The sequence below is a fragment of the Macaca mulatta genome, chromosome 3 (assembly GCF_049350105.2).
Source record: "Macaca mulatta isolate MMU2019108-1 chromosome 3, T2T-MMU8v2.0, whole genome shotgun sequence".
Lineage (NCBI taxonomy): Eukaryota > Metazoa > Chordata > Mammalia > Primates > Cercopithecidae > Macaca > Macaca mulatta.
In genome coordinates this window covers 190,230,843-190,299,982 of record NC_133408.1, presented here as the reverse complement: position 1 = coordinate 190,299,982, position 69,140 = coordinate 190,230,843, and the positions used below count along the sequence as shown (strand labels likewise).

The following is a 69,140-nucleotide window of genomic DNA, read 5'->3' as shown; positions in this document are numbered from 1 at the left end:
GGGTAATACATTCTCACGATTCAAAAATAAAAATAACATAGCACTGGGGCAAGAGGCTGTGTCACCCGCGTTTCTGCAGTCAGTGCTTTCCTGGGCCATGTGCCATGGCCAGGACACCTGGGGCTCCCTCAGCTCCACAGGGAGGGAGGAGACGCTCCTTGCCTCATCCCCATAGCATCTGGCCAGGCCACTCTGCTTTCTCCCCAGCCTCTGTCTCCCTACCTGGCCAGCCTGTGGCCCGGCGCTCTCCATCATTCCCCTTCTGTCCCCAAAAGCAAGCAAACAAAGCAACAACAAAACCCCTAACAACTCAATAGAAAGGTTTCCATGGAGAAAGCCTGCCCCATCCCTGTTCTCATCTACCACGCTTCCCTGTAGTCTACACGGAGACCAGTCTAGGGAAACTCCTGTCCTTTCTCACACAAAGTTAGCATGCTGTCTGTATTATTCTATGCCTCTTCTCTTTGGCTATGGCCTAAAGTTTTGCTCTATCAGCACACAGAATATCCTCATTTGTGTGTTTCTTTTATAATCACCTAGAATTGCACTGTGTGATTGTGCCACAGTTTATTCAACTGGGGTTTTCTACAGATGAGCAGTTGGTTGTTTCCAGACTTTTGCTGTTACAAACAATGCTGCAATGAATCACTTTGTACATATGTCTTTCCTGTATTTATAGATGGATCTTGGGGATAAACCCCCCGAAGTTGGGCCAGTGTGCCAATGGATAAAGGCATGGTGATTTGCTAGATCTCCCTGTAGTATCTTCTCTATGGTTGTGCCATTTTGCAAGCCTGTCACTGACACTGGAAAATTCCCTTGCAGCCTCCCCAAGAGAAAGTTGTCAGTCTCAGATTTTTTTTTTTTTTTTTTTTTTGAGACAAGGTCTCACTGTGTCTGTATTGCCCAGGCTGGAGTGCAGTGGTATGATCTCGGCTCCTCGGCTCAAGAGATCTTCCCACCCAACCCCCTCTGTCCCGGGACTACAGGCGTATGCCACCCTGCCTGGCTAATTTTTTGTATTTTTTAGGAGAGATGGGGTTTAGCCACGTTGCTCAGACTAGTCTTGAACTCCTGGGCTCAAGTGATCCTCCCATCCTTCCGCCTCAGGCTCCCAAAGTGCTGGGATTACAAGCGTGAGCCACCATGCCTGGCCAGTCTCAGATTTTAGAAAAACCAAACTGACGGGTACAGGATTTCAGCGAGCTTCCTTTTTATTAGTAACGCTGGCTTTTCTGGGCTGCAGTAGACCAGTGTGAATAAAGTGCATGCTATGTGTGCACGTCTATGTGAGTGTGTGCATGTCTGTGTGTGTGCACATCTGTGCGAGTGTGTGCATGTCTGTGCGAGTGTGCACGTGTGTGTGCACATCTGTGCGAGTGTGTGCACGTCTGTGCGAGTGTGCACGTGTGTGTGTGCACATCTATGCGAGTGTGTGCACGTCTGTGTGAGTGCGTGCACGTCTGTGTGTGTGTGTCCTACACACATGGCCCTGTGCCTCCCCACAAGAAGCAGCACACAGAGTGAAGCTCTGAGGGTTTATTGTCTGCCCCAGTGAGGCTCCTGGGCTTCTTGGGAGGAACTGGGGGCAGGGGCTGGTCACACGGGTCTGTAGGTCCCATTGTAGCTAAAAGGGGGAGGCATCGAGCAGTCCCTGTCCTCAGGGATCCAGCGCTGGACGTGGTTGGGGCCGTTGTCCCGAGGCCACACGATCACAGTGTCTCTGGATGCCAGGGAGGGGTCCTCTGGGAAGAAGTTGAATGGCCGGAGCAGGAAGCCCACGGAGTTCCCAGGTGTGGCTGTGTTGGGAATGTCCTCTGAGTGGGGGATGTGCAGGAAGCCCACCGTCACCCAGGCCACCAGGTCCTGCAGAAGACAGGGTGGGCTTCAGTGGGCAGGGCTGAGTACTGACCACTGGAGGCCACTCTAGCCTTTGATCATTTGCAGTTCTGCCTGCAAACTTGCTGAATTCCTCTCCAGCCCCTTTTTAAAGAGATGGACAGCTCGGTTGTGACCTCTGAACTTGCCGTCCACACAGCAAGGCACAGCTCCTGCAACTGGGGACAGATCTGGGCAGAGGGTGGTTGGGACTCCCTGATGGTGATGAAGATGGTCCTGAGCTGAGCTGGAAGGAGGCACGGCCAGCACTGGGCAGGGCTGGGGACAGGGCAGTACCTCATTTTCAATGTTCTCATTGTTGTGAAGAAACTTCTCAAAGACCACGGGCGGGTCCCAGGGGTCGTTCTGGTGGTAGATGCTGCTGCTGCACAGCTCTGACTCCCGGTACTTGGTCACTGCCAGGGGGTACCTGCCAGGCAGAGGCGAAGCAGCTTGGCTCAGGGGCCTGGGCTGGCCCCCCTTAGCCCCACCCAGGGAACAGCTTCAGGGTCAAAATAGAGGAAGATGATTGCCTTCCCCAAGATGAGAGATCATCTCTCCTGGGAGTCGGCAGGACGGGCTGCTGTTAACCGAGGTTCAGGTGATTGTCAGGAGTTCTCCCTGCCCTCCTCCCCAAATCCACAAACACAGGCCCAGAAGAGCCGGCAACCCTTGCACAACACAGGTGTGAGCTGCACGGGTCCACCTTCTTTCTTTCTTCCATTTTTTTTTTTTTTTTTTTTGAGATGGAGTTTTGCTCTGTCACCCAGGCTGGAGTGCAGTAACGCGATCTTGGCTCACTGCAACCTCCACCTCCCGGGTTCAAGTGATTCTCCTGCCTCAGCCTCCCGACTAGCTGAGAATACAGGTGCCCGCCACCACATCCAGCTAATTTTTGTATCTTTAGTAGAGACAGTGTTTCGCCGTGTTGGCCAGGCTGGTCTGGAACTCCTGACTTCAGGTGATATGCCCGCCTCCGCCTCCCAAAGTGCTGGGATTACAGGCGTGAGCCACCACGCCCAGCCACAGGTCCACTTTCACTTGGAGTTTCTTCCACCTCTGCCACTGTGAGACAGCAAATCCAGCCCCTCCTCCTCCTTCTCAGCCCACTCAAAGTGAAGGTGACGAGGATAAAGACCTTTGGGATGAGCCACTCCCACTTAATGGATCGTAGATATATTTTCTTTTCCTTAGGATTTTTTTTTTTTTTTGAGATGGAGTCTCCCTTTGTCACCCAGGCTGGAGTGCAGTGGCGCGATCTCGGCTCACTGCAAGCTCCGCCTCCTGGGTTCCCACCATTCTCCTGCCTTAGCCTCCCGAGTAGCTGGGACCACAGGCGCCCGCCACCATGCCCAGCTAATTTTTTGTATTTTTAGTAGAGACGAGGATTCACCGTGTTAGCCAGGATGGTCTTGATCTCCTGATCTTGTGATCCGCCCGTCTCGGCCTCCCAAAGTGCTGGGATTACAGGCGTGAGCCACTACGCCTGGCCAGGATTTTATTAATAACATTTTCTTTTCTCTAGCTTACTTTATTGTAAGAACACAGTATCTAACACATAGAACATATAAAATATGTGTTCATGGAATGTTTATGTAAGTGGTAAGGCTTCTGGTCAACAGTAGGCTATTCGTAGTTATGTTGTGGTGAAGTCATAGTTATGCTTGGCTTTTTTACTGCATTTGGGGGTTGGCACCCCTAACCCCCACATTGTTCAGGGTCAGTTGCACACACAGATATACACATACATACACAACACGCATGTGTGCCCAGATACAAAACCACATAGACTCAGAACCCCATAGACACAAACACAGACAGACACAGACACACACACACTGAGGGGAGCCCCTGACCCTCCCCCAGGCCCCCTGGGTCTTCCTCACCTTGCCCAGGTGATGGCCTGCTCCTCCTGCCAGCCTGGGGGCAGCACCTGGTCAGCCATGGAGTGGATCTGCAGGCGGTAGCTGCGCTTGTGGCCCCAGGGGTTCTCCTGGGGGCTGGTGAAGAGCAGGTACTGGGGCAGCTTCCTTTTGAAGCGGAAGGCCGCCTGGCGCTCCCGGGAGTACCGCGTCTGCTCCAGGGTCGGCTGGACAACGCGGTGTCTCGGGCTCCAGGGGTTGGTGATATTTTCTAGCTTCATCTGCAGTGTCTGGAAGCTGTTCTTGGTGCCTGGAGGTATGCAGGGAGAAGGAGAATGAGAATCAAGCTGCCAGAACTAAAACCTCCTCATTCTGCCCCAGGATCTTCATCCTCCACCACATCCAACAGCCAACTGTCTAGAATAACCCGGATGTTGGGGGATGCCCTGGGCAGCTGTGGTGATTCCATTACCACTCTGGGAAGTTCCTCTCAAGAGCTGTGCTCACGCCCATCTGCTGTGGCTGCAATCCCAGAGAAGGGGCACTCATTTTTCTCCAGGCATGTGAGGCTCTGTCCAGAGAGGTGGCTGGGGCTGAGGGTAGGAGCTGCCGGTCTGGTCCTGGTGGCCTTGTTGGGTCTGGTGGCATCAGTCATTCTACCCATGCCATTCTTTTATGGTGACATCATCCGGGAGACACCCTGAGTATTCCCAGACGACACTACATTCCATCTCAGAGCACTAGACAGTGACATTTCTTACCCTCCTAGGCACTGTCCCCTCCCTTGCCCCACTCACAGTCCCCAGGGTCAGAACAGGGTCCACACTGTTGCATCTAGGGCAACCCTCGGCAGTGTTTGCTTTCACCATTTTTCAGGGACACACAAATTTCTAGCTTTAGGTTTTACAGAAGCAGGCTTGGCAAATGCTCCTAACTTTCCACCACCAGGGAGTTATAGTGTCATCTCCTGGGAGTTTAAGTTATTGGTTGGATGCAGACGCTTGAACGGGAGAGTCTTGCTTTGAGTCCTACCTGCTACATCCAGGTCAACGCGGTAGTGCACCAAGTGAGTGTGTATATTGCCAATCAGGTGGGTGTGCAGGCGAGTGCCGTGGCGCAGCCCCTCAGGAGTGTAGAAGGTGGCGTGGACGTAGCCAGTGGCATGCATCTTGGCCTCCATCACCCCGTTGGGGTAGAAGATGAAGTCCCAAATGTAATCATAATTGTAGACAGTTGAAGTTGTCCGCAGCACCAGCACCTGGCCCTTCAGCCCGGCATAGAAGTTGAAGCCACCTTTAAAGTTGGAATTAAAGTGCCGCCGAAGGGGCACCCCTGTGGGCATTTCAAAGAGGCAGAGGGCTCGGGGATAATGGACCGGGTCATCGGTGTCGTAGTAATGGAAGGTGTCCAGGTAGGTGGCAGTCTCCGGGCAGTCGATGCCGGGGGCTAACTCATGAGTGACGCTGCCCAGGCCATAGCCCACATCAAGGTACTTGGTCTGCATGCCTGCAGGTGTGTGTCCTCCATACAGGGCCACTGCCTCTTGCACGCTGACCTCATAGGCAATGCGCTCTCCACCAAAGTGCACGTTCAGGACCTGTAGCCCGGAGGAGGAGCGCAGCCGGAAGGCAAAGCTCCAACCCCCATAGAGCACAGCATTGCCCTCCAGCCTGAAGCGAGGGCCGTGGGGCTGGACAAAGCGGGGGCCGCTCACATGGATGGGGCTGGGGAAGTCCCCGCGGGGCTTGTAGGAGGAGAAGAGGTGCGGCTCCTCTGTGCTCTCATGCCCCTTGCCCCTAGGCAGTGGGTCCTCCAGGACCACCACGTCCACCTCTCCATCTGCATACTTCCGAGCCAGTTCCTCTGGGCTCCCATAGAACTTCCCGTTGTACCACACCTGCTCCACGGCCCAGTGCCGGGCATCTGTGCTCCCATGATCCACGAGGAGCTCCAGCCCAGTGGGGTGCAGAAAGTAGCCTTCTACATAGCGCTGTATGATGAGCCAACTGCGGCGCTGGCCAGAAGCCATGCCCCGGGGGGCCACGTCGGTGAAGGCCAGGCATCTGTCATGGCAGTCTTGGAATGAGAAGCCTGTGGTATTGAGGAAGAACTGATGCAGGGGCTTGGTGGCTTCCTGCAGGGTGTGGCTGAGGAGGGCATACTCTGCTGTGGAGACGGGCCTCGATGCCCAGGAGGACTGGTGCCCAGGCCTTGGGGACAGTGCTCGCAGGTAGCGGGGCCCTGGCAGGGGCCCCACAGCAAACTCAGTGATATTTGGGTGCTCCTGGTCACCAAAGAAGATGACGGCACGGGCTTCCCGCACAGGCTGCCTTTCGCCTTTATCCAGAAACCTCAGCACATGGTGCTTCTTGGGCAGCAGCATCTCGATGAGAAACACAGTGTTCTTGGTCATGGTGGGGGCCCTAGAGGGCTGCAGCCTCAGCTCCTTCTTGGACCAGAGGAAGCTGTGCACTGCTTTCAGCTCTTGGTTGCTCAGGTCTGAAAACACCCCTGCCTTCCTGTGCAGAGTTCCCAGGGAGGGCTCCGCCATGGCCATCTGCAGCATCAGGATGGCAGCCACGGCCCAGCCCAGGGCGGGCGTCTCTCGCTCCATTGCTCTGGAATGCAGTAGAGGAGATGAACTTAGTTGTCTTATGGGCAGAAATGGGCTTCCCTCAGGTTAGGGCCATGGAATTTTCCTATGGACTGAGCTTCCTCCCCTTGCCCTGCCCCAAGCTGGAGGCTGTCCTGGGGCAGCTGGGGTCCCATGCATAGTCCCCAGTGCTGTCGGGCATCTGTCTGCATTCAGCCATTTTATTTCTACCCTCTCCTCACTCTGTAAACGTCCTCCAGTCCTGCGGCCTTCCTTACTCAGGGGAATGCCCTTGTTTTTGTGCATTATCTCAGCCAGGGGCACCGTGAGTCACAGAGGGCAGGCTGGGCCCCTGCCCATGCCCCCAGGTGCTTCTTGTGTCCTGGAGAAGCAGATACCTGTATTAACAGCAAAACTACATTCCTGACACAACAAATTCCTTTTAGGTAGATAGATTTTGAAATTTAGTTTAGAAATTCAAAGGTAGGCTCTGGAGTCAGGCTGCCCGAGTCGAGTCCCAGTAACCCATGCCACTAGGACTTGCTGTGTGGCCTCGGGCACGCTGCTTAAACTCTCTGGGCCTTCATGTTCTTAGTTATAAAATGAAAATAACAACAACAGTGCTTAGCTCCTAGGGTTGTGGATATAAACCAATAAACAGTACATATAAAGTGTTTGTAACAATGTCTGCCATATAGGAAATGCATGAGAAATGTTAGCTGCTCTTCTTGTTAAATGAAAGACAGGCTATCGACACCAGCACATTTAAAGTTTTATGCAATGTAGAGTGATTCAGGTGTGACTAGGCTGCAGACTGATGGCTTTAGGGGTGAGGTGGAGGTGCCCAGTCCCGCCCGGCCTTCTTTGTGCCCCATTCAGCTCTCTTGTTCACTCAAGGCTACTCAGAGGGGACCTCGGGGAGGGGTCCATCTTAGGGAGATGCCTTTTCCTTTCTCAAGGAAGGTGGGTCAGGGTCTTCACCTCATAACCCCATTCCCTAAGCAGCTGTAAAATCCTGTGCTTGTAGCTGCGAGCCTCCTGCAGGGCTGGGAGACATGGTGGCCACAACTCCGTCTTCCCGTATGCTGTGTGCGAAGTCTCTGGGAGACTGTAGCTCTCACCTGTTGCGCTGCTGCCGCAGAGGCTGGCTGGAATTAGCTCCCAGTCTCAGTTTCTCCAGACCCTAACTTGTCCTCCTGGGTACTGTGGGCCCTTCCTGGAAGGCTGCCGTCACCGTGAAATTTCCCTACAGAAACACTGCCCTCGCGGCCTTGCACCCCCTTCCTCTAGGCTCTGGGTTGACCTAGAAGCCCCACTTCAGGATTCCTCCCTGTCTCAGCTGTGCTTTTCACTTCCTGCAAGCAGCGCCTGAGGCACAGACACTTGACTTACAAGGTGGATGCACGAGTGGGTTGGACTCTGAGAGATCCTTGTTTTCATAGGTAGTGGCCTTTTCCTCCCTAAATCAGAAGCCCTGGGGGTAAACCTGGAGAAAACGCGTTCTCCTGTGCAGACAGACAGGTAGCAGAGAGTGTTAATCCACTCCTGTCTCAGACCTCTGCCTGGCCCAGCCTCCTCCCAGGGGGTCCAGGCTGTCTGCAAGGCAGGCCCCGAGGATTTCACCTGGAAAGTCGGCGGCACAGGGTATGAGGCGGAACAGGTGCAGCAGCTCCACTTTGGGTGTATCGTGGAGTGTCCCACGGAGGAAACCTGACCATCATGAGCGCTCTTCATTTCTTGCTTTTGTTTTTGGAAAATGCTTTTACACATCACATTTCCGAAGCACAAATGTTGGGAACACAATCCATGTGTTAACTAGAGGCCCTGTTTTCCTCGTGGCTTTTTTCCTCCAGAGAAGCTCAGCTGCACATCGTCCCTCCCCACCCGACTCTGGGCCAGTGTCACATCCGTCGCCACCTTTTGAGGTCAGCTGAAACCCTGCACTGCTGAGGAGCGCTCTGTTTTTGGCCCCAACTAACATACTCATTTCTCCACTAGTCCCCTTAGCACTTTGTATTTAATTTGTACGTGATGGGCAGTTCTTGATTCATAGATAAATGAAAGGTGTTGGCTGGGCCTGTTTTATCACCCAATGGCTCTCTAGCCCTGGAGGCCATGGTCAAGGCTGATCTGAGATGTCCTTCTTCCCCTTTCCCATGCCCCCCTCCCCAAGGGCTCTCAACTTGCCCTCATTTTGCTCCATGGTCATGGCCTCTCATGGGGACGTCTCTCTGGTTGCCTTGTCTTGCCCTCTGGTGCTGGCAGAAGACCCTGGAACCCACATGATCTTGGGCTCTCAGAGGCCCTGCTCACCTGGATGGAGCAGGTGAGGCAGGGGCTGCAGGTGGAACTCAGAGCCAGCAGGAAGAATATGAGGTGAGTTCTTGTGTTCTTCTATTAAATATTGGCCAGGCCTCTTTTTTTTTTCTTTCAATAGACTATTTTTTTTTTTTTTCCTGAGACAGAGTCTTGCTCTGTAGCCCAGGCTGGAGTGTAGTGATGCGATCTTGGCTCACTGCAACCTCTGCCTCCCGGGTTCAAGCAATTCTCCTGCCTCAGCCTCCTGAGTAGTTGGGATTATAGGTGTACACCACCATGCCTGGCTAATTTTTTGTTTTTAGTAGAGATGGGGTTTCACCATGTTAGTCAGGATGATCTTGAACTCCTGACCTCAAGTGATCCAACTGCCTCAGCTTCCAAAAGTGCTGGGATTACAGGCATGGGCCACCGGGCCTGGCCCCAAATGGACTTCTTATTAGACTTAAAAAATATATATAGAGAGAGTCAGGATCTCACTATGTTGCCCAGTCTGGTCTCAAACTCCTGGGCTCAAGCGATCCTCCCACCTTGGCCTCCCAAAGTGCTGGGATTACAGTAGACTTTTTTTTTAGTAGACTTTTAAAAATAGACTTTAATAGATTTCTTAATAGACTTTATAAAGTCTGTTAAAAGTCTTTAAAAAGTCTATTAAAAGTCTTTTAACAAATTTTATAAAGTCTAGTAAAGTCTTTTAATAGACTTTTTAAACAGGAGTTTTAGGTTCATGGCAAAACTGAGCAAAAGGTATTGAGTTTCTGTATACTCACAGCCCCTATACACTCAGCCTCCCCATTGTTAATATCCACACCAGAGCCGTGCATTTATTACAGCTGAGGGACCTGCACATCACTCTCATCCGGAGCCCACACTTGACATCAGGGCTCACTCCTGCTGCTGCATATTCCGTGGGCTGGACAAATGGACAATGACATGGATTCAGCATTAGAGTAGCACACAGAGTAGTGCCACCTCCTCTGTGCTCCACCTCTTTCTCCTGAACCCTGGCATTCACTGCTCTTTGTGTTGTCTCCATAGTTTTGCCTTTTCCAGAACGTCCTGTATTTGGAATCTTACAGTCTGCAGCCTTTTCAGGTTGACTTCTTTTGCTTGGCAGTGTGCATTTAGGGTACCTCCATGTCCTTTCATGGCTGGGTCTCCTTTTTTACAACCTCTTATCCCCATGTTTCGTTTTGCTTTTCCAGGAAGGAGAAAGATGTAGAAGAGACCTTTGCTTTCCCCAGGAAAAACCTCTGTCCCCATGTGCGGTGGCAGTGGGGGCGGTGGCTGGCGGTGGCAGTGGGGGCGGTGGCTGGCGGTGGCAGTGGGGGTGGTGGCTGGTGAGACCTCCAGGCAAGAACAGGAAGCAAGCCCTCTCCCCGCTTACCCTCCTCTCTGAGCTTTCCTTGCTCCACCCTGGCCAGCTGTTGCCTGCCACCAAGCACCCGGGCACCTTCTGTGATGTGCTGGGCTCCTGCCCTCACTTCCTGGCCCTCCTCCCTCTGTGTCCCGTTCTTCTGCCCCTCACTCCGTGCCCTCCTTCCACTGCTTTTCTTCCCACCAGGTCAGCCCCTTCTTGACTCTCCCGAATACCCATCAGAACGCACCTGTGTGCTCTGCTCCCAGTTCGCTCTGCTTCCAGCCTTTGCCCTTAAGCTGATCTCTGACTCCTTCTTGAAGTCAATCAGACCCCGCCCTGCAGGGAGGGACCAGGTGAGGCCTGGGCTGGCCTATGGCTTGGGAGATGCCTCCGTGGGCAGCTACAGTGGCGTGAGGGGGTGTGAGGAAGCTGACTGTGCAGCACACATGTCCTGAGTCCGTTTCTGGACAAGTGCCGCCTTCCGCAATAATTTGCTTTGGCTTCTCTGTGACGAGCCATGCAATGCCACAATCTGTTAATTTAGGTGGCACGTTTTGGAGGCAGAGATAAGGACAAGGGGCCATTTCCTAGCTGGTAGTCTTACCTGAAGCTGACAGATGGACCAGGGCAGGGGCTGATAGAGGCTGGCACCTACAGCAAAACAGAGAATTCAATCACACCTAGAACAAGACACCAGAGGCAGAACCGTTTGGGAAGAGCAGCCACTCAAGACCAGTTGCAGACCTTGGTGGCTTTTTAACCATCTTTGGGACCCTGACCAGATTGAGAAAGGAGAAAGGACTTGGCGGGGAGAAAGCTGGCCAGGGGTTAATGATTGCTCACAGTTAGAGATAGCACTCGGGCAAAGACCGCATCCTGTCAGTTGTTGGCTGCTTGCCTTTCTTAAGGAGGTCCAGGCCTGGAGAGGGGCAGCGCTATATACAAAGTTGGAGCTAGGAGGCCAGAGGTCACAGCTCACAGATGTCCTGTGGCTAAATCTTGATATTTTGCTTTCAGAAAGTCACAACCTGTCAAAGCTAATTTGAGAGGATCTAGAGACTGAGATTGTTTCCATGAAACCGCAGAGAAGAAACAGAGCCACCCGCGCCTGCACCAGGACCTGCTGGGGCTGTGCCAGGGAAGCTCACTCGATTAGATCTTCATGGGAATGAAGCCAACATCATAGCTTTTGTCCCTGATTAGGGAAGGTGGGTTTGCAAAAAAGAAAATTCTACTATTTTCTGAGGGAGGGCCATTGGTCATAAGGGGCCCTGGTGAGGTCCTGATGGCTTGGGCAACCCCAACCAGTTAGGGGAGAACATTCATCTCCAAGTGCTGGCCCTGCTTCTGCCACTGGCTGGTGGTCTTATACTTGACAGTCATTAATTCATTCAACAAATGTTTATGGAGCAACCATTCTGCATCAGGGAGACACAGCAATGAACAAACAAAACCAAACCCTCTATGGAACTCACATTTCAGTGAGGAGGGTATCCAGCAGTGAAGCTTGTAAGCCACCAGAGCAGACCTCCTCACTGGGACAGCCGATGACAGGGGCTGGCCCTGGGTTGGCATCTCAGAACTGAACTTTCGGGATCCTGCCCCGCTGTGCCGGCCTGCTGACTGTTTTTACAGACAATGTGATTTGTGAACACCTGCTTTCCTATTGGGAGTCTGGAATCTTGTTAGTTGTGGTAGGCAGAGGGTGTGCCTACGTGACCAGCCCCAACCTCTGCCCCAGCTCTGAGCTTCTACTTCCCTGGGGAGATGCAGGGTGCAGGGTATGCTCCGTGCAGCCTTCACGGGAGGGAGAGCTCAGCGAGTCTGTGCCCCGACCCCTCCAGACCCTGCTGTGTCCTTGCTGTGTCTTGGCCGTGGGTATAACTGTCTGTTTAGTCTGATGACTCCTAGTGAAGCTCTGACAGCAGAGGTGCCATGAGGTGTCACGGGTGTTCACAGAGGTGTCCTGCAGGTATTGGCAGCAAGTGGTGACACAGTGTGTTCCAGAGGGGTACATGCTCAGGGGAAAACAGAGCGGGGGCGGGGTTAGACATGCGGCGGGGCGGGTGGGGGGAGGTGCAGGGCCTAACCTTTCAGAAAGGGGACTCCTCTTCTCCTCAATGTGGTGAAGGAGTGGGCCACAAGGATGCCTGGGGGGGTTGCATTTCAGGCTGAAGGAGCAAGGAGTGCAAAGTCCCCGATGCAGAGTGAGGGGACTGCTGTTGCCAGGGGCAAGTGGTGGGAGATGGGTTCAGAGAGTGACCAAACACCCTGGGCCTCCAAGGCTGTCACTGGGATTTTACTCTGAGCCACCTGGGAAGCCTCTGTGAGGTTTGTGCAGAGGCCAGAACTGGCCTGCCTCTAGCAGGTGCCATCTGGAGGTGCTGGGGGAGACAGAATGCAAGAACGAAGGCTGCAATGATGGCAGGAGCAGGGAGCAGGCCAGGAGGTGGTTGCAACAGTCTTGGTGGACGAGGCTGGTTGCCCGGTCAGGGTTGCAGGGGTGGAAGTGATGAGAAGTGGCCAGATTCTGGATATAGCTGGAAGCGAAGCGGGGCGGGGATTTGCTGAGGGCTGGGATATGAGACTCGAGGGAGAGGAGTCGGGTGTCCCCAAGTTCGGGCAGAGGTTCTGCTCTGCTGGGGCAGACGGGAGCTGAGTCAGGATGCTTCAGTGCGTGAGCATGGCCGGCTGCTGGCTGAGCCCAATTCTGGACTTCAATGCTGGATCCCAAGGCACATGAAGGGCAAGGGTGGAGGGAGCCCCAAGGAGACCTTTCTGAGGAGTCAGAGACCAGGGCTGGGTCCTCCAGGCGCTCTTTGTGTTTTCGCTGACCATGCCTGGCCGTGCTGGCCAGCTGACAGCTTCCCCGTCAAATCCTACATTCCTCCCTCCCTGCAGCTGTGTCTGGCAGCTGGAGTGGGGCAGTAGACACAGCAGAATTCCTCCTTCCCCATGGCTCTCTTTAGTAGCTACCTCACGTTCTTAAAGAAGAAAAAAATCAAGAGGCCAGAAAATCAGGAAGCAGAAGTTAAAATCTGTTGCTGATCTTTGAAATAAAGAATTTGTGTTGGTAGACATGTGACCTTGTGTGGTGCAGGGATGTGTTTGTGTTAAACCATTTTGGTGACTATGACATTCCAGGTGCACACTGGACGTAACACACAGGATTTCAGAAATCCCCAGAACACTCATAGCCTCTGTGCAGCCCTTTGCTGAGCAAAATTTTTGAACGAAATACAACAGCATTGCTCACTGGCATGGGATATAGAGCCAGAAGACCTGGGTTTGAATCCAGGTTCTACTTCTTTTAGTTGGATGTTATGTGGGAAAAGCAGTTAACTTTTCCTTTTAGAGAAGGTGATTTACTCTGGTGTTATGATTTTATTTCTTGGTTTTTAATTTTTGTGTATCTGTTGTATGTTTTTTGATTTGAGACTACCACAGGGCTTGCAAATACTCTTATAATCTATTATTTTAAGTTGATAACAACTTAACACTACTTGCATAAACAAGCAAACTAAAAAGCAAAAAGAAAACTAATAAAGACTTACTCTTTATCTTTGTTCCCCTACTTTTTTTTTTTTGAGACAGCATCTCACTCTGTATCCAGGCTGAATCGAGGTGCATGGTGTGATCTCGGCTCACTGTCACCTCCGCCTCGGGGCTCAAGCGATTGTCCCACTTCAGCCCCCAGAGTAGCTGGGACCACAGGCGTGAGTCCCCATGCCAGATTGTATATTTTGTAGAGATGGGGTTTCGCCATGTCACCCAGGCTGGTCTTGAATTCCTGAGCTCAAGCAATCTGCCCACCTCCGGCCTCCCAAAGTGCTTGGATTACAGGGGTGCCCTCTGGGATTACAGGCATGAGCCACCATGTGAGGCCTTCCCCCACTTTTTAACTCTTGATGTTTCCATTTATATCTTACTGTACTGTCTATGTTTTGAAAAGTTGTTACTATTTTTGACTGGTTCATGTTTTGGTCTTTCTACCTAAGAGTAGTTTACACACCACAGTTACGGTGTTATATTCTGTGTTTTTCTGTGTACTTCCTAATACCAGTGAGTTTTATATCTTTAGATAATTTCTTATTGCTCATTAACATCCTTTTCTTTCTGATTGAAGTACTCCCTTTAGCATTTTTTTGTAGGACAGGTCTGGTGTTGATGAAATTCCTCAGCTTTTGTTTGTCTGGGAAAGTATTTCTCCTTCCTGTTTGAAGGATCTTTTCACCAGATATAGGATTCTAGAGTGAAAGTTTTTCCTTCAGCACCTTAAATGTGTCATGCCACTATCTCCTGGCCTGTAAGAATTTCCACTAAAAAGTCTGCTGCCAAATGTATTGGAGCTCCATTGTATGTTACTTGTTTTTTTTGTTTTTTTTTTTCTCTTGCTGCTTTTAGGATCATTTTTTAAAAAATCCTTGACCTTTGGGAGTGTGATTATTAAATGCTCTGAGGGAGTCTTCTTTGAGTTCAATCTGCTTGGTGTTCTATAACCTTCTTGTACTCAGATCTTGATATTTTTCTCTAGTTTTGGGAAGTTCTCTATTACTATTCCTTTGAATAAACTGTCTACCCCATCTCTTTTTCAACCTCCTCTTTAAGGCCAATAACTCTTAGATCTGCCCTTTTGAGGCTATTTTCTAGATCCTGTAGGTGTGCTTCATTTTTATAATTTTTTTGTCTCTTCTGGTGATATAACTTCAAATAGCCTGTCCATTCTCACTAACTCTCTTTTCTGCTTGAGCAGTTCTGCTATTAAGAGACTCTGATGCATTCTTCAGTATGTCAGTTGAAATTTTCAACTCCAGAATTTCTGTTTGATTCTTTTAAATTATTTCAATCTCTGTTAAATTTATCTGACAGGATTCTGAATTCCTTCTTGGTGTTATCCTGAATTTCTTTGAGTATCTTCAAAACAGCTATTTTGAATTCTCTGTCTGAAAGGTCACATATCTCTGTTTCTCCAGGTTGGTGCCTTATTTAGTTCATTTGGTGAGGTCTTGTTTTCCTGGATGGTTTTGATGCTTGTGGATGTTAGTCAGTGTTCGAGCATTAAAAAGTTAGGTATTTATTGTAGTGTTTGCAGTCTGCGTTTGTTTGCGCCTGTCCTCCTTGGAAACACTTTCCAGGCATTCAAAAGGACTTGAGTGCTATGATCTAAGCTGTATCTGCTTTAGTGGGCACCCCTAGCCCAGTAACACTGCGGTTCTTGCACACCTGTAGAGGTGGTCTTTGATAAGGTCTGGAAGATTTCTCTGGATTACCAAGCAGAGACTCTTTTTTCTTCCCTTACCTTCTCCCAAACAAATGGAGTCTCTGTCTCTGTGTTGAGCTGTCTGGAGCCAGGGGTAGAGTAACACAAGCACCCCTATGACCAACACCACTGGGACTGCACTGGGTCAGATATGGAGTATCAGCACAACCCTGGGTCTTGCCCAAGCCCTGCTGTAACCACTACTTGGCTACTGCCTATTTGCTCAAGGCCCTAGGGCTCTACAATCAGCAGGTGGTGATGCAGCCAGGCTTATATCCTTCCCTTCAGGCTGGTGAGTTCCCCTAGGTCCTGAATGGGTCCAGAGATGCCATCTGGAGCCATGGATGGGAGTCTAAAACCTTAGAACCTACCTGTCGTTCTATTCTACTGCAGTTGAGCTGGAACTCAAACCACAAGATGCAGTCCTTCTCATTCTTACATCCCGTTTCCACAGGCAGAGGAGCCTCACTAGGCCCATGGGGAGTACTGCCAGACTACCACTGATGCTCAGTTAAGGACCAAAGGAGCTTCAGTCAGCTTGTGGTGAATGTTGCCAGGCATAGGAACTCATCCTTCAAGACAGTGGGCTCCCTTGGCCCATGGAGTGTACAGAAATGTCCGGGAACTAGGGCCCGGAATGGGGGCCTCACAGCCTTTATCAGTGCCCTAGCATACTGTGGCTGAGCTGGTATCCAAAATGCAAGACGAAGTCCTCTTTACTCTTCCGTCTCCTCTCCTCAAGCAGAAGGAAGGGGTCTCTTTTGGAGCTGTGTGCTGTGCTGCCTGGGGTTGGGGAAGGAGTGGCGCAAGCACTTTCTTAGATACCACAGCTGGTGTCTCATGTGCCCCACCAGGTCACTAACTCCAAGCCCAGTTCAGCGCTAGGTCTTGCCTAGGAATTGCAGTCCTTGTCACATAGACTGCTCCTCAAGTTCACTCAGGGTCCCAAAGCACTCCAGCCAGTGGGGGCGAGGCTTGCTGGAACTCATGCTCTGACTGCTGGACTGGGTGAGTACCCTCTGGGCAGGGCTGGTTCAAATGTTCTCTCCATGGGTGGGTGTCAGCTGAGTACAGCTCAGTTTTGCTTTCTGCTGTAACATAGCAGCACTGAGATCAATGCAAAGCCTCACAGTCGTGGCATTCTCCCTCTCTCAAGTATACATACAGATTCTCTGTGCTACATAGCCACTGCCAGGGGATGGGGAAAGGGTGGCATCAGCAACTCAAGACTGTCCTTCTCACCTTCTTCAGTGCCTCTTTCAGCAATATGAAGTCAAAACCAGGCACTGTGAGTGCTCACCTGATTTTTGGTTCCTATGAAAGTGCTCCTTTTGAGTAGATCGTTGTCAGATTTGGTGTTCTTGAGTAGAGGTAGAGATATTTGGTGGAGTCCTTTATTCTGCCATCTTGCCCTGCCCCTAGGGTAAAGAAGTTAATTTTTTAAACCTCAGTTTTCTCATTTGTGAAATGGGCACAATAACAGATACGATGGTGTGACAAAATTGTTGGCATCAGATGAGGTAAAAGGTATGTAAAGCACCTAACTAATGTTTTTGACACATAGAAATCACTCAGTAAAGGTTAGCTATGATGATAATGATGGATACAGTTGGGGAGGTATGAATGTGGGTAATACAGAGGACTCCAGGGGCCCTGAGATGTGCTGAGTGTGTGTGAGGGCTCCTTGACTTTTCTCCTTCCCTTGCTCCATAAGATCAGAGAGTTGGTTTAGTTCACATCTGTCTTGTTTAGTTCACATCTGTCTTGTTTAGTTCACATCTGTCTTGTTTAGTTCACATCTGTCTTAGTAACAAGCCAGCTCCCCTAAAGGCTTTTCATTCACCCCCCCCTCTCTTTTCAAAACTCTTATTTTTCTTTCTAAGTGTTCTTTTCCTTCTGCATGTAAGTTGTTGGTCATCTCAGGATCAAAACTTCCAGAACCAGCTGGCTTTGTAGCAAGCCCTGGGCTTGGACCTGCTCACTCACTAAGGTGGTACCTTCCAGCCCCCTTTACTGATGAGATGGCCCTGTCAATCTGTAATTTGTCAGAGATACCACTGGGAAGAAATTAACCCAAAAGCATAATGAACCCGGGAAGTCGAAGCCGGAGCCGAAGTGAGCTGTGATTGAGCCACTGCACTCCAACTTGGGCAACAAAAGGAGACCCTGTCTCAAAACAACAACAACAGCAACGACAACAAAGACTGCAATTTCCTTCAAGATACAGCAGTTGGCTCCTTGTCAGTATCTAACTGGCTTTGAAGTTCTTCCTGTTCTAATTCCTAAATAGCTCTGGATTTCTCTCCAGTCTCACAATCTTTACTATCATTGTCTACATCAAGGATTTTCAACCTTGGCACCATTGATAGTTTGAGCCTGATCATGCTCATGGGCCTGTCCTGTGTGCAGTAGGACATCTAGCAGCAACTCTGGCCTCAACCCACTAGAGGCCAAAAGCAGCCACTGCCCTATCAGGACAACCAAAAATGTCTTCAAACATTGCCAGTCATTTCCTGGGAGGCAAAACTGCTGTCCTGCTGAGAACTTCTGGTCTACATTTAAGCCCCTGTGATCTGACCTGGAAACTGCAATTGCCTCCAGACGCCCTGACTCTCCTCCTGAGCACCTCCAATCTGCCCTTCATGCTTTTGCTGGAAGATAGAGCTGACCATGTTCCCTTCCTCCCTCTGGTGGGTTCTAGTTGCCTATTGGATAAAATATAAACTATTTAATTTGGCATTAAAAACCTTTTACAGCCTAGCCCAGTCTTCCTTTTGTTCTTGGTACACACTGCCTCACCCTGTGCTTGAACTATTTCAAATCATGCCAGGTTCACCGGGGCCACCTGGCCTTTGCCGGCTTTGTTCCCTTTTTGCAAGGCTCTCTGTCTTCTTATTTTGGGAGCAAGCTCTTGCTTCAAGGCTCAGCACCAACTACCCGCTACCCCTGCTGTCCCAACCCGCTTTATGTCTTCCACATAGCTGTCTTGTCCTCTCTGGTTCCAGAGCACTTGCCCGTCTCTCTTATTGCACATGTCATATGGCTTTGTAACTATTTGTTCACAAGTCTGTCTCTTATACTGCTTCCTTGAGGTCAGGGATTCTATCCTTTTTTTTTTTTTTTTTTTAATAATTTAAGTTCTAGGGTACATGTGGGTAACGTGCAGGTTTGTTACATATGTATACTTGTGTAGATTCTATCTTAATTTATTCAGAACCACAGAGACCAACACAGTGCATGGGATACAGTGGATGCTCATTTTTGGTTTTTGGAGTGAGTTAATAAACAGATGATGTGGACAAGGAAGATGGAAGAGATGTTAGGTACCTAGACGTGAGAAAAGTTTTAATTTCCATGTGGCATTTTAAGAAAAAAACATGCTAGGTAACCTGGTTTCAAAGGATGCTATTAACTCTCAACTCAAGGGAAGAGTATACAACAGGGCAGGCTCCTTAGGCCGAGGCCAAGGACAACTGGGAGTGGTCTGAGTCAGCACCAGCTCCTGGCCATGCGGCTGTGCAGTCTCCCAGGGTCTCACACTCAGAAAGACTCTCTACTTGGCTTAATGCTCCACTGCTGTCTTTAGATTCTTAACTTTTGAACAAGGGGCCCCGCATTTTCACTTTATACTGGGCTTTGCAATTTATGTAGCTGGTATTGGCTTGGGTTGAGAAGGTCGGGGAGAGGGGACAGGGCAGTGGGCAGTGAACTAGCCCTTGCAGGGAATGAAGTTAGATGAATAGGTTGATAGGATGAGAGCTGCCAGGCCAGGTATCAGCAGGCATCAGGAAGAGAGGCCCCAAGCAGACTGGCGGCAGCAGCAAAAATGTAACAGGTAACTGAGGACAAAATCTCAGATGCCTATTTCTGAGCTTAACCCTTGCTGGCTCCAATTCCTTTCTGTTATGATTTTCTCTTTTAACCCCCTTCCTCTTCTACAACTCCCCATTGGCAGAAGGAATGAGTGCTAGACAGGGGGTAATTTCTTTAAAATCAAATGCCCCTTTGCAGTGACACCGCACCTGGGTCTGGAGGGAGGTTGAGAACTGAAGAAACAAAAGGGGCTGGTTGACATTTGCACCTGTGTAAGCACCAGAGGAAGCCCTCAGGCTATTTGAAAATCCACCTCCAGGCTGCAACCAGCACCATGAAAAATCAGGAGAGCCTGGCAGCTTCTTACCACTGGAACTTCACCAGGGGCTCTTCCTGTAGCTTAGGGACTTATTTTTTCATTAAAGGCTGTAGGATTTTATAAATAGCAAGAAAAAAACCATGGTATTAGCATATATTATTTACCAGAGTAGAGGGATGGATGAGGCCCAGGCAAATAGTTAGGTCAGTAGCCAGCCCCAGAATTGGGGTCTAGGGCTGGGAGGGGCTGGGCTTGGAGAACATCATGAGATGAAGCTTTGAGAGCTGCAAGCCAGGTTCCAACCTTGCTCTCCATTTGATTTGTGCCCAAGTTTGGCTTTACAAGTTTCAGTCTGTGTGAACTGTGCTAAGGAGAAGTGAAGCTGTGCCCTGCATCCATGTTAATGGAAGGCAGGCCTTGCAGGCAGGTGACACTCAGGGGGACACGTGGAGGCCATGGTCAGTTATTCTCTGCAGTTAGCAGGGTCCCTTTTACATTAACTTGAGAAATTCTGGGTCTGGTTAAGGAACGAATAACAAGGAGCATGCCTGCCATCCACTGATGGCCCTGGCACTCCTGTGCCGGGGACTTGTGCACATGATCTTGTTCACTCCTGGGGATGACTCTGCACAGTAGGCATCGTTCCTACTACACTAACGTTGCACAGCTAATAAATGGCACAGCCAGGATTTGAACTTGGGTCTCTCTGGCCCCCAAACCTGCAGCAATCACGGCATTGCTTCCCTGTGGTAGGTAGTGTTAAGACCTACAAGAGGCATTTCTTTCAAAGAGTTGTGGGGGCAAATGAGAACTTTTCTCTGCCAATGAATTATGTCCCGAGCCCTTAACTTTCTCTGCACCCTTCACTGCCATAGGCAGCCCTCCTAAATCTGCTCCTGGAAAAGGGCTTTTGTGTCTACGCTAGGATGTGTGTTTGAGGAAAAAGACTCACTGTGTCAGGGAGCATGCTATGCTTAAGCGTGTGTTCGTGTAAATTTTTTTTTTTTTTTTTTTTTTTGAGATGGAGTCTCTTACCCAGGCTGGAGTACAGTGGCGCCATCTCAGCTTACTGCAACCTCTGCCTCCTGGGTTCAAACTATTCTCCTGCTTCAGCTTCCTGAGTATCCTGAGTAACTGGGATTACAGGTACGCGCTGCCACACCCAGCTGATTTTTGTATTTTTAGTAGTGATGGGGTTTCACCATGTTGGCCAGGCTGGTCTCAAACTCCTGGCCTTAAGCCATCCTTTCACCTCAGCCTCCCAAAGTGTTGGGATTACAGTTGTGAGTCACTGCGCCTGGCCCATGTACATATTTTTACATAACTTTAAAAATCTTCTAACAACTGTTAGACCCTGAGTATATCTTTTACCATCTCAGTGGCGTTGTAACTTATTCTAGAAGGCAGGGCTCAAGCATGATAAATTAGCTTTTTGTGGGGCTTAAAAAGTTTTTGCACCCCAATAGTTGTGCTGTGTCTGATTTGAAGCCATTGGAACCTGTCCTGTATAAATCCCAATTCTATGCACTGGAAGTCTCTTCTTAAAGCTTATACCCTACTTTCTACTCAGTGGCCCCAGCAGGTGGTGGGTTTGATGAGCCCTCAAGCCATGGAGAAGTTTATTTGATGAAGGGGCACCCCAGGCCCACTCTGAGCAGGCTCACAGCCACACAGACAGGAAAACTGAGATAGTGTCTCTGATTGTACCTACGGAGCTCACATGGGTGGGGGGGTGACTGTGACCACCATGCCAACATAGTCTGCACTGCTCATGGTACACACCCCATTTTAAATGCTTTATGAGTGTTATCTCATTTCACCTTCCCAACAATCCTCTGAGAAAGGTGTTTTTCAAACAAGAAGCCCATCCCTGAAACATCCTGAAAAATTACATCCCTGTAATTGTTCTTTGTCTGCACCACGTTCTGGGCCAGCCGCACCCAGAGTCTCTGGAGAAGAACCCCGTTTTCTATAGCATAGGTGTCTTGACTAAGCCCTTGCTCCAGCTCGTTAGTAAATGATTTCTAGCACCCTCAGGATACAAAGCCAATGAGGGTTTGAGCTACCTAAGAACAGTGAGCCTTATGCCCAATTTGAGAAGGAAGAGGTTTTATTCTCTCATGGGTAGGGTCCGGGGGTAGTGGAGCAGCTTGTGCTGTGTCTGATCCCCATTTTGGATGTGAGTCTCCAGCAGGAGAGCTTCTTGCCACTGGGGATTTAATGGTGCACTGGAAGGAGCTCCTGGTGGTTTTGGATACTGAGGAGGTTCCTCACTCAAGCTGGTCTGCTGGACTTCCACCAGGTCCCCTGAGGGACGACGTTGACTGCACAGTGCAGGAGAAGAATGGACATTGCCTAGCATGAGCATCCAAGTGCCTTAGCAGGTTGTCATTGCTATGGACGTGATTCAAGGTTTCTTTCGAGTGATAGAAGGAGCTGATGAGCTGGTTTGGGCTTAGGAGATTTGTGGGCACTCAGGGTAGAAAGACCTCTGCCATGGGGCTCCAAAACTTTCCACAGAAGCAGGGTCTTGGCTAGGCTGTGCCTCTGGGTTATTAGGTCAGCTCATCCCACTTAGGTTCCTATACCACCAATGTCTCCAAGTTTCACTAATCCCTAGGCTTTTCTGTTGCTCTGGGAATGGGCCATATGCTGCTTATCCTGTTTTTTTCTGTCTGTGACTGATATGGGCACAGGATGCCCAGAGGCTTGAGCTCCACAACATTCCTGGGTCTCACAAGCATCCACCTCCCTGCTTTGTCCTGAGCCTTTCACTGTGTCCCTGTTCTATAAAGGTTTTTGTTTCTAAGGGATGCAACCACAGCCTGGAAGCCCGTCTCTGGATTTCACTGCCTGGGAGGTGCTGACTGAAGGGAGTCATGCAGATCCTAAGGAACCTCAGTGGAGGCCCCGTGGAGCCCCTGCAAAGCCCCCAAAGCCCCATGCCCTGGACCAGAGCCATCGTGGGCTGTTCTCCCCACTGGCTGCACGTTGGAATCACCCAGGCAGTGTTCTTAACTATTGGTGCCCCGGGGTCCCACCTTCGGATTCTGATTTAGACAGGGGGACCTGGGCTTGTAGGGTATTTTTAAAAGCTCCCCAGTTGATTCCGAGGTGCAGGCAAGACTCAGAGCCATTCATGGAGCAGCTCCATTGATAAAAAGGAACTCAACACAGGCACTCATGGTGCTTGGAGAAATCTGCTTTGCTTTTTTATTTTTACTTGACATAACTTGTATGTTTTTATTGTGTGAAACATGATGTTTTGATATACATATACATTGTAGAATGGTTAAATTCAGCTAATTAACAAATGCATTACTTCATATAGTTATCACTCTTGTGGTAAGAGCACATAATGTCCATTTTCTACATTTTTCAAGAAGAGAATATATCGTCATTAACTATAATCACCTTGCTATACGACAGATCTCTTGAAATTTATCCCTCCTAACTAGCTGTAATGATGTATCCTTTGACCAGCATCTCCCCATCTCCCCACTCCTTTCTAACCAGCCTAGCTTCTACTTCTATGAGTTTCGGTTTTTTTTAGATTCCACATGAATCTTGATGAGTGAGATCATGTGGTGTTTGTCTTTCTGTGCCTGGCTTGTTTCACTTACAGAATGTCCTCCAAGCTCATCCTGTTATCACCAATGGCAGGATTTCATTCTTTTTTTTTTATGGCTGAGTAGTACTTCATGTGTATACATACAACACATTTTCTTTATCCATTTGTCGTTCGATGGACATTTAGGTTGATACCATATTTTGGTTATTGTGCATACTGCTGTAATAAACATGGGAATGCAAATATATCTTCAACATACTGATTTCAATTCCTTTGAATATATACCTAGTAGTGGGGTTGCTAGATCATATTGTAGTTCTATTTTTAATTTTTGGAGGAACCTCCATACTGTTTTCCATAACGGCTGTACTAATTTACATTCCCACCAACAATATATAAGTGTCCCTTTTCTCCACAGCTTTGATGGCATGTGTTAGCTTTTGTCTTTTTGATAATAGCCATAATAGTGAGGTGGTATCTCCTTGTGGTTTATTTGCATTTTCTTGATGATTAGTGATGTTGAGCCTTTCTTCATACACCTGTTGGCCATTTGTGTGTCTTCTTTTGCAAAATGTCTACTCAAGTCTTTTGCCAATTTTTCACTGGGTTATTATTATTATTATTATTATTATTTTGCTATTGAGTTGTTTGGGTTCCTTATGTATTTTGGATATTAACTGCTTGTCGATGTATACTTTGCAAATATTTTCTCCCAGTCTTTAGGTTGTCTTTTTTTGCTCTGTTGGTTGTTTCCTTTATTGTGCAGAAGCTTTTTAGTTTGATGTAATTTCATTTGGCTCTTTTTGCTTTTGTTATCCATGCTTTTAAGATTTTATAAAAAAAAATTATTTCCAAGACCAATGTTGTGGAGTTTTCCCCCTAGGTCTTCTTCTAGTCATTTAATAGTTTTGGGTCTTGGATTTAAGTCTTTAATCTATTTTGAGTTGAATATGGTGAGATATAAGGGGGAATTTCATTTTTCTGCTTGTGGATATCCAGTTTTTCTAACATCATTCTATTGGAGAAATTGTCCTTTTTCCATTGGCTATCTTGGCACTACTGTTGAAAATCAGGTGGCTGTGAAGGTGTAGATTTATTTCTGGGCTCTGTATCCTGTTCCATTGGTTTATGTGTCTGTTTTTATGCCAGTACCATACTGTTTTGGTTACTATTGCTTTGTATTATACTTTGAGGTCAGGAAGTGTGATGCCTTTAGCTTTGTTCTTTTTGCTTATTTTAGCTTTTTGGGTTTGTGTGTGTGTGTGTGTGTGTGTGTGTGTGTGTTTCCATACGAATTCCAGGATTACTTTTGTTATTTCTGTGAAGAATGTCATTGGTGTTGTGATATGCCTTGCTTCTAAAAGTTAAACAGCAAATTCTCATTAAGTTCAAATTTTTCATCTTTAAAATACTTGATTCTAAGGAGCTGAAATTTCCACTTGTTACTCTTGTTGATGGAGCAGCCTGGTCAGGATCAAGTATCACCAGCACCTAGTGAGGCACTGTCATGGGCTGAACTGTGTCCCCCAAAATTCATATGTTGAAGTCATACCCCTAGTACCTCAGAATGTGACTATATTTGGAAATAGGGTCTATAAAGAAGTAATTAAGATGAGGTCATTAGGTGAGTCTTAATCCAATATGTCTGGGGTCTTTATGAGAAGAGGTAATTGGAACACAAACATGCACAGAGGGATGACCATGTGATGAGGAGAACACAGGGAGAACACAGACATCTGCAAGCCTAGGAGAGGTCTCAGAGGGAACCAACCTCGCAGATGCCTTGGGCTGAGGCTTCTAGCGTCTAGAACTGTGATAAATAACTGTATGCTGTTTTAGCCTCCCAGTTGTGATACTTTGCTCTGGCAGCTCTAGCAAACAAATATGGGCACCAACCAACCAACCATCATAGTCACATGGAATCAAGGCTCAGATGAAAGGACCTGACAGGGATGTAGGAGGAAGAGGAAAGGGGAGCAGGTAGGTCTTAACTTGAATCTCTGTACCTCCTACCACATTGGCCAGAACAATGCCTGGGCTTTGGGTTGTAATTCACTGTCTCTGGAGTTACGTTTGCTGTCTTTGCTGCCTCTGAAGGTTGAGCTAAGCAAACACTTATCTAGGCAGGATGAGCAGGTGAAGGATGAGGGTCCACATGACCACCCAGTCTGGACTCTTGGGACCTTCCCAGTTGGCAGGTTCAGGAGTTTTCTTCAGTATAGCTTTTCCTTTAGTCCACCTTGGTCATGTTGTAGCCTGTAAAAAAACGAGGCTTGTGGCCGGGCACAGTGGCTCATGCCTGTAATCCTAGCACTTTGGGAGACCAAGGCGGGTGGATCACGAGGTCAGGAGTTCGAGACCAGACTGCCAAAATGATGAAACTCTGTCTTTACTAAAAATACAAAAATTAGCCGGGAGTGGTGGTGCATGCCTATAATCCCAGCTACTCAGGAGGCTGAGGCAGGAGAATTGCTTGAATCCGGGAGGAGGAGGTTGCAGTGAGCTGAGATTGAGGCACTGCACTCTGGCCTGGGTGACAGAGCGAGACTCTGTTTCAAAAACAAAACAAAACGAACAAACAAACAACTAGGCTTGCGAGACCAAGAAATCTGATTATTGGTGTTTTTCCACTTGTGGGAAAAATGTGCCTAATGCATTTGTATGTCAGTCTACTTATTTGTTTAGCTATCTATCTATCTATCTATCTATCTATCTATCTATCTATCTATCTATCACTAATGAAAAGATCATACAAAAATATTAACAATGGTTATCTCTGGGGTGTGAAATTATGGGTAATTTTTGTCTTTTTGTTATACTTTTCCATTTTCCCCAGCTTTCTCCAATGGGCATGTATTTATTTTTATAATCATAAAAAAGCAATAAAAAAGTCTATAACCAAAATATGGTGTTCGAGAAGCCCAAGTTCTTGATGAATAGTGTACTCTGAAAAAAGGCATATAGTATATGGCAAAGGCAGGGAGAAATTCCATCAAAATATTCTTCTTAGTTGTTGCTGGATTGTTAACCTCTTTAGGCTCTAGATTAGCTCAGAATGAGAACATTTAGCAATCTCAAGGCCTATGTTGGAGCCAGTTTCACAGTGAAGCAAAACCCGTACCCCAGGGCACAGCAAAGTCTTTGTGCTGAGAGGGAAACAATGGCACATATGTCCCAGAGAAAGAGGCAGCTCATAATTCTTTTCCCTGGCAGCCTATTAAAGCTTCTCAGACATTGGACTAAATTTCGTCCTTCCTCCAAGAAGTGGACTTCCGTGTCCTTGAACAAAACCCAAAATAAGTTATGGATATAAGCCAGCAGCTCTTCTCATGGACTGGAGAGCCAAGAGTCACTACTTGTCTGTCCTCCACACTCAGGTCAGTTTTCAGAACAAAGCAGATTTCTCACTCCAACTGGAATGCAAAGAAACCAAGGCTTTGCTGGCCAAGGGCCATTGTGTCATTATTTAACAAGTTCTTTCATCCTTTTATGCCCCAGTTGAATCAGATGCAAATTCTGTGCCCAGCACTGTGCTAAGTGCTTCATGTGTATATTTTATTCACTCCTCACAATGACCCTGTGAGGGTCATCAGATGACAGATGAAGAAGTGAGAATCGGCTGGGCGCGGTGGCTCACGCCTGTAATCCCAGCACTTTGGGAGGCTGAGGCGGGCAGATCACGAGGTCTGGAGACCGAGACCATCCCGGCTAATATGGTGAAACCCCATCTCTACTAAAATACAAAAAAATTTAGCCAAGCCTGGTGGTGGGCGCCTGTAGTCTCAGCTACTCGGGAGGCTGAGGCAGGAGAATGGCGTGAACCCAGGGGTGGAGCCTGCAGTGAGCCAAGATCATGCCACTGCACTCCATCCTGGGCAACAGAGTGAGACTCCGTCTCAAAAAGAAAAAAAAAAAAAAAAAAGAAATGAGAACCAAGATCTCATTGGAAGGGAGAGTGGCAGTGCTTCCAGAGCTGCACAGCCACACTATACTGACCTTGCTGTGGAGATACAGACATGAAAAGCCCTGGCTGTGCTCTGGGGGGCATGAACTGGAGTGTGTAGAGTCAGATGTCCTCAAGTAACGGTCAAGTAAACAAGTAAGGGTCATAAAAGGGTCAGGTGCAGAGAGCAAAGTATGTAAGTAATGGTCAAGTAAACAAGTAAGGGTCATAAAAGGGTCAGGTGCAGAGAGCGAGGTATGTACAGGGCATGGAGGCGGGAGTGCACCAGTTACCCAGGGAGGGGCAGTGGTTTGTGAAATGTTTCCCAAAACAAATGACCTTTGTACTGGGTCTAATGAGGCTGACAAGGGTGACTGATTTCTGTGTGAGGGGAATAGATGCTAGCAGTGAGATTATTACAGAACAAAGGAGCAACCTCAGCAGCAGGTTCGGAAGCACAAAGATTGACACCCACTCTCAGCATTGGACATATATCATCTAGGCAGAAAGTCAACAAAGAGACATTAGATTTAAACTACACTGTAGACAAAGGGACCTAACAATTTCCTGAACATTCTAACCAACAACTACAGAATATACAGTCTTCTCATCAGCACGTGGAACATTCTCCAGGATGGACCATATGTTAGGCTTCAAAGGAAGCCTCAACAATTTTTCCAAAATCATATCAATTATCTTCTTAGAGCACAATGGAATAAAATTAGAAATCAATACAAAAAGGGAACATTGGAAACTATACAAATACATGGAAATTAGACAACATGTTCCTGAATGACCACTGGGTCAATAAGAAATTAAGATGGAAATAAAAAATATTCTGTGAAAGAAATGAAAATGGAAACACAACATACCAAAACCTGTGAGAAAACTAAAAGCAGTGCTAAGAGGGAAATTTATAGCAATAAATGCTTCCATCAAAAAGTAGAAACATTAAAATTAACAATATAACAATGCAAGGTGAAGGGGCAAATGAGCAAGAAGCAAGATAAGAAGTAGAGGTTGAGCAGCCAAAACAAAAAGAGATTAGCCGGGCATGGTGGCAGGTGCCTGTAGTCCCAGCTACTCTGGAGTCTGAGGCAGGGGAATTGCTTGAACCAGGGAGGTGGAAGTTGCAGTGAGCCAAGGTCGTGTCACTGCACTCCAGCCTGGGTGATAGAGCAAGACTCTGTCTCAAAACAAAAAACAAACAACAACAACAACAACAAAATGATAATACACCATGATCAAGTGAGATTTACGCCAGGGATGCAAAGATGGTTCGACATATACAAATCAATAAATATGATACATCACATCAACAGAATGAAGGACAAAACCATATGATCATCTCAATAAATGCAGAAACAGTATTTGATAAAATTTCTGATAAAAATTTTTGATAAAAATTGGTAAAATTTATAATAAAAACTCTCAACAAACTAGGTATAAAAGGATCACACTTACAATAAAAAAGACCATATATGACACGTCTATATGAATGAAACGTGTCATTTGCAGCAACATGGATGGAACTGGAGGCCATTATCTTAAGTGAAATAAGTCAGGCACAAAAATACAAATATCACACGTTCTCACTTATATGTGGAAGCTAAAAGATTTGATCATATGGAGGTAGAGAGTGGAAATATAGAGAACAGAGATGGAGGTAGAGAGTGGAAAGATAAAGAACAGAGACCGGGAAGTGTGAGTCTGGCGAAAGGGGGAGGATGAAGATGAGGCAGGATAGGTACTCAAGGAAGTTACCATGTCCTTGGGATTTGGCAACCTTGATGACCACACAGTCAACACAATAAGCCCCAGCGTTCGCACTGCAGCCAGGCTCATTCAAGCAAAGCTGTCTCCAGTAGAGAGTTTCCCCTGTAGAGAGCATGAACATTTCGATTTTACCTGTCCTTAGACTGACCCATTGCTCATTATAATAACAAAAAACACTCCTGGTTGGAGATGTAGGGTGCTAATGAGACATGCAATGGACAAACAAGCATGTACAGGTACTGCACATGTGCACCCAGAAGACCACCCAGAATATGCTTCCTAACAGCACCATTTCCCATCCCCTCATGAATAATCAGGGAAGCCTTCGATAAAGGGATTCTCCCTCAAGTAGGTCTTTGCTATCTCATCCTCACGGGCAGCCCACCTTGACTTCCCTCTCCGGACATCCTGTCTATTCTGCACCTAACTTTCAGGGTATTCTTCTTCCTTTGCAATAAATTGCTCTATGCTGCCTCTCCCTTGCTGTGTGTCTCTTGTTTAAATTCCTTGAAACTAGGAAGACAAGAACTGAGGTTTCACAGCAGCCATCAACAAAGAGAAGTGGGTTAAAGCATATAAATATACAGTTAGATAGAAGGAATAAATTCACTGTGTGATAGCAGAGGAGGATGACTATACTTAACAAAATGTATTGTACTTGGGTGACGGACACCCGGGATACCCTGGCTTGATCACTGTACATTGTACATAAGAAACAAGTTTTCTCATGTACCCCATAGATTTGTACAAAAACAAAAAAACACAAAAACTGGAAGCAGCCTGGAGTCTGTCAACAGGAGAATGGATGAATAAGGGAACTACCTGATTGTAGCCTATTTGATGGAATATTACTCTGCAATAAAAAGGAACAGACTGAGACTGAAACATGCAGCGTGGATGAGTCTCCATGACATTGTGTCAAGTAAGAGAAGTCAGATTCAAAAGATGAAGTTCTTTCCTGAGCACTTACTACATGCCAGACACTATACCAGGTATTTGCAGGATAATGCCATCTATACGAAGTTCTGAAGAGGCAAAAAGAACAGTGGCTGCCTCTAGGCGTTGAGGGTGAGAGCGGGACAGACTGGGAAGGGGCATGAGAATGTTCTGGGGGTGATGGTAATGCTCCCTTGCTGGGAGTTTGGGTCGCACAAATGTATGCATTTGTGAAAACTCATTAAATGTGCATGTGGTAGGCTGAATAATGGCTCTCCAAGAGGGTCACATCCTGATTCCTGGAAGATGTGAATATGTTGCTTCACATGGCACAAAGGACTCTGAAGACGAGATTAAACTAAGGATCTTGAGATGGGAGATTATCCTGCATTATCCGTGTGGAACTGATGTAATCACAGTCTTTATAAGAAGAAGGAAGGGGATCAGAGTGAGTAGGAGATGTAACTATGAAAGCAAGAGGTTGGTGATGTGAGGAAGGGGTCATGAGCCAAGGAGTGCTTTAGCAGGTGAAAAAAGCAAGGAAACAGATTGTGGCTTCAGAGATACCAGAAGCAGCCCGCCCTGATTACACCTTGACTTTGGCCTGGCCAGACTGATTTTGGACTTCCACGATAATAAATTTATGTCATTTAAAGACACTAAGTATGTGGTGATTTGTTACCATAGCAAGAATACTAATACACTGCCTCTAATATTTGTGCATTTCATTGTATGTTAATTTTACATACAATTGGAAAAATTTCATGTATGTTAATTTTACATACAAAAGGAAAAAAGAACTGGAAACAAATTTGGAACTCTAGTTAATAATATGCATGCTGAAGCATTTAGGGGTAAGTATGCAGATGTCTACTATTTACTCTGAAATGCATAAAAATGGGATGGATAAATGAATTGATACATGATAAAGCAAATACAAGAAAATATTAATTTTATGTCTAGATAGGTATTCCCTTATACATTTTTTAAATTTTATTTTTGAAAATTTTCATAGTAAATGTTGAGGGGCAAAAGGCAGAGGCTTGGCCCTCGATGGTGTTTAGGAATTGTGAGTAGTTCTGCACAGTTAGGTTGTCTGTACTGGGGTAAGAGTAGTTGGCTCAGCTAATCAGAATGCTGGAGGAGTAGGGAAGGAGATGTGGAGGGAATTTAGACTTTATCCTGAATGCTTTAAACAGGGAGGTACAGATCAGGATTTGCATTTTCAGCTGTCACTGCACAAGTCACACCTCTGACTGAATTCTTTGAACAGCTGCTTACTTGATTTGAATGCAGGTCATTCAAAGAGAAGTTAGGGGTTAATTCAGCTTTAGTCAAAGGGGTTCCTCCCTCTGTGTTTGCCTCATCATTGGTAGTGGGGGACAAATCTGGAGGTTCTCTCATCAACAGGTACAGATCTGAAAGCTGAGAGTTTGTAAGAAAAGGGCAGTTAATTCTAGTCTCATCTTTAAGGCTTACCTGTTCTTGGGGGTAAACCACATGAAGGAAAAAAATATAAGACTTTTTTATAGAACAAGTAACTGAGGTGAACCAGGAGTCAAAGTCTGGCTTCAAATCTCAGTTATGACATTTTCTAGCTGTGTGGCCCTGGACAAATTCTGAACTTCTCTGAGCCTTAGTTTCCTAGTTCAAAAATGGAGAAAACACTAGTCAGGGCCTCATAGGGTTGCTGTGAGGATTCTAATAAACGAGGTCAAAGTATTTACCATGGAATACCTGGTATATTGCCTGCCATGTAGTCAGTACTCAAGAAATGTTCAGCATTTTCATTATTGTTCAATAGAAAGCATGGAAGCAGAAGCTTAGCATACTCCTGGCTTACACCATTCCTCCCCTATCATGAAAATGATGATCAACTGCATACCTTTAGTCTAGACAATTCCGAGCTTCAGACCCATATCCCCATTTTCCTTATGGGCATTTTTCTTTGCCTAGCCCACGGGTACCTCAAACTCAACAAACTACAAGCAGAACATATTGCCCCCACAGGTTTCTGTGCCTTCCTTATCATGGGGAATGCCATCATAAGCCCCCAAATGCTCCAGCCAGGCATCTGAGAGTCCTGCCAGACTCATATTTCTTCCCCTCCCGGTCGCACCCAATGCCCCAGCAAGTTCTATTTCCTGAGAATTCCTTCACCTATCTCCTGCACTCCATTTCCACCCGTATTGTTTTGGATTGTGCTTTTGCTATGTTTTACCTAAATTCCTGCAGTAGATTCCTACCGGCTTTCCTGCTCCCAAACTTGTCTCCTTCAAATATAGTCTGTCTGCCTCTGCTAGAATGACCTTTCCACAGTGGGAATCTGGCCATTTGCTACCCTGCCCAAGTCCTCCAGAGGCCGCCCACTGGGATATGTTGGCTTCTGTGTACTTCTAGGGTCTGACCTCTCACCAGTCTTAGCAATGTCAGCCTACCTAGGCTCCTATCTCAGCACACACCCCTTGCCTGGAACACTCTGCCCCTTCCAACCTTTGCCTGGCTGCTGCTGACTGATGCCTCCCTTGATCATCTTCCTCTCTCCACCGTGCCCCCACCTGGAGCTGACCTCCATCATAGCCCTGGCCTCCTAAGATACCCACGGACTGTAACCTTTGCCTCTTATGTCTGCATGGCCACTGCTTAGCGCAGCAGCTGGCAATTGTAAGTACTCTATTGTGAATGGACTTGATTCCAGGATCAAAGGAGAGTAGAGTCGAAGAAAAAGAAAAGTCAGAAAAGTCAGTTAGGGTCCTGCTAAGAAACGGCATTCTCAGAAGGAAGAATATCGAGTTTCATGAAGGGACTATTTACAAAAATGAGGCAGGGGCAAGGATATCACCAGGGGAGGTGAAGCACCTTGAGACCAAGCGCAGTTGGAAGCCATTTTCACCCCTAGGTAGGCGAGAAGAGGCAAGGAGAGGGCATGGCTAATAGATCGGGGGAGACTTGCAGGACACAGTCACCCGACCAAGTCGGTGGCTTTTGGCAGAACAGTGCCAAGCCAGGCTGTCCTCCGGCACAGAGGAAGCCAGGGGAACAGATACTTTGATCTCATTCCTTTCTTTTGTTTTTGTCTTCAGGGCTGGCCACATACTTGTTGGGAAGAAGGCTCAAAATGGAATCCTCTCAAGCAGATCCACTTTGGTTTCCACCCCTCTATTCTGAGAACCCAATCTCAACCCATGTGTTCTGCCTTCAGGCAGAAAATGTCAGAATCATAGGGAAGACTAAGCTGAAAAAAGAATTTGGAGTTCCAAAGGATTTCTGTGCCACCTGCCGTCCGGCAATTCCTTTGCCCAGGTAATGGCATGCCAGTAAAGACACACTCTGTTCTGAATAGGCAGAGAACCAGCTTGGCCCAGGACTTAGGTTGAGGTGGGTAATGTTCGAAAAGACCCATTTGCTAGGGCACCTCAGGTAAGGCACAGAAGCCTTTGCAGGCGAGGCTGCAGGGAAAAGAAAATGCACGGGAGACAGTCCTGATTCCAAGAGGTTACAATTGGTTGGGGAGGCAAGGCAGCCACAAAGAAACCCAACATGTTGGGCCAGGTGGGTGCTTCCTTAGGACAGCACTACCTATTTGGGAAACAGCTGTAGAAACAGATGGGACAATCCTTGTCCATTGAGATGGGGTCAGAATGACTGCACAAAAACATGGCTACCCCAAGTTACCACAGCAGCCAACACTTGCCCTCCTTCCATGTCCACCAGGCAGGGTGGAGGAGCTTGTTCTTTCTGCAACCTGACCCTGGAGAGGAGGTGAAGCACAGGGCTCCCAGAGGCCGCCCTTGTAGGTCCTAGCGCAGCGGGGTGACGCTGGGGCAGGAGGGCCCCGGGATTGGGGTGGAGGGCCACAGGCTGGCGCCAGCTCCAGTTCCACTTCGGCTCCCAACCCTCAATTTCTGTCTGTGGCCCGGGGACCTCAGCCTTCTCCCTAGCCACCTTGCTGGCTGGCCCTATCTTCCCAAGGTCAAGTCAAAGAGCTAAAGTGTGTAGGGTCATGTCCTCCCAGTCAGGGAGCCGCCATATCTTGGTATCCAATGGACAACCTGCCTGCCCGCTCACTCTCTAACAGCCAATGATGAGGGAGTCTTGTGCTAAGCCCCGCCTCCCCATCCCGTGAATGCGCACAGTGCCACCTAGTGTCCCAGTAGGGCAGCTTTGGTGAGTTTGGAAACACTCCTGGTTTGGAATTCACTCAGCAAATATTTAATGCGTGTGTGCTGTGGCCAGGTAAAATGCCAGGTGCTATCTTCCTCTACATGGCAGGGACAGACATATGTTCCTCAAGCTCACTGGGGATAGCACCGCCTTTCTAAAGTTCCTCTCATCTATTACCCGGCCTCCAAACCCGGTGGTCCTTTATGAATTCAGCTGTGGCATGGGAGTTCATACTCTCGGCTTCCTTTACTGAGTTTCCCACTCTTTCTGTCTTCAAATTATTGAAGTCAAAATAAAAACGTAGAGACTGAGCTCTAAATTTAACAGTTTATTTGGGAAGAAAGGATTGCCACTTGGGACACACAGGCACACCGTAAGAACAAAGAGAAGGCTGGAGATTTTGCCGAATGTTACCCATTGCTCTTTGAGAAAGTTCATTGGCACTAATAAGGCTCTGGGGAGCTGGCAAGTTCCAACTGGTGGGCAATGGCATTGGGCAAAATCAGTCCTAGAGCTGCAGCAAGTTATCTCAGCAGCAGTAGATAAAACTGGTCTCAGGTTACAATAGTTGGTTTCAGCAGTTAGACATGAGGAGAATTACATTCTTGGAGCAATGCTATCTTTCCTGAGTGCTTTTCCCCCTGGCTTTTTGACTTTGCTTTAGTTGGGTATGACAAAAATGACCCAATTCATTTGATCGACTTTCGCAAACATTTCTGGAAGTAGCGGCATCCCTGATGTTGGTTTTATTTTGTTCTCCTTGAAAGTGTTACCGTGCTGCTCCAGGCTCTTGGTGTCCTGAACAAAGAATTGGACAAGATACACACAGATAGCAAAGCAGCAAAAGTGTATGACACATAGTATTACACTTTCAGAGAGTGGAGAGTGGACTGACTTCTGAGAAATGAGATCAACGTCAATTTGGTGTACTTTGAATTCATGTATATATTTTTTCTCTTCTCTGGCCAAGACTGCCTAATCTCTAGCCAGTGTCTGCCTTCTGATGGACAGGTGGGTTGCTTAGTTATTTAATACTTTGGCCCTTGTGTGCTTGCAACTTTTTGTGAGTCACCTCCATCCCATAATTTTAAGTACATGCATAATATGCAGTCCATATGCATGAACTTTAAGTAGCTAATTACCATACGGGAACATTTTAAGTATACTTTTTCTGTCTAACGTGCATACCCATCTCTGAGGTGCTGCCCATGACAGGTTTGGTCTGGATCTAGCTGGTCATGTGGGCTCCTTACTCAGTCTTTAAAAATCTCATTTTTGTTTTGGCTGCTCAGCCTGTGCTTCTTATCTCATTTCTTGCTCATTCGCCCCTTCACCTTGCTTCTGCTCTCATGTTCTCACTCATTCTTCCTGTATCCAGTCTCTGGTTCCCTCTCTACCATCTCCTGCCTCAAAAAGTGCTGCTTAGCATATAATTTCTCTTTGTAAATTGTGGTTCTTGATTTTGGGAAATGAGTTTCCACCTTGCTGAACTTCTTAACTAGAGAATACTGTTGGGGTGTGTCTACATCTATGGGACACTACTGGGATCCCTTGAATCCTCTCTAGAGTCTAAAAGAGGGACATTGTTACTTAAAGGCGGTGGCCGTTTAGCTGTCTCTCCTAGATTTGGTTCATATAATTTCTGATTTTCACGTCAGATTATAATCTGTAAATTCCTACTCAGGTCACTGCACCACTTTGATGGAATTTTCATTCCCTTTGTCTTTAAGATTTGTCTAAAGATATTTGACTTTGACAGAATTTTTGGGTTCTTTAGTTTTCTTTTTAATTATAAAGTATACATACAAATGAACATTAAGCATATAGAGTTGTGTGAATACTTATAAAACAAACTTAATGTATCACCAAATCAAGGAATAATTCATTGCCCCAGAAGCACCCCCAACCCCCTAATAACAACCGCTCCCTTTCTCCCTGTCTCCAGAAACGAGCCATATAATAACTCTGGTGCAAATTACTTTTTTGCTTTTCTCTAGATTTTTTCCTTTTATGTAGGCATTCCTAAAGGATGTAAGCTGGTTTTGTCTATTTTGAACTTTCTATAAACAGGGTCTTACTGAAGAGAATTTTTTTGTCTTGTATATTTTTCTCAATTTTATGTAGTTGTAGGTTGTTCATTAACATGTAATTTTCTGCTCTGGGAATTTGCAACAATGGGTGTATCCATTCTAATGATGGTGGATATTAGTCTTGTTTCTAGTTTGGGGATATTATGAACAATGTATTTCCTTTTTGTACACATGACCTTGGTAATTTGTGTATCTGGGTGTATACCTTGAAATGCACTGGTGGAGTCGTAAGTCATATATTTCAGCTTTGCTAATTCATGCCTGTTTTTCAAAGTGGTTGTACCAGTTTACATTTCTGCCAGCAGTGTACAAGAGTTCTTATTGCTCCACATCCTAACCAGCAGTTGGTATTGCCAGACTTTAATTTTTGTGGAATATTGTGGATTTAGTTCATGTTATCTTACTGAGGTTTTAATTTGACTACCTGGTTTATTGATGAGGTTATTACTCTTTCAGGCTAAAGATGGTATGAATTTCCGGTATTCCAGAGGAAGCCATTTGGGCTTCCTCTTATGTGCTATGTTAGATCTTTGGCATTTTTTTCTGTTGGGTTGTCTGCCTTAATGATTTATAAGAATTCTTCATGTGAAATTGCTGGCATTTGACCATTTTTGACTTACAAAAAATGGCAGTTTCATAGGGTTCAATTTAACACCTTCTGGATATTGGTCCTTTGTTAATTATGTGTTGACTAAATCAGATTATGTGGCTTATCTTTTCATTTCCTTCCTTCATTTTTTGAGAATCAAAAAATTTTAACATTAGTGGATTTGGACTTATCAGTCCTTTTCTTTATGGCTGGTGCTTTTTATATCTCGTTTGAGAAATCCTTGTCTTTGGGGCTAAAGGTGACCAGATTGTGCTGGGGAACTGGAGCTGTGTTCTCAGGGCATTCTGCTTTGGGCCCTGGGTCACATTGCCTCTGCTCAGGAGGGGGCAGATTTCTCTGTGCCCCTAGCCTTGACTGGGTGGGGGAGGGAGGAGAGGCCACTCCTGGGCTCCTTGTAGGGTAGCACTCATGTTTCCATGAAGATCCTTTTCTGCAGATTGTTTCCAAACCATTCTTTCAAGTGCAGAGGGCCTTCCCAATGAATTGGCAGCCCTGCATCTCACTGGGCCAGGGTTGGGACAAGACTAGGCCAGCATCATGGTGGATGCTTAGCTAGGGTGGACTGTGACAGGGTTGGCTCCAGTTCAGAACTGGAAAACCTGTTTCCTGAGTTTTGTGTCCTAGAGCCGATGAGATGGGACAAGGAGAAACTGACCGAAGACAGTGAAGCAGTAGGAAAAACCCCGCCTGCCCTGTAATTCTGGGGCCTGGGGGATGTAATGGTGTGATTGTGACCAGTGGGCTGGAGCAGAGCAGGTAGCCTGGGGCGTGCCAGATGGAAGAGTGGAAAATGTCGTGGCTTCTTGGCCCTCACTCCTCAAAGTCACTGTGGGTTGGGGGAGGCAGGGGACTATCCAACCTTTTCACAGTTCCCTTTCCAGTGCTGACAGTGCCTGCCACATGAGAGGTATTAATACATATTTGTTCAATCAATGAATTAATATTTTTTGAAGAATTGCATGAAAGAGTTAATGTTTTCTTTTCTAATTTTTTCCCTGGGGAAAACTTTTTGTAGCCCCTAGGTGGCAGAGTTAATCACATCTAGCTGGCTTGTAAGAGATAATTCAGATATGGAACCAGGCTTTTGCATTTAAAATTCATCTTGTTCTAATTCTGTTTTTGAACTTGTTGATCATTAAGGTCCTAAGAAACATTGGCAGAGTAAAACTGAAATAAAGACCTGGTAAATTACTTTCTCAGGCTAAAGATGGTATGAATTTTTCTTCTAAGTGCTTCTAAATCAGTCCTTTAATGGTTAGGTTGGATGTAAATTCTTACCACTCTTCTCTCAGATAAATGAATGTCAACCGGTTTTTAACTTCTGCTGGAAAATAGTCTTTTACTCTTAGAATCTGGCAACCTCCTTTGTGTCTTGTGTCTGGAGGATCAGAGTCTGGGAAAGCAGCTCCCCTCCACCCCACTTCTCAGGCCTTCTCCCAGCTTCCCTGATTCTCTCCCCGCAGCCACCCAGCTTCTCTCCCTGCAGCCACCCTGCCCCCTCCCAAACTGCCTCGGAAAGTCCTGTGTCTCTGGTTTTCTTTTCTGTAGGAAATCAAATGTCGTGCCACTGCAACCTTTCATTCAAAATAAAAATTCAAAAGCAATTCGTGTATTTGAAAACACATCTAAAGCCACAGGCTTGAAGTTCCTGTTTTAATGGGGAAAATGAATATTCACATCTGGAGATAACTTTGGGATGTTGAGATAGAGACAGGCAAATGCATCTCAGACTCATTATTAGTTTAGATTCTTATAATTATCAATTATCATTATAGCAAAACTGATCTTTTCTTCTGTGTACAATTTGTGATTTTTAACATATGTACAGATTCATGTAACCAACACCATGATCAGGATAAAGAACAGTATTGTCACCACCCAAATCTTCCCTGGGCTGTCCCTTTTTCAGTCATATGCTCTTCCCAGCCCTAACCACGGGGAACCATTGAGTTGTTTTCCATCACTATAGTTTTTCATTTTTGAGAGTATCATATCAGTGGAATCATGTAGTATACAACCTTTGGGGACTGGCCTCCTTACTTCAGTGTAGTGACGTTAAGATCCATTCATGTGATTGTGTGTGTCCATAGTTAATTCCTTTTATTGCTAGTAGTATTCCAGTGTATGGATGTTCCTGTTTATCCATTCACCCATGCGAGGACATTTGTGTTGCTTCCAGTTTTTTGGTAATTATAAATGGAGCTGCTATAAACACTCACATACAGATTTTTGTGTAAACATGAGCTTTAATTTTTTAGGGTAAATATCCTGGAGCGTGATCACTGAGTCATATGATGTAGGGTTAAATTCGGAAGAAGCTGCCAAAGCATTTTCTAGAGTGACTGTACCGTTTTGCATTCTGGCCAACATCCGGTATTGTCTGTGTTTTCTATTTGACCTGCTCTAATTTGTGTGTAGTGGCATCTGATCATGGTTTTAATTTGTATTTCCTTAATGCCTAGTGGTGTTGATCATTTTTTCATGTAGTTATTTGTCATCCGTGCATCTTCTTCGGTGAAGTGTCTAAGTCTTTTGCTCATTTCTAAAACTTGGGTTGCTTGCTTTCTGTTGAATTTTGAGAGTTATTTATATATTCTGGTGAAGTTCTTAACCAGGTATATGGTTTGCAAATTTTTTTTTCTTGCATATAGTTTGTCTTTTAATAAAGTATTTTGTAGATGAAGAGTTATTAATTTTGATGAAATCAAATGTATCACTTTTTTTATTTTGTGAACTGTATTTTAGTGTCATGTCTGAGAACTTTTCGCCTAACCTCAGGTCAAGAAGATATTTTTCCTGTGTTTTCTTCTACAAGTTTTATGGATTCATGCTCTACATTTAGGTCTATTATGCCTTCTGTATTAATTTTTCTGTAAGCTATGAGATTGATGTCAAGGTTAATTTTTGCATGTAGATGTCCAGTTGTTCCAACACCATTAGTATTGTTGTCTTTCCTTATCAACTCCAGGACACAGAATTTGGGAAACAGGTTTTCCAGCTTGGAGCTCGAGTCAACCCCTGTTCACATTAGTTGAAAAGACTATCCTTTTTCCATTGAATTGCTTTGGTACCTTTATCAAAAATCACTTGGCCATGTTTGTGTGACTATTTCAGGACTTTCTTTCTATCCTGTTCTACTGATGGATGTGTGTCTCTCTCCACCAGTACCACAATGTGTTGATTGCTGTAGCTTTATAGCAACTCCTAAAACATGCAAGAGTGTTTCCACCAATTTTATTCTTTATCTTCAAAATTGTTTCAGCTGTTGTGGTTTAGTTGCTTTTTTATATTCATTTCAAAATCAGCTCCCCTCTCTCTCTTTCTCTCTCTTTCTATATATGTTTATATGTATATTAATATATACATAAAATTTCTGCTGGGATTTTGGTTTGAATTGTGCTAAATTTATACAAAACTTTGGGGAGAATTGACATCTTTACTATGCTTAATCTTCCAACCCATGAACACAGTATGTATCTCATTTAGTAAGGTCTTATTTGATACCTTTCCTTAGTATTTGTTTTCATCATACAGATCCTGTAATATTTTGTTAGACTTACATTTAAGTATTTAATTTTTTGTAGCTGTGGTAAATATATTTTAATGTTGCTTATCAATTGTGCATTATAAATATATTCAAGTACAGTTGTTTATTGTGTGTTGACTTGTATCCTGTGACCTTGATAAAGTCACTTATTAGCTGTAGGGCTTTGTGTGTGTGCAAATTCCTTGGGATTTTTTATATAGGCAATTATGTCACCTAAAATAGGGACAGTTTTTCTTTTTCCTATTTTATCCATATGCCTTCTTCATTTCTTGCCTTACTGTGCTGGCTAGGACTTCCAGTATGATATTGATTGAAGTGCTGGGAGGACTCATTTTTTTCTTTTCCTCTATCTTAGGACAAAGCATTCTGTCTTTCGCCATTAAGTATAATGTCGACTGCAGGGTTTTCATAGATGCTCTTTATCAACTTGAGGAAGTTTCTCTCTATGTCTAGTTTACTGAGACTTTTTTTAAAAAAATCATATTTTGATGTTGAATTTTGTCAAATGATTTTTCTGCATCAACTGATATGATCATGTGGTCTTTCTTCTTTATACTTTTCATGGGGGATGGTCTGTAGCTTTTCCTTATTTGTACTGTCTGATTTTGGTCTCAGGGTGATGTTGAGCCCATAAAATAAGTTTGGAAGTTTTCCTCTTCTATGTAGAACTAGTGGTATTTCTTCTTTAACTATTTGGTAGAATTATCCAGTAAAACCATCCAGGCCAGGAGATTTCTTTTTCAGAAGATTTTTGCTATAAATTCAATTTCTTTAATAGATGTAGCACCATTCATGTCAGCTAATTCATATTGGATAAGTTGGTATTTCATGGGTTTTGAGGAATGGGTTTATTTCATCTAAGTGGTTGACTTTCCATGTATAGAGTTGTTCATAATATTTCCTTATTATCCTTTTAGTGTATGTGGGGCTTGTAGTGATATCCCCCCATTTCATTCTGGATATTGGTAATTTCTGTAGTTTTTCTTATTTTCTTTTTCTTTTTCTTTCTCTTTTTGGACAGGTTCTCACTCTGTTGCCCAGGCTGGAGTGCAGTGGTGCGATTGTGGGACTCACTGCAGCCTCAATTTCCTGGGCTCAGGTGATCCTCCCACCTCAGCCTCCAGAGTAATTGGGACTATAGGTGTGCACCACCATGCCTGGCTAATTTTTGTGTTTTTTGTATAGGTGGGGTTTCGCCACATTACCCAGACTGGTCTCAAACTCCTAGGCTCAAGCGATCTCCCCACCTTGGCCTCCCAAAGTCCTCGGATTACAGGCACGAGCCACCATGCCTGACCAGTTTCTCTTATTGTAATTTTTTGACATTCTTACTAGAGATGTATCAATCTTTTCAACAAACCCGCAGTTGTTTCATTGATTTCCCTAATTTTTTCTGTTTAATCATTTATCTTCTTTATAATTTTCTTTCTTCTATTTTTCTTTGAGTCAATTTTGAGTTTATTTTGCTCTTTTATTTTAGTTTCTTATAAAATTTTAGATTATTGATCTAAGAACTTTCTTATTCTTTTTTTTCTGCATCTTGGTGATCATATTTATTGGAAGAGCTTGAGAAAAATGAAAATACCATTTTGCTTAAGAATTTGTGAGTTATCTGCAAATCAACTCATTCCAGGCGTGGAAGAATCCCAGAATTATTTCTTAATATCAAAATGTATGCAGGTTTCTCTTTTGAATGTTTTGCACATTTAGAGAGGCCACTGTACAAAGTCTCCTGTTTTCCATACAGGACAAATTCTTAGTTTCAGCCAACTCTCAGTGTAGGGGCAACCAGGACAACGCCATCTCCCCGGAAAAAGAGCATTGGAATATTCCGTTTCATTGATTTATATATCTCTTCATATGTTTCTTCATCAATTTCTATAGTAGTTACAGTTTCTTCCACATCTCCCAAGATCATATTTGAATATTGATCATAAGCATGTAGTCTGCCTCGAAGCTCTTGGTCATTTCTCATTTTCACATCGATTCGCTCATCTAGGCTGAGCCTGATAAGATCCAGGGGCTCCTCTACAGTGTTGGTAGTTTGTTGCTGGTCTACATCGTCTGCCATGTTTCAAACCCTGCCTTTATTCTTTTCTCATACAAATACTTAATGCTATGAATTTTCCTCTAAGCACTTCTTTAGCTGTATTCTACAAATTTTGTTAGGAAAAATTTTCATTTTTGTTCTGTTCAAAATATTTTCTAATTCCCTTGAAACTCCTTTGATCCATGAGTGATTTAGAAATATGTTGTTTAATTTTCAAGTGTTTGGAGATTTTCCCATTCCTTTTCATTTGTTGATTTATAGTTCATTATGGTTAAGGGAATGTAACCTGGGTGATTTTAATTCTTTTAAATTTGTTGAGGTTTTTTTTTTTATGACTGAAGACATGGACTGTCTTGGTGAATGTTCCATGAGCACTTGAAAAGAATGTGTATTCTGATATTGTTGTGGATTGTATTACAAATGCAATGAGATCCAGCTGTTGATGGTGTGGTTCAACTCTTCTATATCCTTGCTAATTTCCGTCCACTCATTCTATCTATTACTGAGCGAGGAATGTTGTGTCTCCAGCTATAATTGTGGATTTGACAACTTCTCCTTTCAGTTCTATCCACAGTTGTTCCATGTACTTGGAAGTTCTGTTGTTAACTGCTTGCACCTTTAGGATGATCTTTTTGAGGTGAAAATTTATTAATTAGAGTTCTGTCTGGCAGTGAGTGCCAGAATATGTAAACGAACCCAAGTTTTTTTCACACATCAACATCTAGGCAGGCAGCCCAGGATTAGTATGTATGTTGTGCGTAGGTCACACTCTGTCCTGTTGCTCTTCAGTGAATGGATACTATTCCTAAATCACCTCATGGCCCAAGATAGCTTGCTCTAGATCCATGTTTTTTTTTTTTTTTTTAGACGGAGTTTCACTCTTGTGACTCTTGTTGCCCAGGCTGGAGTGCAATGGTATGATCTCGGCTCACTGCAACCTCCGCCTCCAGGGTTCAAGCGATTCTCCTGCCTCAACCTCCCGAGTAGCTGGGATTACAGGCATGCACCACCACGCCTGGCTAATTTTGTATGTTTTTTTTTTTTTTTTTTTTCTTTTTTCTTTTTTGAGATGGAGTCTCGCTCTGTCGCCCAGGCAGGAGTGCAGTGGTGCAGTCTTGGCTCACTGCAAGCTCCGCCTCCTAGGTTCACACCATTCTCTTGCCTCAGCCTCCGGAGTAGCTGGGACTACAGGCACCCGCCACCACGCCCAGCTAATATTTTTGTAATTTTTAGTAGAGACAGGGTTTCACCATGTTAGCCAGGATGGTCTCGATCACCTGACTTCGTGATCCACCTGCCTCGGCCTCCCAAAGTGCTGGGATTACAAGTGTGAGCCACTGTGCCAGTCCAGTCCATGTTTTAAATGAATCGCTTCATTCAAAACAGTTTTTTCTATCAATTTGGCTTGCAGCAGCTAACAGAGGTCTGGACAGAAGAACAGCAGGACATCCACTTGCGTGGGTCCCTTTGGGGTAGGCTTGCCATTGGGGTCAGATTTAAGGCATGGCTTCAATGACACAGCCACAATGTGAAAGTTTAAGAGATTTTAGTAGTTGCAGACCCTGGGGGCTACACAGCATGCCTGGAGGTCAGGGAGCACAGGCAGGGACAGAGAGAAAGGGATCCCTTTATTGGGTCCAGGGCATTATTTAAATAGGTTTCCCACAGGGAGTTTTAGTTGGTGGATTTAGAGCAAGCAGGCATGAGTTCCAGGAGCATGCAGAGGTGGTCACTGAAGCGTGTCTGCACAGTCGATACAGGGTGTGGGGGTCAGCAGGGCTAGTGGAGCAGGGTATATGCAGTTGACCCATAGTGAGCTGGTCACCAGGAGGCAGTTGTATAAGGCAGCTATCTGGATTGGCCACACAGGAGAACTGGGATAAAGTATGGAACTGGAAACTGTATTGAGGGTAACTGAGCCCTGCTGCTGGTATGGGAAAGTCCAGTTAATATTCAAAATTAATGCTGAGACAAATAAAATTATAAGCATTCACTATAGTGCTGCTATCACACCTGCACTCCAAGCATCAAAAGAGATCATGGGGACAAAGGACACCTCTCTCTTAAAGGATGTTCCCAGGACATGCACACACTGTTTCCTCTTAAATCTTATTGCTTAAAATTAAGTCACCAAAGGAGGCTGGGAAATCTAGTCTCCATTCCAAGAAGCTATGTGCCCAGTTTTTTTTTTCCGGGGGACCTACTACAAGAAATAAAGGAAGAAAGAATGAAAATTGGGAGAACAACACCAGTCTCTGCCAAAGGCCACTTCATGACCTTCTATGGTGTCTGCATAGTCAGTCCCACTGATGATGTATATAGCTCTGGTTTTCCTCATGCCCATTCTAGAAGTTTGAACAAAGGAGATTATATTCCCATTTGGGGACTCTGTTATATTTCCTCTGAGGTAGGGAGGAGGAATTGTTATATTGCTTAGGATTGTCTTGGCAATGTGGGCTCTTTGTTGGTTCCATATGAACTTCAGTTTTTTCCAATTCTGTGAAGAAAGTCATTGGTAGCTTGATGGGGATGGCATTGAATCTATAAATTACCTTGGGCAGTATGGCCATTTTCATGATATTGATTCTTCCTATCTATGAGCACGGAATGTTCTTGCATTTGTTTGTGACCTCCTTTATTTCATTGAGCAGTGGTTTACAGTTCTCCTTGAAGAGCTCCTTCACATCCCTTGTAAGTTGGATTCCTAGGTATTTTATTCTCTTTGTAGCAATTGTGAATGGGAGCTCACTCATGATTTGGCTCTCTGTTTTTCTTTTATTGATGTATAGGAATGCTTGTGATTTTTGCACATTGATTTTGTATCCCGAGACTTTGCTGAAGTTGCTTATCAGCTTAAGGAGACTTTGGGCTGAGACGATGGGGTTTTCTAAATATACAATCATGTCATCTGCAAACAGGGACAATCTGACTTCGTCTTTTCCTAATTGAATACCCTTTATTTCGTTCCCTTGCCTGATTGCCCTGGCCAGAATTTCCAACACTATGTTGAATAGGAGTGGCGAGAGAGGGCATCCCTGTCTTGTGCCAGTTTTCAAAGGGAATTCTTCCAGTTTTTGCCCATTCAGTATGATATTAGCAGTGGGTTTGTCATAAATAGCTCTTATTATTTTGAGATACATTCTATCAATACCTAGTTTATTGAGATTTTTTAGCATGAAGGCTGTTGAAATTTGTCAAAGGCCTTTTCTGAATCTATTGAGATAATCATGTGGTTTTTGTCTTTGGTTCTGTTTATGTGATGGATTATATTTATTGATTTGCATATGTTGAACCAGCCTTGCATCCCAGGGATGAAGCTGACTTGATCGTGGTGGATAAGCTTTTTGATGTGCTACTGGGTTCAGTTTGCCAGTATTTTATTCAGGATGTTTGCATCGATGTTCATCAGGGATATTGGTCTCAAATTCTCTTTTTTGGTTGTGTCTCTGTCAGGCTTTGGTATCAGGATGATGCTGGCCTCATAAAATGAGTTAGGGAGGATTCTCTCTTTTTCTATTGATTGGAATAGTTTCAGAAGGAATGGTACCAGCTCCTCTTTGTACCTCTGGTAGGATTTGGCTGTGAATCCATCTGGTTGTGGAAATTTTTTGGTTGGTAGGCTATTAATTATTGCCTCAATTTCAGAGCCTGTTATTGGTCTATTCAGAGATTCAACTTCTTCCTGGTTTAATCTTTGGAGGGTGTATGTGTCCAGGAATTAATCCATTTCTTCTAGATGTTCTAGTTTATTTGCATAGAGGTATTTATAGTATTCTCTGATGGTAGTTTGTATTTCTGTGGGGTCGGTGGTGATATCCCCTTTATCATTTTTTAGTGCGTCTATTTAATTTTTCTCTCTTTTCTTCTTTTTTAGTCTTGCTAGCAGTCTATTTTGTTGATCTTTTCAAAAAACCAGCTCCTGGATTCATTGATTTTTTGAAGGGTTTTTTGTGTCTCTATCTCCTTCAGTTCTGCTCTGATCTTAGTTATTTCTTACCTTCTGCTAGCTTTTGAATGTGTTTGTTCTTGCTTTTCTAGTTCTTTTACTTGTAATGTTAGGGTATTTATTTTAGATCTTTCCTCCTTTCTTTTGTGGGCATTTAGTGTTATAAATTTCCCTCTACACACTACTTTAAATGTGTCCCAGAGATTCTGGTACGTTGTGTCTTTGTTCTCATTGGTTTCAAAGAACATCTTTATTTCTGCCTTCATTTTGTTAGGTACCCAGTAGTCATTTAGGAGCAGGTTGTTCAGTTTCCATGTACCCGTGTGGTTTTCAGTGAGTTTCTTTATCCTGAGTTCTAATTTGATTGCACTGTGGTCTGAGAGACAGTTTGTTGTGATTTCTGTTCTTTTATGTTTGCTGAGGAGTGCCTTACTTCCAATTATGTGGTCAATTTTGGAATTAGTGTGATGTGGTGCTGAGAAGAATGTATATTCTGTTGATTTGAGGTGGAGAGTTCTGTAGATGTCTATTAGGTCTGCTTGGTGCAGAGCTGAGTTCAAGTCCTGGATATCCTTGTTAACCCTCTGTCTTGTTGATCTGTCTAATATGGACAGTAGGGTGTTAAAGTCTCCCATTATTATTGTGTAGGAGTCTAAGTCTCTTTGGAGGTCTCTAAGGACTTGCTTTATGAATCTGGGTACTCCTGTATTGGGTGCATATATATTTAGGATAGTTACCTCTTCTTATTGAGTTGTTCCCTTTACCATTATGTAATGGCCTTCTTTGTCTCTTTTGATCTTTGTTGGTTTAAAGTTTGTTTTATCAGAGACTAGGATTGGAACCCCTGCTTTTTTTTGCTTTCCCTTTGCTTGGTAGATCTTCCTCCATCCCTTTATTTTGAGCCTATGTGTGTCTCTGCACGTGAGATGGGTCTCCTGAATACAGCACACTGATGGGTCTTGACTCTTTATCCTATTTGCCAGTCTGTGTCTCTTAATTGGGGCATTAAGCCCATTTACATTTAAGGTTAATATTGTTATGTGTGAATTTGATCCTGACATGATGTTATCTGGTTATTTTGCCGGTTAGTTGATGCAGTTTCTTCCTAGCATCGATGGTCTTTACAATTTGGCATGTTTTTGCAGTGGCTGGTACTGGTTGTTCCTTTCCATCTTTAGTGCTTCCTTCAGGAGTTCTTGTAAGGCAGGCCTGGTGGTGACAAAATCTCTCAGCATTTGTGTGTTTGTAAACAATTTTATTTCTCCTTCACTGATAAAGCTTAGTTTGGCAAGATACGAAATTCTGGGTTGAAAATTCTTTTCTTTAAGAATGTTAAATATTGGCCCTCACTCTCTTCTGGCCTGTAGAGTTTCTGCCAGAGAGATCCACTGTTAGTCTGATGGGCTTCCCTTTGTGGGTAACCTGACCTTTCTCTTTGGCTGCCCTCAACATTTTTTCCTTCATTTTAGCCTTGGTGAATCTGACAATTAGGCATCTTGGGGTTGCTCTTCCTAAGGAGTATCTTTGTGGCATTCTCTGTATTTCCTGAATTTGAATGTTGGCCTGCTTTGCTAGGTTGTGGAAGTCCTGGATAGTATACTGAAGAGTATTTTCCAACTTGGTTCCATTCTCCCTGTCACTTTCAGGTACACCAATCAAATGTAGATTTGGTCTTTTCACATAGCCCCATATTTCTTGGAGGCTTTGTTTGTTTCTTTTTACTCTTTTTTCTCTAAAGTTTTCTTGTTGCTTTATTTCATTAATTTGATCTTCAATCACTGGTACCCTTTCTTCCAGTTGATTGAGTCAGTTACTGAAGCTTGTGCATTCGTCATGTAGTTCTTGTGCCATGGTTTTCAGCTCCATCAGGTCATTTAAGGTCTTCTCTGCACTGTTTATTCTAGTTAGCCATTCGTCTAATCTTTTTTCAAGGTTTTAAGCTTCCTTGCGATGGGTTCAAACATCCTCCTTTAGCTCAAAGAAGTTTGTTATTACCGACCTTCTGAAGCCTGTCAACTTGTCAAAGTCATTCTCCATCCAGCTTTGTTCCATTGCTGGTGAGGAGCTGCGATCCTTTGGAGGAGAAGAGGCGTTCCGGTTTTTAGCATTTTCAGCTTTTCTGCTCTGATTTCTCCCCATCTTTGTGGTTTTATCTACCTTTGGTCTTTGATGTTGGTGACCTACAGATGGGATTTTGGAGTCAGGTCCCTCAGCTGCAGGTCTGTTGGAGTTTGCTGGAGGTCCACTCCAGACCCTGTTTGCCTGATCAGAACAGCAAATATTGCTGCCTGATCCTTCCTCTGGTAGCTTCATCCCAGAGGGGCACCTGCCTGTATGAGGTATCAGTCGGCCCCTATTGGGAAGTGTCTCCCAGTTAGGCTACACAGGGGTCAGGGACCCACTTGAGGAAGCAGTCTGTCAGTTCTCAGAGCTCAAACGGTGTGCTGGGAGAACCACTGCTCTTTTTGCAGCTGTCAGACAGGGAGGTTTAAGTCTGCAGAAGTTTCTGCTGCCTTTTGTTCAGCTATGCCCTGCCCCCTGACCCCTGGAGGTGGAGTCAACAGAAGTAGCAGGCCTTGCTGAGCTGTGGTGGGTTCCTCCCAGTTCAAGCTTCCCTGGCTGCTTTGTTTACCTACTCAAGCCTCAGCAATGGCGCATGTCCCTCCCTCTGCCAGGCTGCTGCCTTGCAGGTTGATCGCAGACTGCTGTGCTAGCAGTGAGCAAGGCTCTGTGGGCTTGGGACCCTCCTAGCCAGGCGTGGGATATCATCTCCTGGTGTGCTGTTTGCTAAGACTGTTGGAAAAGCACAGTATTTAGGCGGGAATGTTCCATTTTTCCAGGCACAGTCTGTCATAGCTTCCCTTGGTTAGGAAAGGGAAATTCCCCGATCCCTTGCGCTTCTCCGGTGAGGCAATGCCCCACCCTGCTTTGGCTCACCCTCTGTCCAACCAGTGGGCTGCACCCACTGTCCAACCAGTCCCAATGGGATGAACCAGGTACCTCAGTTGGAAATGCAGAAATCACACATCTTCTGTGATGATCACACTGGCAATTGCAGACCGGAGCTGTTCCTATCTGGCCATCTTGGAACGCACCGACATTCTTGATTTTTTGATCTTCTGTGTCAAGTTGAGAATTGGCCAATCAAATACTAATAAAACTCTGGTGAGATTTTGATTTGGATTGCACTGAATTTATGCATAAATTTGGAGGGAGATGCCATCTTTACAAAATGGAGTCCTCCCATCTATGAACATGGTATGTGTTTTTTTATTTAATTTAGGTATTCATTAATGTTTTTCAATAAAGTTTTATGATTTTCTTTACCAGTCTTGAGTATCTAGATTTATTTCTAAGTATCTTACAGTGTTGTTGCTACTGTAAACTAAAAAAAATTTTTCCTTAAAAAAAGCCAGCAAGGCATTTACTTTCTGTCATATAGAGCTGTTCAAAGGTAAGTATCCAGGATTGGTTGGGCGTATTCAATTATGTTGTTGAGGGTCCAGCCTCCTTTGTCTTTTGTATCATTTCCAACTTGTGGCTATTACCTGCTTAGCCACAAGATGGCTCCTCCAGTGCCAGGTATGGAGTCCTGATTCCTGGGAGAAGGCGAGGAAGCAGAGAGCAGAAATTAGGGAAACCAACCAATTCTTTCTGTTCCCAGTGAATTCTCTTGACTTCTCATTGGCTGAGAGTGTGGGTCGTTGCAATCCTCAGTTGCAAGGAAGGCTGGCAGTAGCGACTTAAAAACAAAACAAAACTGGATTTCTGTTAGTAAGGAAGAGAGAATGATGATTGGATTGACCACGAGTGGCCTCTTTGTTTCTAGCAATGCTCTTGAATAGAGCCATACTAATTTGTTTTTTTTTCCCCATCCTTTTACTATCTTTCTGTATCTTTGCTTTAGTTGTATTTCATGTAAATAGCGTATGGATGAGTTTTATAAAAATACAGTCTATGTTTCAAATGGACTATTTTATCCATTTATATTTATTGCACTTACTCATAAACTTAATTTATAATCATATTTTTTTTTCTGCTTTCTATTTATTTGTGTCACTTTAAAAAATATAGTCATGCAGATCATTTAAGGGCTCAGTTGAAGGTAAATTTTTCCAGGCAGAATTTGCATTTGTTTCTGACAGGTGTCAGGGGTCACTACCATCTTGAGGACCTTTAAATTATTTTCTCAGGGTTTGGGGGTTTATTCAAGGAGTGGGAATTCCATCCCTAAGTCCATGTTAGGGCCGGCTTGTATTCATGAATCTTCATCTGACTCCTATCACCAAGAGTTTACTTGTCATCCCCCTCTATGGAGTGGATTTTTTCGCAATTCTTCTCTGAAAGTGAAGATGTATACTGGGTCCTTCACTGTAACTCTCCAGCTTAAGTGGCTCTAGGCTTCATTTATTGTCTTTCACATAGTTATTAAGTGCAGTTTTGGGTTGCAAGAGGTTGGCGGATGCCCTTAGGGCAGTGTGCAGGAAAGAGTTAACACAGAGAGTCACCCTTTACAAGGTTTTGCTACCCTTGGTTGTCTTCTAGGAATTGGGCTTCTGGAATGTTCCTATGCTGATAAGGTGGTTTTGTGTGCCTGTGTACTAAATTTCACTCTATCAGCTTGCCTAGACTGTACAATGTGATTTCAGGTGGACACCTGCTTTTCCTCTGGGAGTCTGGAATTGCAGTAGCTGTGCAGGTGGAGCGAGTGCCTATGTGGCCAGCTCTCAATAAAAACCCTGGTCTTTGAGTCTTAGGTGGGCTTCCCTGGGCAGAAACACTGCTGTATTACTGTGTAGCCTCTCACTGTGGGAGGATATAGGAAGCCTGTGCCCGGATTCTTCCAGAGTCCACCTAATGTGTTCTTTCCCCACTTTGTGTGTCCTTTTACTATAATATAACTTAGCCACGAACACAACTACATGCTGAGCCCTGTAGGTCCTTCAAGTGGAACACTGAGTATGTGGGTGGTTGTGGGACTAACACAGGCAGATATTGGCTTCCACTCTGAATTCTTGCCCCTACTTCTTCTATAGGCTTTGATGGCCTCCATCTTTTTCTTGGTTCATAGTCATGAATTTAAAAATACATGATTCATATTTTATACAGCAGTTTTAGGATTTTTTATGGATAATTTGTAAGGTTTCTATTTTGTCATATTGTTGGATGTCCTTTCTTTATTGTTGGATGTCCTATCAATGTTATGTTGTCTACTTAATCTTTTCAAACAGTCACAATAAAAAAAAAAATCTAATTCTTAAATTGCCAAGCATTCACCTTCTTAAATGTTAGTGGTAGGGAGTGGGCTCAGAGTCTCAGCCCCGTTCATCCTTTATTCCTAGGCCTTTGAACCTACAGCCACAGGACCAGCCTCAAAGAGGTTCTAGCTCCAGGGCCAGCAGCTCTAGCCTGAGGCAGGAGGTTGGGGAGCTGTGGGAGGGTGTCTGAGGTTTGCAGTTGGCTCCTTCTCCACTTCCTCCTCCAACCAAGAGAAATTCCCTGGAATAACTAAGCGAGAACCTGGGAACAATAACATGAGAGTTTATTATCACATGACTGCTCAGGAGGGGACATGAAGCGGAGCAGGATGGGGAAGGGACGTAAGGAATGGGCAAGTGCTGCTGGAGCAGGGTTGTGGCCATGGTCATGGCAGCAGGATAACTGGGGATGTTGAAGAGTCTCTTTTCCCCAGTCTGGTTCTTCCAGCAGTCAGATGCAGGAATGCGCAGTGCAGAAGCACCAGGCGCTAATAATCAGGAGAGGCATGGCTAGATTCAGCTCACTTCCAACATCTCCTTCTGGTGTCTTTTCTAAGGGAAAAGGAAAGGCAAGACAATCGTAAGTAGGAAAGAAAGGGCGGAGTCTTTCCTCCAGGGCAGCTTAGCTCTGGAACTACCAGAATCAGCTGCATGGTACCTGATGCAAAGGTATAGCATGGATATGGACTTCCCTGGATTCCTAGGCTCTTTGACTTGGGGGCCACTTGGTTGGGGATAGGGGCTTTCCGGGCTGGGCCACCACTGGGTAGAAAGACAGGCATGATAATAGTTGGGACTTGGGTCATGAGCCCCTTTTTCCTCCCCAAACTGTCCACTGTCCATTCCTGTCTCCTTTGAGCAGCTCCACTGCCCCAAACACACAGGCACACACTTTAGGGACTCACCCCTTTGGTTGGGAACTTTCTCCAGCAGTACAGCCACAGAGGGGCCAGAGATGCCAGAAACAGCAGAATCCAGACACCCAAGAGCATGGCATGAAGGGTACGGATTAAGGCCTGGGGACAGAGGGCCAAGGCCATAAGCACCAGGATGACAACTGCCTTCCTGCTCTGTCCTCATGCTCCTTGTTGACCTGGGAAAATCTCTACCCCTTTATCTTCAAGTTTGTGGCTTCTGGAGGGGAAGTCAATGCATTTAGTGTGCAGAATGCAGCTGGAAACCCCTCACATTGGGCCTGCGTCCTCATTTACACAGTGACAGGTTTGGGCTACGATTTGATTCCCTGATAACCTCCAAGACTTCAGAGGATCAAGGGAAACCATGCATTTAACACCTTTGCAGCACTTTGCACACTTGCTATATTGGTTCACTTATTATTATTTTAATGCTTGTATTGCCCACTAGTCTGTAATACCCTACAGGAGCCATTTCTGTTTTGTCTGATGCTTTGTCCTTGGTGACAATACTCAAGCTTGGTGCAGAATAGGTAACAGCTATTTCTGGTGGAGAAGCTGACTCTTGCCCCTCGCCTGGCCTGGCCATCCCTGCCCCACCTGCTGCTGCACCTTCCCCTTGGCCACCTACCTTTAGCATGTACAGGAAGGAGGTACACACGTGTAGCCTTCTGACTTCTTCTGGACTGTCAGTGGGGGCTGGGGTGATCCAGCCACTCGAGGTGGAGATGTGGCAGATACTGTCGTAATAATAGCCATATCGGAAATCTTCATTCCAAAGTTTGAGGGCAGCGATGGCTGTGGAGAAAGCTGCTAGCGCTAGCAGAGTCCTCAGCAGGGCCTGGGGAGGGAGGAAGCAGAAAGAAATCTTCATGTTTCAGTCTCTCCCAGAGTCCAATCGGGGGAAAATAGGGCAAGGCCCAGAGAAGCCTGCAACAGGGCAGGAGATTGGGGTGGCCTCCAGCCTGAACCTGGTCCCCTCCCATGCCCTTCCCTGAACTTACCCAGCAGGTACCACCCCGTTTCTCATAAATGAAGGCAGTAGCTCCAGCTAGCACAGCCTGGGGAGAGATTGAGCCAGGAGCAGGCTTAGCACAGGAAATGCAAGTCCCCTCCGACGAGACAGCCTCCATGCAGCAGGCCCTTCCCTAGCACACTCAGCTTGGGCCGGAGGTTTCATGCTAAGCTTTAGTATCCATGGTAAGATAACTGCTGAGAGGTTGGAGCCCGATCCAACTCCTGAGGCTGCAGAAGGCCCTGCTTTAGTGACACCTAAGAGCTGTGGTCAAGCCAGGTGTGAGCTCCTAAACCTTCCTTTTTAAACAACACCAAGAACTTTATGAAAGTTCCAGGGATGGTGGGATCTTGTGGATAAAAGTCATAGGGTGTTGCAGAAGCTCTCAATAAAGGATGAGTCTATACAGAGTGGGCACTATTAGGTTTAGAAGCCTGTCCTAACAGTGCCCAATGATCCACTCAGCTGAGCTTGAAGAACAGGAAATCTAGTATATCCCAGTGGACAGGTGGACCTGAATCCTGTTTGGCTAATTCTGTAACTAATCTGGGTATTTTGCCATGGGGTGGGTGAAGGTGATTACTCTTGGCTTCTCTCAGTAAATACAAGTGTTTTACTGCTATTCTGAGGGTGTAGGTACCATGACCAGCCTACCCAGCTCCTGTGCAAACTGCACACACCCATCTATGGACAATTCCTGGGTTCCCATTGTGTGCAGGGCCTGTGTAGGACAATGGGAATAACCAGGGGGTGATGCTTCCTGGGGGATCACATACTATCTGGCACGCTCTGCCTCCCCCATCTCAACGCAAGTATCCAGAGATGATCAGGTCCTTAGATCCTTAGTTGACATTAACTGTTGAAGGCAGGGAGAGGCGGCCAGCCTGGTAGGAGCAGCACTGGGCAGGGTATGGGAGAGCAGTGTGACTAGGACATGCCACTACTGCCCTCAGCTGTTTGCTTATCTGAACAGGCAGGGAATGGGCCTAGATAATCAGATCTTTCCGACTGCCAGCATTCTGTGGCCCCATGTTGGAGGAAGGCAATCAGGACAGCAACGCTCCACACTTCTCACAGGCAGTCAAGCACGGTCCTGCTCTACTCACCACAGCCCCTGTCCAGATGGCAGCTCCCGAGGTGACCAGGAGGGTGTAGTTGGGGATGTAGAAAAATCCTCCCAGGACTGCACTCAAGATCCCCAGCACAATCTGCATCACCTGAAAGACAAAAAACCCAAGATCCCAGCTCCTAGGTGGAGCCGCCACTGCAGGGATTAACCACTAAAACCCCAAAAAGAGAAAGAGAGAGAGAGAGAGGAGAAGAGAAAGGAGAAGAGGAAGAGGAGGAGAAAGAAGAAGAGGAAGGAGGGGGAGAAAAAAGAGAAAGGGAGGAGAGCCGGCCCATCCTGAGTTTGGCCGAGAGGAAAGGGCTCCACTGATTGGGACTCCGCACAGTCGGTGGCTCCTCCACTCCCGTTCAGCCCAGAGCCTCCCCTTCCCAGGCTCTTATTGAAAATGCCAGAGAATCACATTCCTAAGTAAGAAGACACAACTGGCTCGGTGTCCTGTTGAGAGGGAGGCTGGCAGAGAGTGCTGCTGCGGCAGGAGGTGGGGAGTCCCTCCTGCCGCCCCACGAGGCAGGCCATCACACTCACCCACGAGGCCACCAGCAGCCGGCTGCTGCCCCTGGCCTGGGTGGCCCGGGGCTGCAGTGCAGAGCAGCAGGTCAGCAGGAGCTTGGCCAGGGCAGACTCCTGGTGGATGTGCACATGGACGTGGGTGGGTTGTGGGGCCTCCAGGGCCATCTCATTACTGTCGGCTGTCTCCATTGTCAGGGACACCGTGTGTGAAGAAGGCAGCACCAGGGAGGAAGGGCTGTCAGAAGATTTTCGCAGATTTCACTGGAGTTGGGGAAGTCAGGGACCAGTGGGTCACCGAATGAATGGCTGTCCTGGTCACAGAGCCGCACCCCTGCCCCCTCAGGAGGGGAATGTGTGTAGCAGAGAGGGCTGCTGATCATGCTGGGGTTGCTGCGACCGCTGAGCCTGCGGGAACCTCACCTTTCGCCCCAGATCTGCTCTATCCCCCGCATCCTCCTCCCAGGGCCCAGGCGTCTAGGTCAAGCAGCGCCCCACGGCCCCACCCCTCACCCCCTCCACCCGGGCTCTTCCTGAGATCTCCCCTCCACGGTCTGCAGGCTCTGAGACAGGACCGAGCCCTTGGCTGCCTGTGGAGCTCCTGTGGCAGCAGCCGCGCCCCGGCTGGGCTCCGGATACACCCCTGTCCCCGCCACCGCCGACCTCCAGCTCCACCAACCGCTGCTCACGCCCGACGGGTTCACGCCGCCCCTGCCCCGGGTAAGACCGCGGGGCAGTGCGGAGCTAGGTCAAAAGCGGGGGCGGCACCTGGCCTCCTCCGCAGTCCCCTTTCTGCAGTCTCATCCCTGGGTGGGGGTCCCTCCTACGCCCCACCAGCTGTGCGGAGGCACCTTGGGGCGCGTGCGGAAGGAGTCCCGGGGGCAGCCAGGAGTGGGGCGCTGCCTCACCTGCGCTCCTCGGGACCTGCGGGCAGGCAGCGGGAGGGCTGGGGCGCCGGCTGGGGCGCCGCCTGGAGAAGTGGGTTGAGAATTGGAGGTGGAGGCGGGGGTGGAGGCGGGGGTGGGGTTGAACTTCAGCTCCTCGGGTTCACCGCAGGCTGCAGGGCCTGGGGTCCGTCTGGGGTTCTCCCGCTGCGCGAGGGTCACTGGGCTTTGGGGAGCTGGGAGCGTGCGCGGGCGGACGGCCCTGGGAAAGCCCGTGGGGTGGTCCTCGCTCCCAGCTCTGCCCAGCCAGGGCCGGCGTGCGAATGTGGGCGAGTGGGAGCGCAGGGGTCGCGCGGGGGCTCGGCCTTCTCCTGCCAGGTCCGCTCCTCCGGGCGGAACCCCCCTGCCGGACCCCGGGGCCGCAGCTGGTTTCGGGAAACTGCGCAGCCTGGGCGGGGCCTCAGCCCCCACCCCTGCATCTACCATCTCCGCCCTCCCGTCGCTCCCCTGCTCGGGGTCAGCTCCTGTCCGCTCTGCTACGCTGCCGGCTCCCGGAGGACGGCAGGTGAGGCAGGGCCCCCGCGGCCCGGGAGACCCTCTTGCCGCAGGACCCTCTGTCACGAGGAGTCCCCAGGGCCATGCCCCCACCCCGTCCCGTCCACAAGACGTCTTTCTTCCTCCATCCTGGTTTCCAGGAGAACTCGCGTAGGAGGGAGGGACAGCTGGGTGCAGGTGTTTCTCCCCAGAAAAACGGCTGGAGAGCAGGAGGAGAGGCTTGGGCCTGGCGCGTCCACTGCACTTTCCGCCACCCGCACGCCTGGACCCTGGCTGGAGCCCTACGGTGGGGTGGCTCCTGGGACGGGGCCAGGGCGTGGCGGCGCTGCCGGACGCTTTCCCCAGTCCCGGGGCACGGGAGGAGCTGGACAGAGGAAAGCGTTTGGGGCAGCCGGGAAGAGCCCACCACCTACCAGGCGTCGGGCGGCCGGCAGGGGGAATCTCTGTGGTGCCAGCCTGGTTCAGATCCGACTCCTCAGGAGGGGGCGAGGCAGATCTAGGGGTTGGCGTGGGGTGGGGGAAGCAGTGGTCCTGGGGGCCTGGAGATAGCTGGAACCTGAGGTGCACTCAGGGCGAGGCCTGGGCCCTCAAGGGAAGGTCTGGCTGGAATCTGGGGCTGGGCTTCATTTTGTGGGCAGCAGTCTGAAGCTCCTTTGTGCGTGTGCGGAATTGTCTAACTCCTGTCCTTTCTAACTCCAAGGAGGCCAGGTGGGTGAAAGAGTGAAAGTGCTTTCAAAAGTAGGTAGAGGACGAATGGCAGGTGTTATTAGAATTGTTAATATTATTTGATGTAAACTGTGATACTTAGCCAGGATGTCCATTACAATTACCTATGCAGGATTTATTTTAGAGCCAGGCAAGCTGATTCTAAAGTGCATGTGGAAAAGTAATCTAGCAAAAATAGCCATGACAATTCTGAAAGAAAAACCACACGAGGGGATTGTGAAACAGCCCAATTAGCATTAAGCTCCAGGTTAAAATTGTGGTAATGATGCCTAGCCCATGAGACATGCCAATGGGCGGAATATAAGGACTAGAATAGGCCTACATTCCTAGGGGAACTTCGTTTCTGCTCAGGAGAGAATTTTAAATCACTGAGAAAAAGAGGATGTATTCCACAAATGGAACGTATCTTTCAGAAGTTAAACATCGGAATGACAGCAACAGAACTTGGATCCGTGTCCCAACGGCCAAAGTTGGTCACGCAGCTCCCAAATTCCAGATGGTCAACATTTAAAAGTTAAAACTGAAAGCATAAAGCCACTTAGAAGAAAATATGGAAGATTATTTTATAATCTCGAAACGGGGAAGTCCTTTAAAAGTCTAAGAGCTAGACACCGTAAATAGAATGAAATAGAATATGGATTGTATGAAAATACAAGCAAGGTCAAAAAATAAACTACAAATTGTAAAGAAACATTTGAAACTTATATCACAAATGGTAATTTTGTGAATAGATAAAGAACTTCCATAGAAAAAATCAAAACGAAACAAGGACATAGGATGTGAATAGAGAGCTCACAAAAGAAGAAATAAAAATGCCCCTTAACGTATGAAAAAACAATCAACCTCACTCATAATAAGAGAACTATGGGCCAGGCGTGGTCCTGGTGGCTCACACCTGTAATTGCAGCACTTTGGGAGGCTGAGGTGGGAGGATTGCTTGAGTCCAGGAGTTTGAGACCACCCTGGGCAACAAAGCAACACCCCATCTCTCTCTCTAAAATATAAAAGAGAACCGGCCAGGCGCGGTGGCTCACACCTGTAATTGCAGCACTTTGGGAGGCCGAGGTGGGTGGATCACGAGGTCAGGAGATCGAGATCATCCTGGCTAACACAGTGAAACCCCGCCTCTACTAAAAATACAAAAAATTAGCTGGGCTTGGTGGTGGGCGCCTGTAGTCCCACTTACTCGGGAGGCTGAGGCAGGAGAATGGCGTGAACACGGGAGGTGGAGCTGGCAGTGAGCCGAGATCGCTCTGCTGCACTCCAGCCTGGGCGACAGAGTGAGACTCCATCTCAAAAAAATAAAATAAAATAAAAAATAAAAATAAATAATAATAAAAGAGAACCATGGATTAAAAATATATGCAAATCGTTACAGAAAGCAAGTTAGTGGTTGCTCATGGCCAGTGGTTGGGGTTATTTCCTGAGAAGGGGCTTTAGGGAACGTGTTGCAGTGTAGGAATGTCCTATATCTTGATTGTAGCTGTAATTGCACAAACGTATAAATTTGTCAAAACTCATTGAGATATACATTTAAAATGAGACATTTTATTACATAAAATTGATTAAAATCAATGCATTTTTCCCCATATTAAAGGAAAAGGATAAAAGAGTTTGCCTCCTGCGTGTGAATTGCTACCACCTCCATGGAGGGTAACTGACAATATCTTCTAAAATTGCAAATGCACATTCCAGTTGCCCTGCCAATTCCACATTGTCTGTAATGGAAAAGGATTGGAAATAACCTAAATGTCTGCCAATAGGGAACCACTTAAATAAATTATAAGAAATTCATACTCTTGAAATATATGCAGTTACACAAGTGAGTGAAGAAGCTTTTGTGAAAGTTGTCAGAATCATAATCGAGTCACTTGTGTTAAAAAAAATCTGAAAATTAGAGCCTGAGAAAGCCCACAAGGCAGGGTTCTCCTGCGTAAACACCTGGTAACAAAAATCGTCACAAAGGACTCTGTAAAATGACAACCTTACACAAAAAAATACTTCTGTGAGGACATCCACCAGCAACTGCCTGTCTAACCCTGGACAGGTGTCACCCTTGTTATTGATCCTTGTAGCCAAGGATGATCATCTCAAAGTGATTATGTAAGTCTCCCCATTTTTCCTTTAAAAACCTTTGTCTTCTTTTACCTGCCTGAATGTGCACACGATTTACTATGGTAAGCATATTCTCGTTGTAATGCCCTATTCCAGAATAAATCTCATTTTCTTTTGGAGAACCTCTCTCTGTTATTTAGGTTGACGCTTTTTATGGACTCATGTAGGGTTATTCTAAAAACATATGATCATGTGAACACAGCGTCATGCAAATCAGTGTGTATAGTATGCTGCTATTTGTGAGGAAAGGGGGGAGAAATACTTTTTCACACTTTTGTATGCAAAAATGTCATGGTAGGATTTATAAGAAACCGATAATATTACTTTCCATCTGCAAGGCAAATAGGTGGTTGAGGGAAAAAGATGAGAGATAAGGTTTTAAAGGTATATATAGCCTTTTGTATCTCTTAACATTTTTATGTGTAAAGTATTTTGTGTAAAGATATATATACAGATATACTAAGTCACTAATCACTGAGGTCACTGTGACATTGATATCTGCATTGGGAAGACCTTTTGGATCTTGACAAAGACACTGGTTTTTTTTTTTTTTGGATGGAGTCTCACTCTGTTACCCAGGCTGGAGTGCAGTGGCAAGATCTCAGCTCACTACAACCTCAGCCTCCCGGGTTCAAGTGATTCTCCTGCCTCAGCTTCCTGAGTAGCTGGGACTACAGGTGCACACCTTTTTGTATTTTTAGTAGAGAAGGGGTTTGCCACATTGGCCAGGCTGGTCTTGAACTCCTGACCTCAGGTAATCCACCCACCTCAGCCTCCCAAAGTGCTGGGATTACAGGCGTGAGCCATTGTGCCCATCTGGGATCTTGACAAAGACACTATTTATCTCCTTTCACCTGTGCTGTGTATTTTTCCCTCACCTAGTTCCCAGACCTCACTTCTGTATGTCTTCTCCCTGACAGGCAGGATGACCCAAAACACGGTGATTGTGAATGGAGTTGCTGTGGCCTCTACGCCATCCCAGCCCTCCCACATCAACGTCCACATCCACCAGGAGTCAACTTTGACACAACTGCTGAAAGCTGGAAGTTCTCTGAAGAAATTTCTTTTTCACCCTGGCGACACTGTGCCTTCCACAGCCAGGATTGGTTATGAGCAGCTGGCTCTAGGGGTAAGACTGGGCTGGTGCAGGACGGGGGGCACATTAACGAGGTGATGAGGTCAATTAAAATATAGAACCAAATCTTCAAAATTAAAACATTTTATTTGGGAGCAGATAATTGCAATTTGGGGCATACACACAGACCAGGTGGTCTCTAGTACTTCTTTGGAACAAAGAGAAGGTTAAAGGCTTATAAAAAGGAGAAATGTTACATATTGCCCTTCAAGAAAGATCATAGGTTTTGGGGAGCTGGCGAGCTCTGATGGGTGAGCGATGGTGTGAGTAAAACGAATCGTAGAGTTGTAGCAAGGTCAGAAGCTGTAGATAAAGCTGGTTTCAGGTTGCAGCAGGCAGCTTCAGCGGCCTGATTTGTAGAGAATTACATTTTGGGAGCAACATTTTGTGCCCTAGTGCTTTTTGCCCCTGGCCACTCGACTCTGTTTTAGTTGAGTGTGACAAGAATGACCCCATTTGTAGGCTCAGCTTTCACAATGGAAACTCTCCTTCTTCAATAGGATGCAAAAAAGGAAAGTGGGTTGAATTTCCATGAGAGGGACATGAGAAATCACTATTTGTATCTCATCCTGTGTAGGAAAAAGTTGTAAGTATCCCCACAGAAATTTGGATGAAAAGGAATAATCGACCTCCTCTTTCGTGCAGAGGAGTTGGTCCCAGCCAGAGGTGGGGCAACAGGAAGAAGAGTCTAGAGGCTGTTAATTCAGTTTCATTGACCCAACATGGACTGAGAGCCTACAGGTGCAAGGCAATGTGTTCAGCACTTCAGGCCAAACTACAGAGAGAATCCCTGGGCTATATCTAAAAGTGCTCAGTGACCATCAGAAGAAACAGCAGCTACACTAATGACTGGAACTAAAGGTAGATCAGGCGAGGGAGAAGCACATCTGACATCCTTGAGGGCAGGAGAACCCTGAATGGAGAAGGAATAGGTATAGACAGAGGTGGAAGATGGACAAAAAAGAATTCCAGGTTAAAGAATGACAGGAGCAAAGGCAAAGAAGCCGGAAGGCATAGGGCAAGTTCTATAATGGTTAAGAGTAAAGAAAATGGGCTTCATGAATGGGTGATTTGGGGCCATGTTGCTGAGAACCTTGAAAGACCAGGGGTGGAGTCTGTCCTGAATCAGCTTTGACAGTGAGAAGACTGTGGATGGATTCTGAGCAGGAACCTGCCTCAGAGTCAGGAGGCATCCAGGTGAGAAGGATCGAGGGTCTGCACTTGCATAATCATAGCAGGAATGGTGAGGAGACAAAGGAGTCCCTGTCCTTCGCAGACCTCCATGGCATGGGAGTGAAGGGATGTGGGGGATAAGGGAAGAGAGGCATCCACAGCATACAGAGGGTTGAAGTGTGGGTGACCAGGAGATCAGAGCCCTGAAAGTCAGGAGGAGCAGACATTTGAGAGATGTGTGTGTGTGGTAGCAGGCGGGGTGTGGGATTTGGATGTGACAAATCTGAGATGCCGGTAGGATGTGCAGGTGGTTCAAGAGACGTGTGTGTGTGTGTGTGTGTGTGTGTGGTAGTTGGTGGGGGGTGTGGGATTTGGATGTGACAAATCCGAGATGCCGGTAGGATGTGCAGGTGGTTCGAGAGATGTGTGTGTGTGTGTGTGTGTGTGTGTGTGGTAGTTGGTGGGGGGTGTGGGATTTGGATGTGACAAATTCGAGATGCTGGTAGGATGTGCAGGTGATTCGAGAGATGTGTGTGTGTGTGTATGTGGTAGTTGGTGGGGGGTGTGGGATTTGGATGTGACAAATTCGAGATGCCGGTAGGATGTGCAGGTGGTGACAGTTGGGTTTTCCAGGAAGAAGAGGAATTCTCTCCTGAGTTGGAGTTGGGTGTGTGAATGGCTTTTTGGGGTATGACACCTATGGAATGAAAAGAGCGGGAGCAGGATTGGGTAGGAGGAACCATAAGGCTGCAATGCAGACTCTGCCAGGCCGGGAGCTTCCAGGCAAAGGCTGCCCACTGCAGGAGTTCCATACTGGGTGGAGATGGCCTTTGAGCCACTGTCTTGCTTAGTCATTGGCTGGGGGGGCCCTCCTCAGCATGTGTCTTCAGCTTGAAAAATTAGGGTGACCCTCAAGGAGCTGACAACTGTAGGCTGTCAGCAATCAAACAAGCCCTTTCTTGAAGGGGGTCTTAGCAGCACATCTTTGTGTCTGCCACAGAGCCCTCAAGAGTGTGTGTTTGGATCTGAAGAGAAAGGATAGGCCAGAAGCTCAGGTCAGGCTGGGGATTTGGATGGGACAATGGGACCTCTGAAGGAGAATAGGGGGAAAAAGTGGGAATCTTCAGGTGGGATGAGAAAGTGTTGAAGTTGGGGAAAAGTGATGAAGGAAAAATAGCCAAGCCTATGAGAAAGGTGAGGGGAGACCCAGGCCAGTGCTGCTTCATGGATTTTAAGGAGACAGAACCTTCCAGAATCAGAGCTGTAGGGAGGTTAAGGCAGAGGAAAAGGAGAGGAGAGCCACCTAGATAGGAGCCAGGCAGCTGCTCCCAGGGCAGCTGGGGCACGTGGGCTCACGGGAAGGGGTCTGGTTTCTCATTCTGTCTTGCAGGTGACTCAGATATTGCTGGGGGTTGTGAGTTGTGCTCTTGGAGTGTGTTTCTGCTTGGGGCCCTGGACTGTGCTGCGTGCCTCAGGCTGTGCCTTCTGGGCGGGGTCTGTGGTGAGTAAGGAACAGGCTGTGAGCCCGGAGGGAGGCAAGTTGTGATAGGCAAGAAGGTGCTTATAGATCTGGGTTGGGGCTCTGGGGAAGCAACCAAAGCCTCTGGGGCCAAATGGCCTTTGGCCATGAGGAAGCTGCCCTAGGGTGTAGCTGAGACCCTGTCACTTCTCTTTTTCTCTTCAAGACAGGTGGGAGAGGTGGGGCAGGTGTAGGTGGAGTCCTGTCTCTGTGTCGGAGTTCTTTGTCTTTCCCTGGGATCCTGCTTCACATTGGCTGTGCTGGGAACTGCTGGTGGGAGGGTGATGATAGACCAATTCAGAAGAGTAAACTGGAGGCCTTTTTCTGGTGTCTCTTTTCAGGCGATCGCAGCAGGAGCTGGGGCCGTTGTCCATGAGAAGCACCCGGGCAAACTTGCTGTGAGTCTTGGACACCCTTTCTCCTCCACCTTGTTCACTGACCCACTGCTGAGCTCTGCTCCATTACCTGTCTTCTGCCCTTTGGTTGCCAATATCTTGGGGTCTTTCTTGGAGGGGAGGAGAGGGTTTCCTGGACAGGGGCTGGGGAAGAGGAGATGGCTTTGAGGCAGGGACCTCATGACTCTTCCACTGATTGAAGGAGCCTGTGTCTTGACCCTCTTTCTCTTCCAGGGCTATGTATCCATCCTGCTCACCCTGGCAGCCTTTGCTACAGCTATGGCTGCTGTTGTCCTCTGCGTGAATAGCTTCATCTGGCAAACTGAACCCTTTTTATACATTGACACCGTGTGTGATCCCTCGGACGTCGTCATCCCTACCACTGGGTACAGATGGCAAAGTCAAGAGAACCAATGGCAGAAAGAGGAGTGTAGAGCTTACATGCAGATGCTGAGGGTGAGCAGGAGGAGTCCAGTCTTTGGGGACCCATCACAGCTCTTTGTTCCCAGGGAGCTGGGGGCGCTGGAGGAGAGAGATGTAGGCTCTTTAAGCTTGGACCTCATGCTGAGTCTTTCATTCAGGAGGTTTTAATGTAAGCTGCAGACATTTCTCAGACCTCATGATATGAAGATCCTCTGAATCAAAGGGGATGAGCAACAAAGAGGAGACATTTCAGAGAGGAGATAGTGGGCCACTCTTCTGGCTTTTCTGGTGTGTCGGTATCCCAGTTTTCCATTACTGAATTAAAAACCACCCCAAAATGTAGTGGCTTAAAATTACAACTTATTATTTCTCACGGTGCTGTGAGTTGGCTGGATTCAGACGAGCCATCCTCACTCACGGGTTTTCTCATGCAGTTACAGTCAGATGGGGGTGAAGTTATCCAAGTGCTCGCCGAGGCTGGGGGTCTGAGATGATGCAGCTGCATGGTCCAGAGTTCAGTGGGGGCTGTCAGCAAGAGCCAGCGATCGCTTCTCCACGTGGCTTGGGCTTCTCATAGCACAGAAACTGGATTCCAATGGGGAGCACCCTAGTTGCAAGCATTTCAGGAGACAGAAAGTAGAAGCTGCCAGACCAGCTAAGGGCTACCCTGTCACTAGATAGTGTCACTTTCACTGTGGCCAAAGCAGTCCTAGGCCCTTCCAGATTCTAGGGATTGAAGGAATAGTCTCCACTTCTTGACAGGGAGTGATAAGGTCACTCTGCAGACAAGCCAGTGGGATGGAAGCTGTGGCTGGAAACACAGTCAGCTGTGGTGGGAGCAGCAAGCTGGATAGAGTCAGTGCCTGGGTGGGTGGAGAGGGTGGTGATGTGGCAGCATTGAAGTAGCTGATACCTGACTATCTTTGTTTTTCCCTTATCTCCAGAAGTTGTTCACAGCAATCCGTGCCCTGTTCCTGGCTGTCTGTGTCTTGAAAGTCATTGTGTCCTTGGCTTCCTTGGGAGTGAATCTTCGAAACTTGTGTGGCCAGAGCTCCCAGCCCCTGGTGAGTTGTCGGGCAGGGGCCGCTGGACAGTGTGAGTCTGGGTGGTGAGTAGGAGTGCAGGTAGGAGTGCAGGGTCAGGTGCACCCGAACCTGAGGCTTGGCTGGTCCCCCTCAGCTTCTTTCCATATGCAACTCTCCCCTTTGCTGTCGGGGAATGTGGCCATCACCATGGTCCTGGGCCAACTCTCGCTGCCCTGTGCCTCTCTGTGCCCTCCTCTGCTCTGATCTCCCCACTCTCCCCTCTGCCCTGTCCCAAGTGTTCGTCCCACTCCCCTTCCTCTGTCACCTTGTTTTTTTTTTTTTTGCCTAATCTGTGTTTCCTGTCACCTTTTCCTTTCCCTCCTCCTTTCCTCTTTCTGCTTTCTGAGTTCTATGATGCTAACTCTGCCTGCATCCTTTTCCCCGAAGGATTTCTTTTTTCTTTTTTTTTCCAGAATGAGGAAGGATCAGAGAAGAGACTACTGGGGGAGAATTCGGTGCCCCCCTCACCCTCTAGGGAGCAGACCTCCACTGTCATTGTCCTGTGAGCTGCCAAAGACCCCACCGGGATGCCCGCATGTCTCTGTCTGGGGCAGCCCAGGGCCCCCACTCCTGGCTCCTCATACTCGCCTCCCCTATGGCCGCTGTCCAGATCCTCCTCCTTTCTTCTCCCCACATCAGCACCTGCTGTTCCTGCTCCGGGGTTCTCAAGTCCATGAACAGATATTGTTGCATTTTCCACAGTGCTGATTAAACATAATAAACAATCCAGAAAAACAATTTTGCCCAGAAAGATATGGTTTCTCTTTGTTTATACACCTTGTATGCCGTGAAAGGCCTTTCTTTGTGTCGCTATGTATGAGGTTAAATGGGAGCTGACTTATCCCATTGAAACACTGTCCCAAGAAGACTAAATTTAATTATGTTCTGCTCTGCATCCCAGGTGGCAAAATCCCTTTTTATGATTTTATTCAATTCAGTGTAAAGTGGAAGGAAGTCTAGTGGGCCTAGAATCTTCTTACCTGCTGAGATTGTCTAGGCTCCGACGACCTCAGCCTGTAGACTTGAGAGAACTGTGTGGAGCATGGAACGAGATTTTTGCCCCCTCCCTCCCCATCTTCCTTCCTTTCTCTTTTTTTTGTTTAGCAGTAATTAGTGTTGGTTCTGTCTCTTTTCCTCTCTCTACACCCACATAAACACCATCCTTAGTCTTCTTTCCTTTCATTATAAATGATAGCGAATTGATTTTGACTTCCTCCATTTTCTTTATGTGTGAAGACATAAATATATAGATGTAAGCATTTCTCTAGCTGGAAAGCTGGTAGGGGCTTTATGAAATCTCCATGAGGTCAGTTTCATGACGTAGCAGCCCCACAGGGCTGGTCTTCAGATCCAAGCCGATGGGCTGCAGGGCCTGCACCTTCCCTCTTGGCAGAGTGGTATCACAGAGGTGCAGAGCTGCTGCGCTGGGCGAGACCCGCTCCTGCACAGGACTTGGACTGGGGGCCTGTGCCGAGGGCGGTGCTGCGTGCTGCTCTCCCTGGTGCCCTCACCAGCTTGTGCTTTACATAGAGGCTTATAAAGAAGCCTGTGAGACAGGAGTGTGTTCAGAATATGTGCGGGGTCAGCTGATTACATCCCGAGGGGCAAATCCAGCTCACCATCGAATTTTGTAAATAAAAATTTATCTAAACACAGCCACGACCATTTGTTTACACATGGTAGCTGTTTTTGTGCTACAAGGGCAGAGCTGAGGAGTCTTAACAGAGACTGAATGGCCCACAAAGCATAAAACATTTACTAGTAGGCTTTTTACACACAAAGTTTGCTGGCCACTATGTAGGAGCTTGCAGTGTAGAACGTTATGTTCTGTTTCGTGGTTGAGGGGCGTGGAGTGCTCAAGAGCCCCTCCCCAGGAGACCCAGCCTTGGATGAGCAGCAGGTGTGAAGCCAGCTGGTTTCCTCATTTCCCAGGGTCCAGAGCCCACAAATCATCAGGCGGAAAAACTTGGGCTCAGAACCATTGCAGTCCCCATCCTTCTCTCAGTCCCCAGTAAAGAAGACATTAGAATCTCAGAGGAATTTGGAATCTCCTGAACCTCAACATTTATTTTACCCCCAGTGATGGAGTAATGGAAGTCCCCAATTCTTTGCTAAACAGGCAAATGTAAAGTAGCCGAGCCCAGAAGCCAAGCTGGGTTGAAGTGGATAATGTGAAAAGAGACCCATTAGCAGGGCAAGAACCTACGGGGCCTCACTTAGCCAGGCTTCAGGGAATACTCAACCCATCAAAAAATGTGGATGGCCGCCCTTCCCCAGGTCTCATGTTTCCGCACATCTTGTGAGCAGTGGCACTGGCTGCCTTTTCAAAGATGTTCTCACCTCCTAGTGGGCAGCCTTGGAAAATAGTGTTTTCTTCTGGACCAAAGGACAGGCATGATTGCCTGTTATAAAAGAATCAGATGCCTCAAGCTCAGGGTTCCTCTTCTAGAACCCAGCCCACTGGGTGTGCTGGTGTCACCTGCAATGCCTCTTTGCACTGTCTGTGGGATCTGGGGTCCTAGAACCCAAGCAAAAATGCTGCTACTGTGACCACTGCTGTTGCCATGTGTAATAAATTGTTCTTTGTCACAGCTCGGGGTTTTGTGGCTTCTACCAGCATCCATGAAACTGTGGCAGACTGACTTGCTGACCTGCATGTACAGTTAGATCTCAGACCCTTCACTGTTCCTGACTACCGTGTCCTGCTATGTGCAGGGTTATGATACACACAGACTTAAGAGTGAGCTTCTAACACCAAGAAGTTTACAGTCTGCTTAAGAGGCAAGGCATAAACCCTTTACTATGAAGAACGAATGTTACTTGACTGCCGAGTTAGCGATGCATGAGGCAGGAAGGTGGTGTGCTTGCTGAAGAACTGTAGGAAGACAAGGAACATGAGAAAGGAGAATGCAGAGTAGCAGACACTCACTGGCAGAGCACCCTGAGCTTGCTGTTGCTCACGTCATGAACAGCCAGGAGAACGCAGAGTGGGCAGAGCTGCTCATACCTCAGTGTCCATGGGCACATTTGATAGGACTGAGTTACTTGCCCACTCACCACCCTGACTCCAAGGAACTGTGGCCAAAGTTGGGCAGGGGGATTGTCTTTTAGTTGTCACAAATGTTGACATTCAGGACTCCATCTACAAAGATCTCAATCTACACTGCAGCGTGGACAGAGGGCTGGTCCTCAAACCTGGAGAGTACCAGAGTCCTTGAGGCAGGAGGGAGACCATTTCGTACTTCTGGGGTAGGGTGGGAGGTGGTGGGCATGAGGGGTTCAATCTGTGTCCCCTCCAAATTCATATGTTGAGGCCTTAACCCCTAGTAGCTCAGGATGTGACTGTATTTGGAGATAGGGTCTTGAAAGAGGTAATTAAGTTAAAATGAGGTAATTGTGATGGGCCCTTGTCCAATATGTCTGATGTCTTTATGACAAGAGGCAATTAGAATGCTGACAGGCCCAGAGGGAAGGCCACGTGAGGACACAGGGAGAAGATGGCATTTACTAGCCAAGGAGAGCCTTGGAGGAACTCTGCTGCTGCCAAATCTTGGACTTCGGCTTTCCAGAACTGAGAGAAAAGAAATTTCTCCAGTTTAAGCTCCTCAGTCGGTGTTTTGTTATGAGAACCCTAGCAAACTCAGACACTGGGAGACAGGAGACAGCGTGGGACAGCCTGGGAGGGGGATCAGGTGTGCCCCAGCACTATGTTTTCAAAATCCCTTCCTTGTTTACTGTTGAGGAGCCCTTTGTGCAGCTCCCGGGTTCCCCACAAAGGGGTGCCTCTCATGGTGTGGGACCACACTTGCCTTTGCCACAGCTGAAAGCTGCAGCTCCCAGGAGCTGGTGTTCCTGGCACATCACCCTGAGGTCTCATCACATCCTCAGGCCACTGTCGCCCTGTGTTGCCTGATCCCACCAGCCTCTCCTCTCCCTCCACATCTGACTCCTCAGGGTCTCCAGGACACCTCCCCACCCCCTAAGTGCTGCCTGAGGGGCACCCCACCCCCTTTGTCTTCACAACATCTCTTCTAGCATAATCTCTATCATCACAGGCATTTCTAGCACAGTCTCCTCTGGTATAATTTCCAGTAAATCTCCCAGGCTTTTCTGGTATAATCTCTTCCAGGAGCTCAGACGCTAACAAGCCAGAAAGAGCAGCTTCTGCTTTCTGCTTTGGATTTTAGCCAAAACTGTCCGAGGCGGAGAGAGAGAGGCTTCTGAAATGCCGTTTCCATCAAGGACCCAGCTATGTGGTCAAAAAGAGGAAGTA

The 69,140-nt window shown here is 46.7% G+C and overlaps 3 protein-coding genes and 1 pseudogene across 11 annotated transcripts; 1 reads left to right on the top strand and 3 right to left on the bottom strand.

Moving 5' to 3' along the window:
• Positions 1 to 1,524: 1,524 nt before the first annotated feature.
• On the bottom strand, positions 1,525 to 11,588 carry AOC1 (amine oxidase copper containing 1). 2 transcript variants are annotated; one of them, XM_077997718.1, is made up of 7 exons: positions 11,485 to 11,588; positions 10,614 to 10,660; positions 10,257 to 10,345; positions 4,773 to 6,358; positions 3,765 to 4,050; positions 2,176 to 2,308; positions 1,525 to 1,866 (listed from the first exon to the last, which is right to left on the bottom strand). In XM_077997718.1, the coding sequence occupies exons 4-7, from the start codon at positions 6,352 to 6,354 to the stop codon at positions 1,600 to 1,602; spliced, it is 2,268 nt and encodes a 755-aa protein (XP_077853844.1). In that variant the 5' UTR covers positions 6,355 to 6,358; positions 10,257 to 10,345; positions 10,614 to 10,660; positions 11,485 to 11,588; the 3' UTR covers positions 1,525 to 1,599. The 2 variants fall into 2 exon arrangements, with proteins under 2 accessions (XP_077853844.1, XP_077853842.1); XM_077997716.1 differs by lacking the exon at positions 11,485 to 11,588 and adding an exon at positions 10,754 to 10,794.
• A 29,965-nt stretch (positions 11,589 to 41,553) lies between these two features.
• Positions 41,554 to 42,123, bottom strand: LOC714046 (U6 snRNA-associated Sm-like protein LSm3; annotated as a pseudogene).
• Positions 42,124 to 51,555: 9,432 nt separating this feature from the next.
• Positions 51,556 to 55,849, bottom strand: TMEM176A (transmembrane protein 176A). Of its 5 annotated transcripts, none has more exons than XM_015135196.3 (7): positions 55,709 to 55,849; positions 54,876 to 55,121; positions 54,328 to 54,438; positions 53,211 to 53,267; positions 52,838 to 53,047; positions 52,198 to 52,308; positions 51,556 to 51,844 (listed from the first exon to the last, which is right to left on the bottom strand). In XM_015135196.3, exons 2-7 carry the CDS (start codon positions 55,047 to 55,049, stop codon positions 51,809 to 51,811), a joined length of 699 nt encoding a protein of 232 aa, XP_014990682.1. In that variant the 5' UTR covers positions 55,050 to 55,121; positions 55,709 to 55,849; the 3' UTR covers positions 51,556 to 51,808.
• On the top strand, positions 55,048 to 65,618 carry TMEM176B (transmembrane protein 176B). Of its 4 annotated transcripts, none has more exons than XM_015135199.3 (7): positions 55,048 to 55,577; positions 60,058 to 60,266; positions 62,836 to 62,946; positions 63,306 to 63,362; positions 63,594 to 63,815; positions 64,727 to 64,846; positions 65,281 to 65,602. In XM_015135199.3, exons 1-7 carry the CDS (start codon positions 55,163 to 55,165, stop codon positions 65,371 to 65,373), a joined length of 1,227 nt encoding a protein of 408 aa, XP_014990685.2. In that variant the 5' UTR covers positions 55,048 to 55,162; the 3' UTR covers positions 65,374 to 65,602. The 4 variants fall into 4 exon arrangements, with proteins under 4 accessions (XP_014990685.2, XP_014990687.2, XP_014990689.1 ...); XM_015135201.3 differs by lacking the exon at positions 55,048 to 55,577 and adding an exon at positions 56,199 to 56,306; XM_015135203.3 differs by lacking the exon at positions 55,048 to 55,577 and adding an exon at positions 56,199 to 57,004.
• Positions 65,619 to 69,140: the final 3,522 nt, after the last annotated feature.

What these genes read in the sequence shown, in the direction of transcription:
- TMEM176A (XM_015135196.3), bottom strand. Translation starts at nt 55,049, where the DNA reads ATGGAGACAGCCGACAGTAATGAGATGGCCCTGGAGGCCCCACAACCC. An exon ending in GGCTGCTGGTGGCCTCGTGG is followed by an intron (nt 54,439 to 54,875) that starts GTGAGTGTGATG and finishes TTTGTCTTTCAG; the next exon opens with GTGATGCAGATTGTGCTGGG. An exon ending in AACGGGGTGGTACCTGCTGG is followed by an intron (nt 53,048 to 53,210) that starts GTAAGTTCAGGG and finishes CTCCCTCCCCAG; the next exon opens with GCCCTGCTGAGGACTCTGCT.
- AOC1 (XM_077997718.1), bottom strand. Translation starts at nt 6,354, where the DNA reads ATGGAGCGAGAGACGCCCGCCCTGGGCTGGGCCGTGGCTGCCATCCTG. An exon ending in CGTTGACCTGGATGTAGCAG is followed by an intron (nt 4,051 to 4,772) that starts GTAGGACTCAAA and finishes GCATACCTCCAG; the next exon opens with GCACCAAGAACAGCTTCCAG. An exon ending in CAGGCCATCACCTGGGCAAG is followed by an intron (nt 2,309 to 3,764) that starts GTGAGGAAGACC and finishes TCTGCCTGGCAG; the next exon opens with GTACCCCCTGGCAGTGACCA.
- TMEM176B (XM_015135199.3), top strand. Translation starts at nt 55,163, where the DNA reads ATGGCTGTCCTGGTCACAGAGCCGCACCCCTGCCCCCTCAGGAGGGGA. An exon ending in TCACGCCGCCCCTGCCCCGG is followed by an intron (nt 55,578 to 60,057) that starts GTAAGACCGCGG and finishes TCTCCCTGACAG; the next exon opens with GCAGGATGACCCAAAACACG. An exon ending in GCCAGAGCTCCCAGCCCCTG is followed by an intron (nt 64,847 to 65,280) that starts GTGAGTTGTCGG and finishes TTTTTTTTCCAG; the next exon opens with AATGAGGAAGGATCAGAGAA.